Source organism: Ambystoma mexicanum, chromosome 2q (genome assembly GCF_040938575.1).
Source record: "Ambystoma mexicanum isolate Mex_15411 chromosome 2q, UKY_AmexF1_1, whole genome shotgun sequence".
Classification (NCBI taxonomy): Eukaryota; Metazoa; Chordata; class Amphibia; order Caudata; family Ambystomatidae; genus Ambystoma; species Ambystoma mexicanum.
In genome coordinates this window covers 39117296-39189384 of record NC_090924.1, presented here as the reverse complement: position 1 = coordinate 39189384, position 72089 = coordinate 39117296, and positions in this window count along the sequence as shown.

The following is a 72089-nucleotide window of genomic DNA, read 5'->3' as shown; positions in this document are numbered from 1 at the left end:
GTGGTTCACAAAATACGGACATGCAGCTTGTACTGTCGTGGTATGGATGCCTCCATTGTGATTGTGGATAGGCCCGCCAGGTGCAGTGTTTGCAGGACATCTCCCTTTTGCTTAATTGTGTTCCCTCCCACCAGTACTGTGTGCCACTGAGTCATAACGGGATTTTCAAAACAAAGGAAAACCCACATTTTTTTCTCAGGAACAATTTACATATGCACCTTCATTTCCAAACTTTCATAGCTACTATTACGAAAGGGAAGGGGTAGCAGAAATGGATCAATATTGTGTGGGGAATTGGGGATTTGCACAAGTTGCTCGTGAGGGGAGGAAGGGATTGAGGTATCATCGTAATGTCTCTGATCACACAGATTTTAAGAGGATGGCAGACTATGAAATGGGGAAGGGGTACACGTGCAGGTCGGGCAGTGGTATTTTATTGTGTCCATAATATGCCCCTGAACGTAATATTTTAAGGTGGCACAATTGTTCACCAATGCAAGACCTACTCTATTTTCCCTTGCAATTCACATATATTGTGCTGTTTGTATATGTTCCTTGTGTTTTCTGGATGGTACCACTATGTACGAGAACCTGTGTCTTTCTAAGCAGGTTTGATGCTACCAGATGTCCATGACCAGACGCATACTCCACGACTGGTTTGCGCATTAACATAGTGCCAGCAGGTTCAGTGTGTTGTATGGTACATCTTTACAAACTAAGGGTATCCTGGTAAAAACCTATGAAATTCAGTGAAAAAACGTTTCTTCAGGGACGTTATGGTTAAGTAGCGCAACTAAAGACATATCAAACTGAGTGAAAAAACCTTGTTTAAGAGAAGTTATGGTTACGTTGAGCTACTAAAAGCATATCACCTTTACTGGAATAACTATTATAAAGGAAAATTATGATTAAAATGCCCTACTAAAACCTATGAAATTCACTGACAACAAAACATTGTTAAAGGGACGTTATGGTTAAGTTGCACTACTAAAAAACCTATCACCTTTACTGAAAAAAGTATGGTAAAGACAGGTTATGGTTAAAGTGCACTACTAAAAACCAATGAAATTCACTGATAAAAAACGTTGTTAAAGGGACGTTATGGTTAAGTTGCCCTAAGAAAACATATCACATTCAGTGCAACAAGTACTTGAAAGGAACATTACACTTACTTTCCACTAATAACAACCTATCCATATTATGGGTACAGGTAAAACCAAAAAAACACCAGAAATGTGCCCCCTTCCCCCTTCTCCATCCCCTCCCTCCTCTTCTTTCCCCTTGACTATCTCCCTCCCCTCCCATGCCTCCCCACTCTCACCCTTCCCCTTCCCTCCTCCTACTCATCACCACCCCTCCCCCCACTACCCAGTCCTACTCCTCTATTCTCCCTATCCCTTCAGTTAATTGCTCTTCTCACTGTTTTGTTGATTGATTCATATTGTAATTTTGCTTCCACCGTTATATTGTTTATGTTTATATGTATTAAGTTGTTCCACTGTACAGCGCTTTGGTGTAAGGCGCTCTATAAATCAACAAATACAAATACAAATACAAATACAAATACAAATACAGTTATGGTAAGCTAAGCAACCATAACTCGTGCCACCACTGTGCACTGCTAATGCAATTGATGACACCACACCCCAGATTTTCTGTACAAACGTTTCCACTCATTTCTTTTTTAAGGGGTGTATTTTAATAATACTTATTAAAAGATGTGCTACTGTTTGTAGAGGTTAAAAATAAAAAATGCATTTGTAATCTAGAGGCTCTGGAAGTAGACATATGTATTTAATTGTTGGATGCACCACTTGAACCTGACTCTCATACAGATTACCTTGTCTACCAAGCTGTGAGTCTGTTTGCTTCTACAAATGTAAATATGCTATGATATAAAGACTGATGACTCTGCAGTGTCTGTTGGCAGTAGTGTGTACAGATGCTGCTCTTCTGTGATGTGTGTTACTGTGCTTTTACCTGGAGACCCTGGAGACCCTGGATTCTATCTAATTGGAGCTCTGCCTAACTGACCGGCACTGCGAGTCGCTCCTCGACTGTTGCCGCCGTCAGCCGTGCCATACGCTTCCTGGAGGGGGCGGAGCTACGCACTGCACGTGATCCATCACGTGACTTCGGGAGCAGCCAAAAGACTCAGGCTGCCTGCCGCCCTGTGAATTGTGCTTTTACCTGGAGACCCTGGAGACCCTGGATTCTATCTAATTGGAGCTCTGCCTAACTGACCGGCACTGCGAGTCGCTCCTCGACTCTTGCCGCCGTCAGCCGTGCCATACGCTTCCTGGAGGGGGCGGAGCTATGCACGGCACGTGATCCATCACGTGACTTCGGGAGCAGCCAAAAGACTCAGGCTGCCTCCCGCCCTGTGAATTGTGCTTTTACCTGGAGACCCTGGAGACCCTGGATTCTATCTAATTGGAGCTCTGCCTAACTGACCGGCACTGCGAGTCGCTCCTCGACTCTTGCCGCCATCAGCCGTGCCATACGCTTCCTGGAGGGGGCGGAGCTACGCACGGCACGTGATCCATCACGTGACTTCGGGAGCAGCCAAAAGACTCAGGCTGCCTCCCGCCCTGTGAATTGTGCTTTTACCTGGAGACCCTGGAGACCCTGGATTCTATCTAATTGGAGCTCTGCCTAACTGACCGGCACTGCGAGTCGCTCCTCGACTCTTGCCGCCGTCAGCCGTGCCATACGCTTCCTGGAGGGGGCGGAGCTACGCACGGCACGTGATCCATCACGTGACTTCGGGAGCAGCCAAAAGACTCAGGCTGCCTCCCGCCCTGTGAATTGTGCTTTTACCTGGAGACCCTGGAGACCCTGGATTCTATCTAATTGGAGCTCTGCCTAACTGACCGGCACTGCGAGTCGCTCCTCGACTCTTGCCGCCGTCAGCCGTGCCATACGCTTCCTGGAGGGGGCGGAGCTACGCACGGCACGTGATCCATCACGTGACTTCGGGAGCAGCCAAAAGACTCAGGCTACCACCCTTGCGGCGTTAAGCCCGACAGGGGTGAAGGGCGCTGACTGTTTTGCGACTGTTTGGTGCTGTGGCGCCAACTTACAGCTTGGAACTTGCGAAGGTGAGCTATTTATACTATAAATCCATAAAGTAGTGCCTCAGTGTACTCCTGCGCACAGATATGGTGGAATCTGACACAACTGAAGCGTGACAATATTTACACGATTGTACCTATTTACCTACTACCTCTTACTAGGAGAAGGGTGACTAAAACCATCAAAACCTATGGCCAAAACCAGGCAGAACAAAACTAGCTATAACCTGCGTAAGGGCCAAGAAGGACCTAGGTACCTTCCTCTACAGAAAGCTAATAAGAATATCATTACCACAGAGGAGGAGGGCAGATCGATTAAAGGAACTATCCCAGCTATGTTTGGGAAAATCCACACCAAGGCTACCATCACTGGGGATAAATTAGGAACAGAAGCCAGTAATCCTCAACCACCAGTCCCGCATAACAACAGTATCTCTTTGGATAATACTAACTTCAATGACATTGATAACAATTCTCTTTTAGATCTATGCCTATCAATTCAAAAATCAATGGCCCCACTAAACAATCCTCCTACAGTTTTTAATGATTATCCACTTGTGATTGAGGCACAGGTTCTAAATACAGCTCAGGGGGGGCAGCAAAAGCCTGGAGGACCCATTAGCCCTAGACAACCTGGTAATTCAACATCAAATTTATCGGGCTCTCTCCCCATGCGCCCCTCCCCTACCTCCCCAGTAGTTCTGTCAGAGGAACGGCTATCAACTTCCCCAAATCTATATATAAGCTCTGATGACCCGGAACATATGGACAAAAGAGATAATGGAAACTCTGAAGTCTGCAACAATTTAGCCATTATAGATCTGCAAGCCTCAGTAGCTTCCCTCCAATTTGCTATGAAAATTCTGCTAAAACTATGCGGGAGGATCCATGCAAACTCAATAACACAGCTGGGGCTTTCCAATCTCCTCATTCCTATGGGGCAAGAACTACCCAACCAACATCCCCCTAAGGGAGATGAGGGACAGGACTCACAGAAGATACCTGTCAATTTGGAAAAAACTACAGTGAAAGCCTTGGTAATACCTCTGACAAAAAAACAGCGACGTCAACAAAGACGCCTAGCTTCAAAAAATTTGGTGGCGGAAATAGCCTTCCCTTTACCTGCCACTAACGTTCCAACAATACGTACAAAAAAATCTAAACGTAAGAAGCGGAAAACCAAGAATAATGTTAAGAAAGGGATGGGGACCCTAACAAGTTGGATTATCCCGGATATAACACAGGAAATCACCAGCACGATTATAGAAGACTCCAATCCTGACCTTTCAACTAACTCCGCTGAAGTGGACTCTATATACTCACACCAAGACGAACAGCATAAAGTGGACAACAAGGGACCTCCTACACCACTGGAAACAATTGAAATCGATATCCCTAATACAAGTAAAATATGTATCATCAAAAACTTAAATCAAAAGAAGAGGGATAAGTGGCTGACAAGAACGGAGGTTTTAAACAAACTGCATCTGATCCCACAATTGCGGGTAATCCGCTCGGAGGATTTCTCTTTTGTAGAACCGCTCTCTGTTCGCAACCCCAATGTGTCAGCCCTCCATTGTTGTGTCTTGGCATCTGCCCAATTGATTCGATCACATAAACAATGTCTACTACAGGTGGGGGTGGAAGTAGACGCTTGTAAAGAGAAGGAAGATCCTCTACTTCCAAGTGATGAACCAACGGCAGCCACAAATAAGAATGGTATACCCCCACAAAAAACGGAAAAGAACGTGCAGATGGCAGACATCCAAAATACTCTGAAATGGCTGGCAGAGTCGCTGCCCCTAGTCTTACAACAATCATGAGATCAAACCCTCCTAAGCTGGAACACACATGGTCATCAGCATTTTCTTACTAACAAGGGCTCTCTATCAATGATAAGTAAATTCCCCATCTTTCTATTACAAGAAACATGGCTACTACAGCAGACAGCCATGGATGGGTATACTATTTATCATACCCTTGCGAAGAAAGGCATACGTGGACGTCCATATGGAGGTCTAGCGATAGGGATCTCAAATAAGCTGAAAAGTAGAATGATCCCAGTGGATAGTGACTATCTATGTGCAGCTGCTCTGACCCTTAGGATTAAAGCAAGATGGGAAGAAATATTATTAATTAATATATATAATCCCCCGGGTGCAAAACACAGAGAAAGTATACAGGATACCCTGCATAATCTCCTAAGTGATTGGAATGTAACCAACGGTAGAGATTTTATTATTTTGGCTGGGGACTTGAACTGTAGAATCAATAGCGGTGGTGGCACAAGTAATAATCAGCTTCTAACAAGTCACAGTATATGGAATCAGGCTTTTACGGACATAGAAGGGATGTGCTGGAGGGGTTTCTTTGACTGCTGGGACCTTGAAATAATTAATGGTCGCACTAGAAACGATAGCCCGGGTAAATTTACATGGAAGAATGGGAGCAGTATGAGCACTTTAGACTATATCTATACTAGTGTAGAGATCGCATTAATTGTCAAAGATATGAAGGTGAGCAAATACAAATGGAGTGATCACGACCCACTGATATTATCACTGGGACTCAGCCACCCGGATGCCGCATTGGTAAATTTGGGAGATCTTGTAATTAACCATTCCCTAAATCGCATCTCCTGGTCAACGAATAATATTCTAAAGGCCCCAAGGGCGTCTGAAGAGTGGGGTAGTAAACAATTAAATATGTTTATGCAAAAGTCACCGGAACAAATAGAAAGGTGGATAAGTAAGTTCTCTGCGATACACGGTTCTCGTAAAATGGGCCTGATGGTGGACAAGGCCTCTAACGAATTTGACCGTGCGATCAGAGATAGGAAACGTAAGCTCAGAAGAGATAAGAGGTATATAAGAAATGGCCCTGATCCCAAGAAGGTGATTGCTCTTAAAATAAGAAAGCTGAAGGCCACCTACCGAATATGGTTAAAAATACATAAAAACACAAGGAAGTTAGAAAGGTGGCAACATACAGTCAGGACACTATGTAGTAAGAACACTCGCAAAATTTGGTCCATACTGGGGAAGGCGAAGGGGAAAACTTTACCTAGTATGGTTAATCCTATAGGAGAAGATAAATGGATCTCCTTTCTGGAAACGAGAAATACGGGGAGCAGCCATGTGACCTACATCCCCAGGGCTAGCAAACCCCCTATTCCCGCATTCTCTATTTCTGTGGAGGACTTGCAGATAAGAATTAAGGCTTTAAACACCTCACGTGCTCCAGGACCTAACGGCCTCTCTAATATGGTGCTGAGGAGTAACCCCCCCTTTTGGGCAAACCTCTTGAAAATATTGTTTGATAAAATACTACATGAAGGTAATATACCGACATCATGGCAGGCAGCCATCATTATACCTGTCTTTAAGAAAGGTAGCAGGGCCGATCCTACGAACTACCGGCTATTATCTATGCTGGACTGCTCTGGGAAACTGTTTGCAGCACTTATTCTGAAAGAATTACTATTATGGGTAGAGAAAGCTGGGATCTTTGATCAATTCCAAAGTGGCTTTAGAGCAGGCTTTTCCACTTCCAATAACATATTTATTATGGATACTTTGAGAAACAAGGCGCTATCTCGTTCTAATCCCCCTCTATATGCACTATATATAGATTTTAAGGCGGCCTTCGACTCGGTCAATCGCTCCCTTCTATGGAACAAACTGAGGAATCTAGGTTGCCCTGAACCTCTATTGTACTATTTGGAGCTATTACACTCAAATAACACAGTTCAAGTTAGGCTGGATAATCTGGGTACGGTGACCAAATCCATTCCTCAGAGGCGAGGAGTAAGGCAAGGCTGTGTTACCGCTCCAACATTGTATAATTTGTTTATTTCAGATATACCCAAATGCCTCCTAGAGACTAATAATTGTCCCCCTAAGATAGGTTCCTATCACTGTCCACTTCTAGCTTATGCAGACGACTTGGTGATCATGGATCACACTTTTAGTGGTATCCTGAGATCAGCCAAACAGCTATGGCATTATGCAGAAAGCAATGAACTAGTTATTAACAACAGTAAGACCAAGTTGTTGCTATACATGGCTGGTAGAGTGGCTAGACCAAGAATGATGATGGGAGCGAACGAAATTGAATACACGCACATGTATAGATATCTGGGGGTGGAATTCGATAACAAAGGAAACTATTTTACCTGCATCCAGGAGCGCAAAACAAAAGCTGCTCAACTTACAGCCTTAGTTTATAAATTCACACGTGAGCAATGTGGATTCTCAATATGGGCAGCACGTCAGCTATATATTCAATGTCTGGCTCCTATGGTGACGTATGGCTTAGACCCACTGATAAATATGAATTTAGGATGGTTACAACTGATAGAGGGTAAGTTCTGGAGGAAAATCCTCGGCCTTCCGCAATGTATTCCCATGGCTATTATTAGGCTTGAGATGGGAATCTTCTCCCTCAGTGCCATGGTAATAAGAAAGAGGATGGAATTCCATATTAAGCTCAACAACAAACCAACAAACAAACTATTTCAGACGATCAGGGAAGACTGTGCGGCTGGTAGACAGCCTAATTTGAGAATCAGATTCGGTCCCTAACTGAAGAAATCAGTTGGTCACCTGAATGGGGCCGGGAAAACGAAGACCTGATTGCCAGCATGTGCAATCGCCTTAATCTGTGGGACTGGAAGAACAATTTTAAACACCTTAATAGTCTGAAAAGCTATAGCTTTATTTTATTTAGACTTTACACCTATGGAAAAGCGCAACTTTATCTAAATCAGTGCCCATCAGAGCATCTGAGGCGGTTTATCCTATTAATGCGCCTTAATTACTTGCCGATTCTATCTACCCAGGGCCCTGCATGGGGGTTAAACCTAGCAGAAAGATACTGCAGGATCTGTGACCTTCCTACTGAACCTGAGACGGCTCAACACGTGCTGACGAGCTGTGGTAGGATGAGAATAGAATACAATAAGTACCTGGGCGAATTCGTCCACAATACAGACTATATGGGCCAAGCAGACTTTTGGAAGCAATGTGTTAACACAAATAACCCTAAATTGCATTTAGCACTTTATCAGGTCTGGCGAATAGCAGTCGCTCTCATGAAATTAAACCCAAGGGGGTCTTTCCCCGATAAGTAAATGACATTGGCCCTCATTACGACCCTTGCGGAATTCGGAAAACGATGGCGGAAATGCAATACCGCCATCGAATAGCGCTCGGTGCGACTATGACCCGTCACCGCAAAGTACGAAGCCATTAGCGACACCGTAGTGAACGCCAACGCTAACTGCACCAAGCACGCGCGCGCGCGCCATGCCAAACCGCAAACACCACCATGGCGCAAGGGTACGCCAATTCCGACCCTAGCGGACATGTACCTAACGCCATCAAGCATGGCGGAATGTACCATTCCGCCATGGTGAGAAGTACGGCATCGCGAATCAACCGTAAACGGCCCCACTGAGTGCCTGTACACCGCTCCCTGCCCACAAAGTACAACTCCCCGTAGGTGCAATGAAGTCACAATGCAACCATTGAAATGTACAAGTCACCCATGCATGCCAACGAACAAAAGAAACACAACAGGGGCCAATGGGAGCTGCAGGGCACAGATGGCACGAATACAGAAGCCATCCCAATGGACATGACCACAGTCCCCCACCAAGAAACGCACGCAAACACAGGCACCTGTGACCAGCAATATTCCGAGAATCACATCATTCCACCAGTCCACCTGGCTGACCGGCATCTGTTACACAAAACCCAATCCCCCGCCCCTGAGCATGACAACATTCAAACTGTCATATTGGCAGCCCCCATCCCTGACCTCACGGGCTTCGTAGGCAAACGCGCCCAGTACAGTACCACGCAACTAAACTCCGAAGCTGGAACCCAATGCAGATCTCCTCACAATACATCGCCCCCCAAATAGGCATATGCCACATCACTTGCAAAGAAAAACGCTACACGGGCCAAATCAGAATAGAAATTTAATGCACATCAAAATCACCAAGCCCATACAGCCATCAGGCCATGAACTCCAAAACACTTTTCACCATTGTGGGCTGCATCCGCAAGAAATGACCAGCCACTACTTGTGTGACGCCCTGTTCCCTCATGGTACACAGAGCCACATTCACGTACGAAAAGGCAACATGGAAGCGCACAGAACCGCAGGGCCGTCCCAATGGGGAGGCACTAGTCCAGCTGAAAGGCCGAAATGGCGCTCCGAGCCACCAGTACTGCGTAAGGGCATGTGGGCCATTGGCGATCGTCCCATAAGATCGTAATGCTGCTCCACTGATTAACACGAAGCAGCAGGTGTCGGGAGTAAAACCCATCTGCAGGAGTGGCATACAGATGGCAGTGGCAAAAGGGGAGGAGATACCTGTCAACCAAAAGAAAAGAAAAAGAACATAATGGCCATCAGAACTACATTCGAACAACTCACTTCAATGATCACACTAAATCCACAGCCATATGCATGCTAGCCCACTCCAAAGGATCATCACCACCCCAAAACCACTTGCGACTCATAACCATCTATATCGAGGTGCAAACACCATCACAAACGAGTGTACCTGTGCATGCGTCTGTCAAAACAGAATCCATCAGATGGGAATGTTAACGTGCATGGACACAAGTGTCTGAGGGCGCGTCGAGACAGGGAGGGCTCAACAAGGCCAGATAGACGATGGTCCCACTATGGCAGCCCTGCATCACATAGCGTAGGGGAGGCGGATAGATCCCAAGAAGCCCTGTACATGGCAAACTCTGTATCAAATCACCTGCCCATGCATCCATTCATCATTCCCTCATCCCGGGATTAAAACGCCTGAATATTTACTCACATAACATTAGAAATATCCATTGAGTCTGTGCGTTATGCAGCCTGCAAAATCCACAGTGCCCCAGCCCGTAATTCCAGTGTAGTGAAGTAACATGTATTTGGGAACGTCCGGCCTCATCGCCCACGTCGCTATTGCGCATCCCAAACTATTCATATCAATCATTGCATCCTCGCCATGGCCCCTGTCTCAAGGACATTGAACAATAGTACGTTATATTTGCAGTCAGACCTGTGGGCATTTCCTCGCCGCTAGCTGAAAACCGAAAGCGCCGCCCTTCGAATTCCTCATTTGCAACATCACGTCGAAGAGGCATCTGTGGCCGTTTGAAATCACTAATCATTCCATCGAGTGCGGCTGTGTGTGAAAATGGCAACTGCCTTCACCCACAAATGGGACGCCCCGCCCGTCGTTGCAACTCGGTACAGTGATGCATGAGGGCCCACCGTTACTCGAGTACTACGTTCCACTGACCCTTCACAAGTCTGTTCGCGACTGCACAGATAGTATGTGAAACAATGGGACCACAGCAGAATGAACATATCAACCAATCTTACACGGCCATCGGGTACAAATACATGATTGCAATAGCAAGATGCCATTCCCCGAATTGCAGCGTTGTGCGCGGGACGTGCTCGGCCAAAGGGGAGAGCAGTTTGCACAGGTGGAATTAATCACCACAGGTGGAGGCCATACAGCCTGAAAACACATAAATTGCACAGCCAGTCTCCTCCCACAACCACACCGAAATGCTACCGGCAGGACTCGCGATGTTGGCCCTGGGGGACCTGATAGCACTGCAAGTACTCCAACTCCAAGAAGAAGACGAACACCAACTACAACCGGCCGCACGGAGGAGACGCAGGAGGAGGAGGAGGCCAAGGCAGGGCCAGCAAGGGCCGCCAGCACAGCCACTACCACCACGCAGGCAGCCCGCAATCCCACGCCTCCGAGCACATCCGTTCAACCTCACTGATGAGCAGATCCACACCCTCTACCGTCTGGACCGGGACACCATAGCCGCCATTGTGGACATGACACAGGCTGACCTTGTCAGCATGATAGATAGCCCAACCGCCATCCCACCCCTACTGAAGGTGGTGTCTGTACTCCACTTCCTGGCCACAGGCACCTACCAGCACACAGTCGGACAGTTGCATGGCATTTCTCAGCCACTGTTCTCACGGACACTATTTCAAGTGCTCGATGCCCTCCTGCAGCACGCAGACGACTACATCTCTCTACCACGCTCGGAGCAGGAAATTACCAACACAAAAGTGGGATTCCATGCACTTGCCGGCATACCGGGTTGCATTGGTGCCATCGACTGCACCCATGTGGAATTGGTCGTCCCACATGCCATGGAGGCCCAGTACCGCAACCGAAAACAATTTCATTCCCTGAATGTACAAATGGTGTGTGACTCCAACAGGATCATTACACATTGTTGTGCCCGATTCCCTGGATCAACCCATGATTCTATGGTCTTGAGGAACTCTACAATACCACGCTACATGGAGCGACACGCAGGGAACAGATCCTGGCTACTCGGTGAGTCTCATTACATGCATGATTATGTGGGGTATGTGATTTGGCAATGACCTGGCAGGAAGGGGGGGGGTGTGCGTACGTAGCAATGGCATTCCACATCATACGTTTCTCGTCCACATACAGGTGATGCTGGATATCCACTGAAGAGATGGCTCCTCACACCAGTCCGGAACCCACGGGACCAGCATGAGGAGGACTACAACCATGCCCACTCACGTACCCGTGTAGTCATTGAACAGGCATTCGGCCTACTGAAGACTCGTTTCCGCTGCCTCAGCAGGTCTGGCGGGGCACTCCTGTACCGCCATGAGAAGGTTGCAAAGATGGTCATGGCATGTGTCATGCTCCACAACATGTGCGTACGTAGAAATGTGCCCATGCCCCCTGACGCAGAACTGCAAGCACCTGATGATGGTCATGATGAGGGTGGGGATGTGGCAGCACCTCATGGAGTCTGCGAGGCACCGGAGGCCCGTGACATTCGTCAGCATCTCATTGATGCATGCTTCTAGCACTCACGCCTGGTGGCTGATACATGGACACGGGACTCGTGGCACTGTGTGTGTCTGGGACATGCACAATATGGACTGTACGCCTATGATGGCCTAGTACACAAGGATCAATGTCCACACATCTCATTGGTTGATCGTGCACTGTTTATGGCATATGTGATATCATGTTGAACACCCTATCGACCCGCCACCCAAGTGAGCCCAACACACCCCCTCCACCCTCCTACCTCCCCCCCGAACACCAGTGTCCAAAGATGCTCATTGTCAGTGGGCTGTCGCTATTGCAAGCCCCCTCTGCGGGTATCAGGGGCACCCCTGCCTGTGGAGCGCAGGTTCCTCCCAGATCTACGTTGGGGGCTGCCCTGGACGGAACTTGCAACGGATGATGTGTCTGCCTGCTCACGTCCATGCATGTCCCTAAGGGTTTGCGAGAGCTCAGTGAGCACACGGCGCACTGCGGCAAGTTCGGCACATACGTCTTTGGACGTCGCATGCAGTTCCCCCCTCAGGCTCTCGGTGCTTCTCTCCATTTGGACTCTCAGGCTCTCGGTGCTACTCTCCATTTGGACTCTCAGGCTCTCGGTGCTACTCTCCATTTGTGCCCTTAGCGTCTCTGTACCTCTCTCCATTTCTGCCCTAAGTGTCTCAGTTGATGTTTCTATGTCTGCCTTAGTGCCCCCACATTCATCGGCATGGTCCTTGAGGAGCGTGGCCAGTTGCTGCTGTTGCACGATTAACTGGTCGAGGGACTGTTGCCTCTGCTGGGCCATGGCCATTTGCGGGGGTGTCACAGAGGGGCTGTTGTCCTCATGTTGCCTTGCCACAGGGCTTGTGGGGGATGGCCAGTCGTCGTCTTGTGGGTGCCCCTGCGTGGTATCCTCATGTTGTACGGGATGGGACAGACAGGGGGATTGGGACAGGTCATGGATGGATCTGACTTCGACATCCCCGTTTTCTGTGTCCGAGCATGCTGCCATCAATGGGGTGTCACCTATGGTGCTGCTGCCACCAGAGGCAGTGCCTTCTGTGGCATCCATTGGGGGGACCTGTGGTGGTGGTGGTGTGGGCATGCTGGCTGCTGGGGTGCCTGTTGATGTTCCCTCCTCTGTGCTGCCACCTGATTTGTGCTGCTGCCGTGTCTTGATGCGTGCAGCTGAGGTGGAGGGTCTCTGGCCGTTGGTCTTGGCCCTCTTTGCAGGTGTGCTGGTAGGGGTGTCCTGTAGCTCGTCGTTTGGATCGGACCCTGTGGTGGAGTAAAGGAGGGCGAGGGTTATTGATGGGTCTGTGGGAATTGGAATGGCATTGTATCACATGCATTGGGGTGGTACCTGAGGGTGATTTGGGTCGGGGCCTTGGAGGTGCTTTCATTTGTGTGTGGAGTGAGGGTGCAGTTGTTTGGCAGCCTGCAGTTAGGGTGTGCCTGCTGCACGTGTAGTGCGTGTTTTAGGGGTTTTTAATTTTTTATGTATTTATTGTGGGTTTTAACGTGCGCTATCAGGCCGATGTGTGTGGACGTTCTCCTGGACATGTGTTTCTGTTGCACTATGTGGACGCATGGTACTTCACATGGATGGACTGTGTGGATTTGGCATTGTTTTATTTGGCCCACCTACCTGAATCTTCGGATGTCTGCACTCCTTTCTCCATCCCTCCGACTCCCTCTATGCTCTCCATTCCGATGGTGGAGGCACAGATTTCTTCCCAGGGGGTCAACTTGATGGGTGATTCAGGACCTCCCCCGGTGGCTGTGGCAATGTTGCGGTTGGCAGAGAGTATGCTGCGGACGCGTATCCGCAGGTCGTCCCATCGCTTGCGGCATTGCTGTGGGGTGCGGGGTGCGGTCCCCACCGCACTTACCCGCTGTGCCACCAGAGCCCATATGGCCTTCTTGTTTGCAAGTGCCGTTCTGGTCATTTGCGTGGAGAAGACGACGGCAGCATTCTCCTGGAGGGTCTCTGTTAGCACGGTGAGTTCCTCACGGGAGAAGTGGACCTGCCGCTTGCGGTCGCACGCTTTCTTCGCTACTTTTCCCATTTTTCTTGGTTTCGCTAGGGTGGATGACGGGTTGGGGTGTGTTTCAGGGTAGTGATTTTAGTGGTTGTGTGGTTTTAGTGGTTTTATAGGTGTACGGCGGGATGTTTCCCGTTCCGGGCCCATGTTTTTACTTCCGTTTCCGTATATTTCCGGTCACCGTACTTTCCGGTAGGCGCACACTGCGGTGACCGCTAAGAGGGGTGGCGGTATTGCACCTAGGGCGCCGTACGGCGGCGGTGTGGGCCGTTTTGGGGTCATTTCCGCCATCGCGGACTTTGCACTTCCGCCATGGCGTGGTGCTCGTGCCCGATGGGTCGGAATGGGCCGCACTTTGCTCCTTCGTGCAATGGCGGAAACGCTATTTACGCTGTGGCGGTCCGGTCAGTCACTTTCCGCCAGGGTCGTGATGAGGGCCATTATGTTTTGTAGTGCAAATATGAAATATTGTATCTTAAGTATGATTCAGATTAAGATGTTCTCTCATTTCTTTTAGGTCTCGACTCAAATCCTTATAAATTAACTATCCAGAAATTGTACCAAGGATTTTATTAAGATTCGGAATCGTATTGTATTTTACTGTATTGTATTTTGTATTTTAGATATTTCATGTTAATTTATGTGTAAAGTTTTTTACATTTGTTTAAAACTGTATCACATTAATAAATAATAATAATAGTTACTGTGCTTCTACCACCTACTCAACTGTCCCCTTTTTCTTGGAAACCATAAAACAGTTTGTACGGCTGATAACGTTATTATTAGTATTATGAAAAAAGCCATTGAATAGTGGTTCAAACTCAATTTACAGGACGCACCTTTTTCCTAGTTGAGTGTTCAAACATCTATACTAGGAATACTGTGATCCGACGCTTATGCACCACATATAAACTCAAGTACAGTACACATACGCTTACCCAAAGCATTCTATGCCCTCGTACATCACCATGCAATCTGTCATTTTGTGGATGGCATGCAGTGCCAGCTCTGCAGGAGAATATATATGACCTGATTCACAGAAGTGATTTATAATGGTACAATCCGATAGGAAAACGTTCTGTGAATCAGGACCATAGTGTGATAAGCTGGCTGCAGCCAACGCCTTGCAAACGAGGAGGGAGGATTGTGCCTAGCACCACACTAAGGGCCTGATCACGAGTTGGGCGGTAATAGCCCTACCGCCAGCCCCCCCGGCGCTATTAGCGCCGGATCACGGGTTTGGCGGAACGGGTATTGCCCATTCGCCATTGTGCCCATTCGGGAATTCCTCATTCCCCATTGGGCCCAATGGGGAAAATTTGCGCTATTACCGGCGGCGGATTTCCCGCCGGCGGTAAAAGCGCCGAAAATCAGCAAATTTGCTGCGGATTTCCCCCCAGCTTAGAGCTGGGGGGAAATCCGCCAAAGCCATGATCTGGCGGACCCTTAAATGCAGCAGTAATAGCGCTACAGCCGCATTTGAGGGTTACCGCCGAACTCGTAATGAGGCCCTTAAAAAGGATCAGAGAAATGCAGTTAGTTTGTCTTTAGGTGCATCGTCAATGTGTAAAAAAGAAATACATGCCGCCCGATATCATGTCAAAGGGTGCATTGCATGGCAGGCAATACTAACAAGGTTAATGACAAGTACTCAAGGGTCCGTTCAATGTATTCCCAATTTTTGATTTCAAGATATTATATGGAATGCATATGCTTCAATGTTGGTTGTAAGTTTACACGGTCATAACATTTAGGACCTGATTCACAGACGTGTTTTATAATGGGGCAATCCCATGGGAAAACGCTCTTTGGATAGGCCCTTAGTGAGGTTGTGGTAGGCTCCGATGCAAGGAGTCCTGATTACTTTTCCTTTCACCGAGGTCTTTTTTTGACTGGTTAAGGCTGTTATCCGAATTCTGTGACCAAGGCTTAGACTAATCAGTATTTCGACATGCAGAGAGGTAGGAGAAAAAGCTGTCTTCTTTCACCAATCATTTTTACCATAGTATGGGAACTGTTACTGATGCCCCTATCGTGGGCAATCAATAGCACATATACATTGGCCCACTTTATAGGACAAGTGTATCAAATGTGAGCATATGGCATATCACTTTTAGTATTCACTGACCTATCTGACTCTTTGAGGGAGTGGGTGGTTTTGTTGCCTGGCTGTAAAATGGTATCTTGTAATAAACTGGGTGTGTCTAAAGTGCAAGCAATACTGATTTTAATAGAATGCCCTAAGGAAAACAATTATACGTTGATGCTACCTTGTCTCACATGTGTGGTTGCAGAGATCAATCTGGATTTCCATAAATTAGCCTTGCATCCTTTCCAGTGTACCAACAAACACTTGAAAATAAAGAGCACACCAAGGACTGGTAAAAAACAAAAAAAACAACACAACAGCCTTGTATTTCAAATAATGTTCCCATAAAATGCACATTGGCATCCACTCATTTCTGTTAAAACCTTTTTCAACACGGTACTTGTTATCCCCAAATTTCCATCCATCATCACATTTATTTGCACAAGGTACAATGATGCCACTTAAAAAGTTACCTTGTGCAAATGTATTGGGCATAACCCAAAACACTTGAATCTTGTATTTTTTTGTCAAAACAAGTTTTCCCAACATTAGCAGCTGTTCAGAAAAAGAAAACCTCTGTGGCTCCTGGTGATATGAAGTGGAAAGGGCACGCATGGTATGATTTCAGGATCGATCATAGTTGGGTGAGGCAGATGCCAGAGGTTGTTGGAGCAGTGATTGGCATGGTCTTTTCTTGAAGGTGTTTTGAATAAGAATCGCAAAAACATTTTTGGTGATAGTATCAGCCTTACAACTTTATTACAGGAGCATAAAAACACACAACGAACTGGGTAAAAGAGCATTGTTTGCTTATATACAGTTTGTATAATAGAATAGTCAATCTAACAGAACAAGTACACATAGACATAGGGCCTCATTATAAGGCTGGCGCTCCCGTAATGAAGGGGGCCAGTACAGGACCGGCACCCTTCATTCCGGGAGCGCTGATTACGAGCGTCCCGCGAGGGGAAGAGGGAGGCAATAACGGGCCAGATGTAACCTGCCCGTTATTACCTCCCTCCCCATTCCCATTGAGCCCTATGGGGACTCCAATGGGAATGGGGATGGGTTCCTGCAAGGAGGAATTACCGGGTCCTCCCTTGTCGGAGTAACCCGGTAAGTCCCCATTGCAGGAACCCAGTAATGGAGCCCGGAACGGAGACAGCCATGGAGCGAATAGCTCCAGGCCTATCGCCATTCTCGTAATGAGGCCCATAGTTTGCAAAAAAAAGCTTAGGCTGCGATTTCTATTCTTTGCACACAAGGTCTGTGTGCCAATCCACATTCTGCAATGATACTTAGGCTACTATGGGAATACAGAGATGACTTTAATTCCCGTGGTGTAACATTACGTTTGTTCAGGACCATTGAGGAGGCAGAAGAATTTCTAAATGAAGTCCCCAAACCGGAGGAAGAAATGGGAGTCACACAAGCCAACCCATTGGCTGTCCCTGCTCAAACTGTTGAATTAATATCTAAAATCTCAGAATTGGTGGGGGCAAACTCTAATATTACTTGGTTAGCCCCTTTAATGACTTCCATCCTTGAATTCTCAAATAATCAAAACAAATCATAGACAAGAAATATACCAGTCTCTAATACACAGAGTCTTAAAATTCTGTCTTGGAATTGTTGTGGGAAAAGGAACTTAGAGAATTGGCCCTCTAATTATGTTGCAATGGGATCACCCACGATCTTTTTATTACAGGAAACCATGTGTGTCAATGAATTGAATATTGAGGGATTTTCAAATTTTTGTGTATCAGCTGAAAAAGGTCCAATTGGTCGTCCGTATGGGGGGATCGCTATTCTTTAATCACAAATCAAAGGTTGTTTATTCGAAAATTGGCATGTTGGCAATTGAGTTCCTCCCCATTGGTTTAATGACATGTGTATTTTTAATTGTGTGTTTGTATTTCAATCCTGCTAATTCCTCGATTGAGGCTGCATTTGACAATATGGACGAGCTACTTGAGGAGGCTATGGTTAGAAATCTGAACTATATGATTGTTATTGGGGGCGACTTCAATGCCCTATGTTCACCATCAATGTCTAAGCAAATCCCTAAGTGCAATTCTTCTACAGGTTGTTCAGTAACTATGGGGAAGCGCTGTATTTCCTATTTCAAAGAATGGAATATACAATTGTTGGATTATAAAGCTGGTCCTCATAAAGGGACCTGGAAGAGGGGGCTTCAAACCTCTTATATAGACTATTTTTTGTCTCATCTGCCTCAATCTCTATGGTAAATAATGTATCAATCAATAACCATACCCAGAGTGATCATAATCCAATAAGTACTAGTATAAAATGCGATCTAGCATCCTTGAACAAAGATGTTGCATTGGGACTGGTGACCCTACATAGAGCGCAGACTTCGGTTGGATGGCATCCGAAAATGTGTAGAGAATTTTCTTTCTTGGTTCAAAGGGATGTAATTCGGGTGTCTCATATTGTAGATCTGTTTATCAATGCACATAGAAGAGAAGAATGGAATTTGCATATAATCAAAGCACGTATCGAATATCTTGCCCATAAAGTGAAAATGTATAATTTAGCTGCTGATAGGGGATTTAATTCGGAAGTAGCAAATGCTAAGAGGAAAAAAAAATCAACTTCTACGTGCATTGAATCAGAGACACTTGCATTATGACAAATATCAAGAAGCCAAAAGTGTGATAAATAGCAATTATAGGCACTTATTAAAATCTATAAAATTTAACACAAAACTTTTTGCGAATCAACAAATGATGAAGTATCTCATTACACACAATACTAGAAACATCTGGGCAATTTTGAATAACAAAAAAGGGGCCACGGCGCACGATGTAGGATCCCCAATTGCAGCATCTACATGGATAGACTATTTCAAAAGAAAATATAGGGCCTCATTACACGGTAGGCGGTGAGCCATGGCGCTATTAGCGCCATGGCTCATGCCGGTAAAATACCGGCACCGCCTTGGCGGAAAGGGGATTTACCGCCCCATTCCAAGGTTGGAGGGGCGGTAAATCCCCCTTCCTCCATTGCCCTTCCCCATTCCCATTTCTGCCCCATAGGGCTCTATGGGAATGGGGAAGGCGCTAATTACGGCACCGCAATTTTGCGGTGCCGTAATTAGCTCCGAGGTCCCTTAGCGGGTTGGTTTTTAACGCCTGCAAAAAGCAGGCGTTAAAGCACCAACCCGCTAAGGGACCTCGTAGTGAGGCGGTAGGGATTTACCGGTATCGGTATTTTACTGGTACCGGTAAATCCCTACCGCCATCCGTGTAATGAGGCCCATAGTCTTCCTTCGCAATTTCAAAACTACAACTCTGGTATTTTTGAATACAATTGTAAGGAATGTATATTTTTTTCTGTGAATGAAATTGTTGATGCAATCAATTTACTCAAGTATTCAAAGGCGGCTGGGCCCGATGGTCTGCCTGCTTGTATTCTGAAAGATGACCCCTATTTTTGGGGAGCCATTCTTTATACTAAATTTGCTTACATACTAACGACCAACTCAATTCCGAGGTCATGGCTAAATGCCATAATCATTCCATTATATAAGAAAGGAAACCCAAACTTACCATCTAACTTTAGGCCAATTGCTTTGATGGATGCATCAGAAAAAGTATTCTCCATTATTTTATTACAGCGTCTCCAAAATTTTATAGAGACAAAGACCATATATTCCAAATTTCAAACAGGGTTTCGAAAACATATGGGTACATCGCTAAATGCCTTTATTATTTCACATATTTTTGCTCAAACATGAACTCCTGAGACCGGGACTGTCTATATGGCAGCCTTAGATATGAGCAGCGCATTTGACACAGTTATGAGAGAAATATTATGGACAAAACTTTTTAAATTATGTTTCCCAAAAAGGATGGTTCAATTGGTTGCAATGTTACATAATCATACTATGTTTCAAATAAGGACTAACAAGGATGGCGCGCTCACAATTCCTATCGAGACCAATACAGGAGTCAAGCAAGGCTGTAACATGGCTGCCACATTGTTTAATTTATATGTTTGTGACATAGATATGTTATGGAATGCGAGTGGTATGTATCCTGTGAAACTAGGGGATTTAAAAATGTCGTGGTTATGTTTTGCAGAAGACATTTTACTATTTGATCGAACCCATAGTGGGCTACAATTAAAACTGGACCAATTTTCAAAATTTGCAGTATCTCACAATTTAATACCTAATTCTTCCATATCACAAATTGTTGTCTTTCGAAATTATAAACAAATCAAAATTTACAGCTGGCAATTGAATGAAAATGTAATGGAATGTGATAATTCAATTCGCTCTCTTGGGTACACTTTAAATGACCATTATTCTCTTAAATTTTGGCAATCATATCTAAAGATGAAGGTGCGTCTATTAGCATCAATGATGAAGGTTTTGATAAGAACTATTTGTGAGTTTTCCTTGTTACCGTTGATCAACTTTTATTTGATGAAAGTAGAACCAATCCTTTTATATGGTTTGAATATGTGTCTTTTTGATGTGGGTGGAATACTAAATCAAATACAGGGAAATCTATGGAAAAGTATTTTGGGACTAACTGCTTCCATCCCAAATTCAATCATTAGAGATGAACTTGGTCTATCATCTTTAGCAGCCAGATGGTCATGGAGAAAACTATCAAGATATGCAGATATTATGGCTCCTCACAAAATTAGCTTTACCTTGATTTAAATGGGTCATTTGTTTCTCACAAACTAAAATCCACGAATAAATTTGATAGTGAAATGAAGAACATCTTAGATGATTGTGAGTGCACTATTTTAGATCTTGTTATACAGCTTCCAAAAGTCAAAAGGAACCTATATGATCGTGATTGGTCTGCAACTTTGGACTGCAATAATTCCTATAATTCATATTTGGAATATGCAAAAATACCACGATGAAGAGAGATTAGATCACCTTATCTGTCTCAACGCACTTCAAGTAAGATATGTCGAGCATATTTGAGGTTTAAATTGAACCAATATCATACACTTGAAAGAATCCATTATTGGAGAAACATTAAATGTGTACTTACAAACTTGCACTGTCGATTTTGTGGCTGTGGAACTGTTGACATTTTGAAACACCTTGTAGTTGATTGTTCCTTTTTCAAACATGATAGAATTAACCATCTGGGGATTTTTGCTCCAAAAGACACATACATCTCGAAATCTTCTTTTTGGGAAAGATGCATGTATGTTGGGAGCATGGCACTCATCATACCGCTAGTACGTTTTTTAGGTAAAATCGAAACTGTTCTACTAATTGAAAATGACAAACTAACTACTGTTAGTAGAAAGTCTGTATAACATGCAGCCTAAGATTGTAAATACTTACTACTGTTTACCAAATTTCTAGGTATGAATTGGTTAGGTTTAAAAGTAGGATTTTGGCAAAATTAATCCATTATGTAAAACTGATGGTTGATGAATTTACTTTTATGATTGGTTATTTGATGATTGTAATTTTAAATGGTCATGTTCTACAAAAATGTTTGTAAAAGTTTCCTTTTGTAAAACTAAATACAACATTTTTAAATAAAAAAAAAATGCAGCTACCAGAGAAGTGCTTGGCCCTCGGTCTCTGCCAATGAGTACAGAATCTGTGAGCTGCATTAGTATGAGGCCTAAAAGCCTGAGCAAGAGATACCTAAAATAAGGACACCCCAAGGGAAAGGTGTGCCTTAATAGGACTGACTTGACAGAGAGGTAAAAAAATAAAATCCGCGTTAGTTCCGTGAGTGTTGAAAATTAAAATAGGAGGTTAGGTGAGCAAGAGATAGAAATGTTGAAATTGTATAGGCAATCTCGCTGTGATCACTACTAGTGCATCCCAGTGACACTGCACGAGATCAGCAAGCATGAGAATTCTCTGAGTAGGAAACACGTGAGGCTGTTTCAACTGAAGTCATTTGTGTTGGTGTGTGTTCATTTTCTATGGCATTAACTGATTCTGTTAAATATCTCAAAAGTTGCTTCAGGAAACGCGTCAACAGCCAGAGGTAATAAAGGACAGAATGGCAGGTTTGCAGTGCCAGCTAAGAACAATGGTCATAATCTGTTAGTATTATTATCATTATATTATCATTATTACTGTTATTGTTGAGCATTCGTAGCCTTGATCTTTCTGGTGTGGATCCCTGCTTCTATCATTCCTATGCAGGACACCCCTTCCTTTGACTGCCTGGCCTGCAGGCTCTATATCTCTTCTGGCCTTTCTCTCACTATGGCCACTATCTACTGGCCACCCAGCCAGGTAGCCTCCTTCCTCTGTGAGTGGGCAGAGATCTCCTCCTCTCTCCTCGCCACTACTTTTCAACTTCTCCACCTCTGAGACCTTAATAGCCACTTGAATGCTTCATGTCCTTCTTTAGGACTCTTTCACAACCTCTGTGACTCTCGCTCTCTCTCTCTCTCTCTATTCTTCCCACTGGCCCGACTCACTCTGCAGGGTACACCCTGGATGTTTTGATCTCCTCAGACCTCCCCCTCTCCAAGCCTCTTACCACTCCTCTCTCCAAGAGTGATCACTTTCTACTTTCCTACCATCTCTCTCTCTCTACCCCTCAGACAAAGCCGACTACAGCAGTGCCACCTACCTTCTCTGTCATCCGACCCATGAAGCGTATTTCAGTTGAGGCTTTCTCCGCTGCTTCTGCACCTTTGGCTGACTCACATCCTGACACAGCTGTATCTATCCTTCATCTTTCTATCTCTGACACTGTTGATGTACTCACCCCTGTCATGAGGATCTGCTTCAAGCCCAAATCCAAGTGCAACTCTTGGTACGACTCTGCCCAGGGTGGCTGAGAGGAAGTGGAGGGTAACAGGTGCACCCTCTGAAAAATTGGCCTGCTGCCTACTCCAACGGCATTACAGACTCTCTGTCCTCAACAAGAAGAGAACAAACATCCAAGCCTGTGTCTTTGCAGCATCTAACAACTTAGTCAAACTCTTCAAAATCTGCAAGGAGCTGGCCATCCTGCTGCAGTCTCTAGCTCTCCTGTTAGCTCCCACGCCCTCTTTACGCCTTGGCTTCCCATTTCATCACTAAAACCCAAGACACCCACTCTTCCTCTTCCTCCTCCTCCTCCTCCACTCCTGGCCTGCCTGTGGTCTATCTCCTCCTCCCTTTTCATCCTTTCCTTTGTTCACCCCCAACAATGTTTCTAGACAAGTTTGATCTATGAAAGTCTTGTCAAACCCGGTTCTTCCCTGTTCATCCAATACCATCAAGATCCATAATGACTCCCTTGATCCAGCCTTGGCTGATTTCTGCAATCACTCTTTTGCCACTGGAACCTTCCCCTCCCCCTTAAGCACTATATTATGCGCCCCCCCTAAAGAAGCCCTCTGCCGATCCTTCCTCTCCAGCTAACTAGCGGCCGATCTTCATCACTCCCTTTCTGGGAAAACTCTTGGAAGAGCTGGCCACCTCCCAGCTTAATCTTCACACTGAATCTGTTGGTTACCTCCATGACCAGCAGTCTGGCTTCAGAGCGGCCAAAAGCATGGAAACTGCTCTCCTGAACATTAGAAAAAATGAATGCAAAGATGTCAAAATTCCAAACTCTAATGTTGGATAAAAAAATCTGGAAACTAAGGAAAGATATTGCAAATTATAAAGAGGAAACAACATACCCCTATCTGGTTCCCGGCTTTTTCCAACAATATAATACTAACCAGACAAATTGGAATAGGCAGTCCCAACTAAAACCACAAAGGAATAGGAAGTTTGTGAGCTTTTCCAAGTTCTCCAATAGCAGTGACTCAGACAGTTCCTCAACTGTTCCAAATACAAGCGGAAGTCTACCACCGCAAAGAGGTCAACAACAGTTTTTTTCATCGATGGGGCAATCGGGGAAAAACAGACAATGGGGCAACCATGCGATGCGTACCCGACAATGGACCCCCCACAAACTTGGTAACCCTGATCTTTAATTTGAGCCCTCATACACTTTTGCCAGACGAGATATCAGTTCTTTCTAAGGGCTTATCTTTTGTCCCTGTATCTAGAGCAGATGTTTTCCAAACAGAAGTTGAAATGCGTAATTTCTTTCGTACTATCAGGCTAAAATACTTCTTCCATGACAAGAATGATCCAATACTTAATAATGACAATAGATCCGGAGAAAAAAAAACCCTCCAATTTTACACCATTGCAATCAATGGTATCACCGGAAATACTAGCTTTTGAAAACAAAATTTTAAGGGAAATGAGATTTCTATGTACCAATAAGAACAGGTGCCACGATAACCTCTCAAAATCAGAACACTTGGCTCTAAAAAACCTAGAAACCAACCCTCTTTTTACAATTAAGCCGGCTGATAAAGGAGGAGGTATTGTCCTTTGGGGGTCCGACCTCTATAAAACTGAGGTGGATAAACAACTATCCGACCCTTTAGTATATAAATCTATTCCATCAGACCCCACTTCAAAAATCATGGAAGAAATAGTTAGCCTGGTGAACCATGCAGAAGAACAAGGGTGGATCAATGACGAAGAGAAACTTTTCTTGATCAATAGAAATCCAGTCACCCCGGCTTTCTACCGTCTGCCCAAAATACATAAACATCAAACTATCCCTCCAGGACGCCCGATAGTGTCTGCCATTGGATCATTATTGGAGCCTCTGTCAGTTAATGCGGATGTTTTCTTTAGACCTTTTGTGCGACAAATGAAATCCTTTGTGCAAGATTCCACTGCAATGATAAAAATCTTAGATTCTCTAACTATTCAAACGGAAGACTTTTTTGTCACACTTGATGTGACATCACTCTATACCAACATACCACAGATGAAATGTATCAATGTCATGTTGCAATTACTTGAAACACGGGATGACAAATGCCCGCCCTCGGCTTTCATTGCCGAATGTAGACATATAGCACTGACAAAAAATCTCTTCATCCATGATAGCGCTTTTTACCAACAACTTAATGGCACCAGTATGGGGGCCACATTTGCCCCAGATCTGGCCAACCTAAACATGGATAACTTTGAGAAAAACTACATTTACATTGACACCAATCCCTTTGCCAAATATATTCAAGCCTGGTATCGATACATTGATGATATCTTTATGATCTGGTGGGGCACCATGGATGAATTTAAGATCTTTAACACTTGGCTTAACCAATGCGAGTTGTCCCTTAATTTCACCTGGGAGGCCAACTAGACAAAAATAGCTTTCTTAGATCTACTCATCTATCGAGCACCAAATAAGCTTATTGGGACAAGCCTGTACAAAAAACCTACTCAGAAAAACAGCCTACTCCATTTTGAGAGTTTCCATCCGCAATCGCTAAAGGAAAACCTACCTTTTGGTCAATTTTTACGCATTAGACGCAATTGCTCGGACAAACAAGACTTTGTAACCCATAGTGAAGCATTAAAGACCCCCTCATACCATCAGAAGGTCATATAAAAGGGCGGCGACCATCCAAAGGATTGATTGTCTTTCTAAACAAGAAAAAAACAAATTGGACAAAATGACGTGTGTTACATCTTCCACCCCTGTAAGTAACGATCCGAGAAAGACCATTCTCATACACTGGAAGATGATTATTACAGAATCTTTTTCTATTCTTCCACCCCGTTTTGCCTTCAAACAGCTACAAAATCTAGGAGATAAATTGGTACATACATATCCACGACAGGCTGACAATTTGTCCACACAACCGACACTTTGGAATCTGCCTCCAGTCACAGGCCATTATAAATGTGGAAAATGCTTAATGTGCAACTTCACCAAAAATCAGAAAACTATTGACCTAAAAAAGATGGTCTGGAAATTCAGATCTTTTACAACCTCTGCAACAAAATGGGCCATTTATTGAATAACCTGCCCATGCGGGCTTGTTTATATAGGTAAAACTAAAAGAACAGTCTGCACCAGAATAGGGGAACATCGGTCCTGTATAAAAAATGGGACAAAGGATACATTTGGTTGAACATTACCAAAAAATGAAACATTCACGCAAATGATATTTGCTGGTGTGTTTTGCAAACTGTAGACCACACCTCCACGGGGGAGACAGGGATCTCAAATTGCACAGACTTGAACAAAAATGGATATACAAACTAGACTCTGTAAAGAGCGGTTTAAATCTATTCATTGAGTGGAAACTATTTGTACATAAATGAGCGCCATAAACCCTTGTATATGAGCACGTACAGTCACAGCATGTCTGTATATCCATATGTATAAATATAGATATATTGCACATATGGTCACATACCAGGCGTTATTTGTAGGTGTCGCCCTGGGGGTCGCCCTAATCATGAATGTTCACACTTGCATAACAGGGTCACTCTCAATTACATGATATGGACTTATTATCCGCTCGCCCCTGAAATAAAGACAACTTCTTTACCCTAAATTGGCTGTTAGACATCTCATCAGGGCCATTTGATTAATAATATGGGGCCGCTTATAATTCCATCAGCAGCTGCCCAGCTATGTAATGACGTCATTTACATCACATACGTGTCTAAATAGCCGCATTATGTAATTCAACATCACCATGTTTGCTTTCATACACAAAACGCCCCGTTAATATGCCTATTTCAGCTCATTAATTGAGGTGCTCGAGATATACAGATATTTAGATCTATATATCTAAAGAAGCTTCTTGATATTTCAAAATGGCTATCATGTAAACAGGATGAGTCCTTTTGGACACTAATTACACGATGATGCCATTACGTCATACTTTGACCATATTAGCCACATTATGTGACCTAACACGAACAGCTCGCATCTGTACACAGACGCCGATACGCCGGAGCATTTTGCCCACACAAGTAAGTTCCTTACTTATTTAGAACATCGATTCTACCCGTCTCGTAGGCACTTTGTAACACACAAGAGTTGATCTTAAACATAATGGCAGTTTTTGTAATTATTTTTGACAGAGCGCGTGTAAACGATCATCGTTTAGGAAAAGTTTCCTTTCCATTCTGATGCTCGACATAATCAAGTCTCCTCTTACTGATACGAAACTGCACGCAGCGACGCCAGAGTTGGGCAGAGTTCCCCGAACTCTGAAGGTATTATTATACTACCCCTGTACTTCTTTTGACCACCAAGTGCCAAATAGATAATGAATGGTGACTAGCCTTTTTGGTTTTTCCCCATGTAGAGTGACTTGTGCATAAATGAAAACGCAATGCCACGCTGCCCAGACTCACGGAGAGTGAGTTACATGTATTGATGACACATACGGCTTGAATTCGTTTTGGGCTCTCCCTAAACTGACAAGGTATTTATACACACGGAAAATTTTGCTGGCACATTTAGAATGTACCAGTATGGGGCATATGTGTACGTGTACTATCCATTTTCACTAACGATAATGAAGCATGCATGGGTATGTATGCTATATCAGCACTAATAGATTAATAATTGAGTCCAAAAAAGAATGATATAAGCGTAAATATCAGAAAAATAAAAACAAAAAATATTTGAATATAAAAAAACTGTATATATACTATGAATGAATATTATACCTGGTTGCACATCAAAAGTTATCTAAAAGGTTGGAAATATCATGATTAATGAGGTTATATAACAATGGCAAGTAACTATATCGCCGGTGGATAATAGTTTTTATTCTCTTGTTTTGTTTAGATACACTGTCAAATATAAAGCTTCCTCTCTGCAAACATGACATCCAACAACAGGTGTCCTCTGTGTGTCCTGATGAAAGCCTTAGTCGGACCATCATTGTCCGGGTACAACAGTTGACACTTATTATCTCGAGTGTTCATACACCTAAGGCTGGAAACAGAGTCACCTCTGTTGACACATGAAATATGGGGTCTTCCGTGGTAAATCAACTATACGGTGTATGATTGGAAAGCCACCGTCATACATATCGGAAAATTAACTACATGGTTTATGATTGGAAGTCACCCCTATTTACTAACATCACTTTATGTTGGCAATGGGCTTAATTGAATTTTGATATATGCCATCAGACATTTTCATGTTTTAAAATACAGTACCTTATTTATTTGTGTTACATGTTGTAATCTGTTGTCTTTTCTTTTAAAATAATGGACCTAGTTGTCCTGGCTTTTCTATTTTGTATCTGAATAATAAATTGAATATATTTTTGTAATACCGGCTTCTTGCTCATATCTTGTGATATATGCTTACACTCAAGATTCTAATTTATAGTTGCCTCATGCTAGTCTGAATCTCCAACCTACAACAAAGGGAGAACCCTTGACTGGGTCGCAGACTTCAACTGCGTGGCCGCCATCACTGACAACTCCCCCCAACCTTGGTCCGACCACCACCTACTCTCCTTCACCCTCGAAGCCTCGAGCCCCATCATTAACAACGAGATAGCCTCTGCCATTCCCACGAGAAGCAAGAAAAAGATCACAGTGGAAAATCTGATCCCTCTGATTCTCCCTACACTTAACCAACTCCCTGCCACCCCCAACCCACGTGACCTCGTCGAAGGCTATAACAAAATCATGCGCACAGCCTTAGATTCCATTGCACCTTCAAAACTTAGAAAATGCAAACCCAAAAAGCACCTCAACCACTGGTTCTCTAATCACCTTAAAACTCTCACAACAGAAAAACGCAAAAAGGAACAGGCCTGGAGACAATCTCCCACAGACCTCAATAAATCAATACTCAATAAAATAAGATCCAACTACAAAAAAGAAATTATAGCTGCCAAGCAAGAATCCTACAACATGAGAATCGCGCGATCTAACTCCAGTACCAAAGAGCTATTCACAATAATTAAAGAACTGGAAACACCAGTGCTAATTCCTGACACCTGTGTGAAGGACAAACAATGGTGCACTAGTGTCCAAAATGCCCTAAACAATAAAATCACAAACCTCCAAACTAAAATTAAAAACAAGAAAGAATCCTTAACTAAAGAGACCAACCCTACCAACACGACCCCGCGCCCCACGCCCCAACTCCCGTTGCCTACCCCCTCCCGCTTTAGCTTCTCCAAGGTCTCCACTCTAGAAGTGGAAAAAATCATCCTTAGTCTAAAGCCATCCAATTGTCAGGGCGACCTCTGCCCCCCTCAAATCATTGAAGATGCAGCAAGAGACCTCTCGCCATTCATCACAAGACTTATCAACGCTTCCTTCTCCTCAAGCACCGTCCCCAGCCACCTCAAAGAGTCCTGGGTCCTCCCCCTTCTCAAAAAACCTTCCCTCGACCCGTCCATTCCCATCAACTACAGACTCATTACCACCGTTCCCTTCCTGCTCAAGATTCTAGACAAGACAGCATACCAACAAATACAAAAATTCCTCGAATCAAACCATCTACTCGGTATTCGGCAATCAGGTTTCAGACCCCAACACGGGACAGAAACAGCCCTTATCGACCTGAAGACTCAAATCGACACTCTGAGAGACAATGGGAAAACTGCCCTACTGCTCCTCCTAGACCTATCCGCAGCATTTGACCTGGTCGACCACAAAATCCTATGCAATCACCTCGACTCTGCGGCCCACTTCTCCCAAGAAGCCATCGGCTGGATCGAGTCCTTCCTCAGCAATAGATCCATGCGTGTCTTCTCTACCACAGCGGCCGCAGACCCGGTGCCCATTACATGCGGAGTACCCCAGGGTTCCTGCATCTCACCTACACTGTACAACGTGTTCACGAAGCCCTTGTTTGATGATCTAGATGGTCTGGGTATCACCTACACTAACTATGCCGATGATACCCAGATCCTCATCACGTTGACGGGAGATTACAACCATGATTTGGCCTTGATCAACAGGGTGTACCTCATCATCCAGGCATGGATGGCATCACACAGTCTATGCCTGAATGATGACAAGACTGAACTCATCATACTTGGAACCACTGCAAACCTAGCCAAACTAGACCACAATTACACCAGCTTCAGAATAGACGGAAACCTAATTAAACTAGCCAAGGAAGTAAAAACCCTGGGAATATACATTGACTCCTCCCTCTCTTTCCATAAACAGATCAGCTCCTTGGCCTCCTCCACGGCTTACACATGTAAGCTCATAAGAGCAGCCAAACCTTTCCTATCCACCCAGAGCTGCATTACATTGGCCAGAGCCCTCATACTATCAAAACTGGACTACTGTAATGCCCTCTATGTAGGAGCTAGCAAACAGATCATCAACAAAATACAGACGCTGCAAAATAACGCTCTCAGAGCAGCGCTCAGCATTCCCAAGAAAGAACACATCTCCAACACTAGGAGAGCCCATAACTGGCTCAAAACTACAGACAAAATCATGCTCAAAGTAGCCTCACTTACACACAAGTGCCTTAACAACGCCTTCCCCAGCTACTTAGTCGACAGAATAAGCAAACACTCGTCCAACAGACCTACCAGAACCTCCAACGCCAATCTACTCACTGTCCCCAGATTCAAACGCACCAAAATGGGGGGAAACAGCTTCCAAGTGAAAGCAGCCCAGCACTGGAACTCCCTACCACCCCCACTAAGGACACCCCACACCTACTCACACTTTAGGCGCAACTACATACACTGGATAAAGAACAATGACGGCTAATCCCATCCTACCCAGACCCGGTACACACCTTGTAAATAAGTTTACTCGTAAACCTGCATACCCACCTTGTAAATATATATACTCTTGTAACCTGCATACTTCCTTGTCTTTATCATGATTGCTGTAACTGTTTTCTACCCGATGGTAATTTACTGTAAATACTGCAATGCAATGCTATGTGAAGTGTAACTAAGCTTCGAATAACCTTGCTGCTCCCGCGCCCTCCTACCCTCGGGTTTGGTGCGCATTACAAATAAATAAATTACAAATTACAAATTATATGTTGACAACAATAGGTAGCTTGCTCTGGGACCCCCCTTTTGTCTATGTATTCTGGGCCACATCCCACAAGCCCCTAACAAATACAGTGGTCCAATTTTGCTCTTACAGTATAACCTGGGACTGAACAACCTCCAACTCTCTTCCTAAACATGTTCCTTCTCGAGCTCGCCGCTATCCACTGCCAACTCTCGGAGGGTCAGTTGCATTTCCAAGCAGAGATATGCATGCGGATCTCTTTCTTTGGTTGGGGCCTCCCTCTGGAACAGCCTCCCTGCTTCTCTCAAACTTGAGCAAAACCACCTGCAGAAGCAGCTCAAGACTTTCCTCTTTGCTTCTGCTTTCCCTCTTCCTCTCCCATGCTGATGACCATCTGCTCCATGCACTGGCCTCCTGGCCACCATCTGCACTTGGTTGCCCGTCCCTGCCTGTCCAGTTGTACCTTGCACTTCCTCTTGACTCCCCCAGCACTTGTGGTCTGTATCTGTAACCCTGTAGTCCCTTCTCTATGCACTTATGAGCCACCCGTTCGCTGCACTTTCTGATTACCCGCATTGAGCCACCCACTGGCTGCACTTTTTGTTTACCTGCACTTTTCCGCCCCCCCTTCGCACTTCTCCCCTTCCACGTCCCTGAACTTGCACAATCTGAATGACACAAGGCCTAGTAAGATCGTTGTTTTGTCCTCCCTCTGTTTCCATCTCCTTGTCTTGTCACGCGTAGAAACACTTGTGTACAGGCATGTTATATATGCCATATCAGATCATATCATATCATACTGTGCCAAGTCACAGCAGTAGTGATTTCAAAGCACCTGTCCTTGTCTGAGCTTTAGGGCGTATTGTGTTCCTGCTGCATGATCATCAGATCTTATCTTGTTGAGTAAGACACAGTTTTCAGCCGGGAATTCCATTCTCTTTCCTTACCAAGCTTTGTAATGGAAAGCTCAGAATATTTCGATTTAATATTCTGCACACTAGGGATTATGCAGGCAGATGGTTAAAAACTGACACAGAAGAGGGAAGCTGCAGACTTTCCAACTTCGCTGAGAAAACCACTTGCCACATTTTAACAGCGTGCCCTGTATTACAACCCATCTAAGCGAGAGGATATCGAACATTTCTAAGCAATATTGACGTGTCACTTCTGATCAATTTTGGAGCTCTATCTACTCGGCCTCATCTCTGGTCATCACAGCTTGCTGCTTTTTATATGTGGCGCAAATTCTTAGTTTTACCCGCAGTGTATCAATGGTGCACTTATGAAATCTGTAAAATATGTTTTTTTGTATATCTGGCTTTTATGACTATTTCTATTGCAGGGCGTAATTTATTTTCTTTGACTTTACTAAGTAATTATGATGAAAGTATTGTATGAATTGTTTTGTTTGTTGTCGTGCCTAAGGTTAAGATTACTGAGCACTGAAATAAAGAAATTAAAAAATAGGAGAAGCAGAATGTGATTGAAATAATGAGGAGAACAAGGGGATGGGAGGAAAGTAGGGGGAGCTTGGGATGTGCAATGCATTACTGGAAAGATGTGGATAAGCACTTGTAGATGTAATTGTCTGCATGCATGAGGGTCTTGGGATGTGCTACGGCTATCCTAGGTATAGTGAGAGGAATCATTGACCAGGTCACCATTTGGATAAATCCTGTGTTTTAAAGTTCTAGAGAAATAGGCTGCGAAGACCATGAAAAGGATAGCCCAAAATACATGCATTAGGTCTAAGAGCTTTTGAGAAAGTGTAAAAAGAATGTAGAGGGGAAGGGGATTCCGAAAAAGAAATTCCTGCTAAGAGGGTCAAGTGAAAGGAACAAGAATGGAATCCTTATCATAGCATGTTGGCATTACTATAGTTAATTTTATAGTTTAACTTCAAGCTATTGCGCTCGGGGGGGTAAAACAGTAGGCCTTAGTGCAATATAAGCACAGTTACCTCATCACCAAGGATCTAAAAGCATTTAAAGTGGATGGTCAGATTTAGCGTTAAAATCAAACATAGAATTTCTTGCATAGTTTGGCAAGCATCCACCCATTGTAAAAGAGTGCAAGATTACTTTGCAGCAATAAGAAATTGTGTGATGGGAAAGGTAAATGAAAGCAAATCAACCCTTGCATGTTCTATTGCATTATGGTCAGCAATGTCCTGTGTGCCTTGGAAAGCAGAGCTGTACAGTGAAATGTCCTTAATCAGTTATGGCTGTGCATGTATACTGGTTATGGGTCCAAGCTTTGGTAGAGACTTCTTCAACTTTAAATTTTAACATAGATAAAAACAAGTATATTGTTTATTTCCCATAGATTAAACTGGGCCAGATCAGTGTATTACATATATCAAATATAACATCAATGACTGTAAAAAGAAGGTCATGAGTAAAATAAGTGTTTTTTTTATAAGTATGCTTGCATTCTGCCGGGACAATGCCATTGGTGCATATTGTGTCTGTTTCACTGTAAATTACACGGCCCTAAGTGAATCTTGGCCCAAACTCTAGGTCTTCCTGAAGAAACAGAGCCTGGATCAGTTACATAGAAGTGTCTGATTAAGAAGATTTTCAATAAATCCCATGTGCCCATATCCTCAAATAGAAATGGTACTAAATAGTTGCAGTGCAAGAGGGGGATGGGTATTATAAATAGTCTATAAACCTATAGAGCAACTATCTAAAGTTGATCTTGCTATACTTTTGTTAGGGAGAATTCTCTGTTTAGGCTGAATTTCCTAACCTAGTGAGTCACCCAGCAGCTTTGCTGGATTTCTGGAGTTTGTTTTTTTCCATCCTGCCAAGAGTGAGACTCTTTGTCTCCCAATCTTGGACATGAATGTGTGTAATTCCTTTGAATGTCAATGTGTTCTATGGGCTATGGGGTCTTTTACTCCATAGGGTCTCATATGTTTTGCTATGTGTGTTACACCACACCCTCCGTGCCATAGCACTGGGGCGTCCTAGCGGACCTCCATCATAGACTCCATACCCGGGGACTGACTACTGTCTCCCCGGGCATGTAAAGTCACCATTGGCTTTACTAGACCTAAATTTACTAACAGAACTAGTACAAACCATCCTATTGTGGACGTACTAGTTGGGGTAATTCGATTACTCCTAGGTCTATTATTCGAGGGGGCACTGTCCCGTCGCCCCTCATCGAGTTTTGGCTGGTGGCAGTGGAAACTACTTGTTATATTCGACCCCGAATATAACCCTATGGGATCCTTTCCATTGTTGGAGATTGATACTTTTTTTCTCGTTACTCTCTAACATACCACCGGTTTACTTATCTTAAATAAGTCTATCGGATGGTATTTTCTGCCAGAACTCGGCTTTTTAAAATGGCGTCTGTGTTCGTCTCTGTGACTCCTAAACCAAAGGTTGAGCCCTTCGTTCCACTTTTGGCGGGCTTCTGTACAGAGACCCTCCAAAGTGGTGCCATTCTGTCTGCGTTACCAGAGGGGTGTGGGAGGAGGTTAGGCACCCTGGACCGAGTTGCCTTGCCAACTCCAGTCGCACTCTGGTGTGATTGGCCCAAGTGGTTAGCCTCCCCGCTCACCACTTAGCGTGTTTGAGTGACAGCTAGGCTGAATGAATGGGGGTTTTCTGCATAAAAGCAGGGCTTTTGGGACTGGATCTTCAGAAGTCGCCACAGGACCTAAAGAATCCAACAAGGGTAAAGCTGAGCCGACCTGCAACGACGACACCTCCGGTGGAGCCCTGCTGAACCGACTCACCACTTCCCGACGACAGAGGAGATCTCCCTGCCGGAGAATCTCTTCCCCTGACTGGTGGGAACAACCAGTCCCCTTTGCTTTTTCTTCGCCTCAGGACGCAGTGGTCGAATTGCCCGTGCAGAGCACCTCGGCAACCGGATAGCCACTACCCCTGTACCGCGACCAAAAGGTGGTGCCTTGTGACGGAGCACTCCGCGGCTGGTCTCTTCCCTGGTGGTGCAACGATCTTCAACTTTCCTTCGATGACAAGATCAGCTCTTCTCTTAGCAAAGACCGGACGTGCATCCACCACCAGGAACAACTGCCCCTGTCGGAGCTGTCTCTCCACAATCAAGGTACTGTGTCCGCCTGGCTTCCCTTGTTGCCGGATAGAGTGAGGTGTCTTAATCCTCGCCTCTCCATAGGGTCGCCTCCAAGCTTTCTCTAGCGTGTTGTTCTGAACTGGTCCAATCTGCCGATAACAATTTGCTACAAAGACTCGAACGCATTTCCACTAAGATACTTTTTGGGACATATCGCCTTGCCTCTCTCCGAGTGGGCCTGGCCTCTGAACTTTGAAATCTACAGTGGTTCTTGTCTTCTTGCCTTGCATCTTTGTTCTTACACGTATTGGTATTGAGTTGATTTCTTAACCCGCCTTTTTTCTCTCCCAACCTAACGAATACTAGAGTGCCATCTAAGTTAAAGCATACACCTCTGTCTGCAAATAAGTGATGCCGTTGAACCTAGATTTGTCGAACTATTGTTAGAGGGATTGATCTGTTTCTTCTAGTAATTGCAATTGAAGTTGTTTGCTGTAATAGTGCCAGAGTGTTTTTATATAGATGTGTCGTTAGAAATAAATACCTTTATATCTTTACACGGAAGCCTTGTTGCGTGTTTGCTTGTCTTACTGTGTGGAATTGCCCTAGTTTGTATACTCCACATACTGCCTAACTCTTCTTGAGGGAAGTCTGACTGCTCAGCCACAGCTACCAAGTGAATCTGTGTGGTACAGACTGCTACCAAGTGGGTTTACTGCCAAACACCTGTAGTCCTAAATCTTTTGCAGTGGTCCCAGAGGGAACTGCACAGGTTTCCGCCTAACAACTTTGCATGCAGACGATGTGCACACTGAATAACATAGACTCATAGCAAAACAACCTGCAACCCTGAACTCCCACCATTGGCCCAATACATACAGGTCCCATTTCACTTGCTCGCCCTGAACCTGCCAACACCTCCCTCTCTCTTACACACAGCGATACATTGAATCTCATATGCTGCAAAACAAGCATCTATGAGTTGGCAGATGAGGGAGAAGGGTTAAGCGGTCTGCACACTCCAGTCAATTCGCATAATGAACAGCTAAGGGTTATGGTAGGCAAGACTTTTGGTTCAGAGAAAGGCCTACTTGAAATCTGGGACCACAGTCAACCATTTTGACTTGCTTAGCACATTAGCACAGTCTGTGAGATGCCTCAAACTCACTCTACCATGCTCAGATGTTGTGCTGAGTGGCTTGCTGGGTGTGCTGCCTGTCAGGGCAGGGCCCATCTTGGGCAGGGCAAGAATGCTTTTGTCAGGCATTTGTTGGGCATTGGTCTGTGCAGAAGGTAGAATCCCTGCTCACTTGGCCCAGTGTTGAACCTTGCTTGGTTCCTCATGCCACAAGCTCGTCTCACACAGTCCACCGTGAAAATCCTCTCTCCACCACCACCAACAGACACAAACTCACCAGGTTTCTATTGGCATCAGGCCTTTCATATCAGTAATGCTACAACCCAATAGGGGATGCTGCTTGATGAAAAATGGAGCAGAAAAGATCAAGGGTGGGGTGTGGATTCCTCAAAAAAGTGCTGCACCCTGACCTAAAAAAGGGGATGGAGAGGTGCGGCAGCCACAGAACTGTGAAGAGCAGTGTGCTGGCATGGACAGATACGGGATATGGGGCTGGGGTATAAGATGGAGTTTCCAATAAGTCTGCAATCTTGAATTTGCAGTCTCTCTGGCCACTTTCTAGCTAAGGGTCTCCTTACTTGTGCCACAGGTAAAATGATGGGGATTGAGCAAAGACTGCCATGTTTAATTCATCCAGATTCTAAGGGCTGTCCTTCCAAGTCTGTCAGGGATTAGCACATGAACAAGGTGTGTGCTGTTCCCCACAGGGAGTCTCCTCGAGCCAGGGAAGGTCGCACAGATTAAGAGCTATTTAGAGGACAGAAGAGAGGAAAGTAGAAGAGGGGCTGCTGGTCTGTTTCTATTAATTACTTAGGGTATTGACTGAATTGTCCTCTTACATTTACAACCTTTTCACAAGTTGGTAAGATGTATTGGGGAAATGTCAGCGAGAGCAGCAGAAGTACCCCACACTCCTCCTAAACTGGGCTGCTGCTCTGTGACCACACAAGTAATGGTATATTGCCCTCTGTCTGTCTCATGCTAATACAGCTAAGCTATTTTAAACATGCGGCCTATAACACAGAGAAGAAGCCTCCAGCTCCATCAAAGGTGAGCAACACAGAATGTGTGCAGATAGGAACAGGCAATTTTTAAGTGCCTAGACTACTGTGTAAGCTGGGTCTAAGGTTGTAGTTTGCTGCTGTAGGAGCACCTTTAGTCTACCCTGAGCTCTGTATAGGCATGCACTGGGCACGTACACACACACAAAGGGATTTGTGAAGGACTGACATATGATTGTGTTCTTGCACCCTTTCCCGCCTGTTTGCCATGTTATGGCTAGGTCCAAATGGTGGTGCTTCTGGAATTGTCTATTTCTTCATTTCTAGCTGCTTCTCTCATGTTGTAGCATCAGAGTGTGTGTTCTCTACGTCCTGCTAGTGTTATTTTTAAACAGTCTTCTGTGAATAAATGCCTCAACTGTGCATGTAACAGAGTTCCTGTTTCAATAAAAATACGACAGATGCCTGTGTTCCATGCACTAAAGTGCTGTTAAAAACTAACAAAGGCAAATACTTTGGCTTTTTATATAGGTAATATGTGATGTAAATGGTCTTGTATGGTACACGTTTGCCACTATTGGTGGCTTTCCTGCACTTGGCTCATCAAGAAAAAATGGGAGTTGGCTGCATTAGTGGGACAGTGGGAAAGGCACATGTGAAACTTGTGGTGTTGATGGATGCCGGTCAGAAGGAACCCGTGCCTCAGTGCCAATCTGCTTTCTATGAATTTGTCGGAGAAACTTGGGAGTATGTTGTGCATAGAGAAAAGCCCATGATCTGACAGAGTACAGCACTTTGGGCCTGGTTTGATGCTGATATGAGAGAGTGTGACAGGACTAATGCAGGGATTAGTCATGGCTCGGTTATTGTTGATATGCGCAAGGCTAGGCCTGTGATGGTCGTCTGATGGAGTTTGTCTGTGCTGTTATGTATTGTTAATTGATATTTAAATAGCACCTACTGCCATTGTTAAGGCTTGGAAGTGCTGTGGGGTTGAATAACCCTTCAAAAGCCTGCAGTCTGCACAAGCATGGAAATAAAAAGCACATTACCTTGCATGCAAATAAGTAAATAGAATTCAGTGACTATTCAACTACTAGCATACATAACTTGTTTAAAATATGATAAAAAGCATGAAGAGCATGGACTTCAGGTGGAGAAATGGATGCTTTGTAAGTGACTATTCTATTGTTGTGCCGGTTTCGAGGCAGTTGCCTCATTTCCAGCAATGACGAGTTCCTATCATTGAGCAGGTGAGCACTGGGTGAGCATGGGGCCCTATTTCCACTATTTCGACATTGGGCCCGATCCCATCAATGATGACTGCCACCATGCTAAGGCACTGGAGTGCCTCCCTTGTTCTCCCGAAGCCTGCCCCACTTCATGGGGATTGGCTGTGTTGATCCTTCTCGTGGCCATCTGGGAGCCGGTCCCCGAGCGAAGGCCCATCGCTAGGCCCTTTATGTCCAGGCCTACATCTATTCACCTGTTGTGCCTGCATCGAGGCAGTCGCCTCATTTTCACCGACGGTGAGCTCAGAGTTTGTGTTCTCTATGGCTTGCAAGTGCTATTTTTAAGCATTATTTTGAGAATAAATGCCTCTACTGTGCATGTAACTGAGTTCCTGTTTCAATTATAATAAGACAGATGTATGTGTTCCTTGGACTAAAGTCTTGTTAAATACTAACAAAGGCAAGCATTTTGGCTTTATATATAGGTAATATGTGATGTAAATGGTCTTGTATGGTGCACATATTCCACTATTGGTGGATTTGCTGCACTTGGCTCTGTGAGAAAAAATGGGGGTTGGGTACCTTAGTGGGACAGAGAGAAAGGCAGATATGAAACCTGTGGTGTTGATGGATGCAGGTCAGAAGGACCCAGTTCCTGAGTGCCAATCTTCTTTCTATGAGTTTGGCAGAGAAACTTGGGAGGATATTGTGCACAGGGAAAATCACACAATCTGATAGAGTACAGCACTTTGGGTCTAGTTTGATGCTGATATGGAAGAGTGGGGCAGGACTAAAGCAGAGAGATTAGTCATGGCTCGGTTATTGTTGATGTGCGCAAGGCTAGGACTATGAAGGTCACCTGTGGGGAGTTTGTATGTGCAGTTATGTATTGTTATTTGATATTTGTATAGCGCTTACTGCCATTGTTATGGCTTGGAAGTGCTGTGGGGTCGAAGGCCCTTCAGACGCCCACAGACTGCGCAAGCATGGAAATAAAAACAGCATTGCCTTGCATGCAAAAAGTTATTAGAATTAGGTGACTATTTACTACTAGTAGAGATAACTAATTTAAAATATTATAAAAAGCATGCAGAACATGGAGTTCAGGCGTGGGGTACTATTTCCGCTATTTTTACATTGGCCCGATCTCCTCAATGATTGCTGCCACAAAGCTAAGGTACTGAGTGCCCCGCTCATTCTCCCAAAGCCCACCCCCCTTCATGGGATTGGCTGTGTTGATCCTTCTTGTGGCCATCTGGAAGCAGGCAGGCTGAGCAAGCTCCCAAACGAAAGCCCACAGTTAGGCCCTTTGTGTCCAGGCCTTCTTCCATTCTCCTGTTCGGCCTGTGTCAAGGTGGTCACCTCATTTCCACTGATGACAATCTCCTATCATTGAGCAGGTGAGCGTATTGTGAGCACGAGGCAATATTTACACTATTTATACATTGGGCATGATCTCCTCAACAATGGCCGCCACCATGCTAAGGCACTGGAGTGCCTCACTCATTCTCTCGAAAACCGCCCCGCTTCATGAGGATTGGCTGTGTTGATCCTTGTTGTGGACATCTGGGAGCCGGCAAACTGAGCCGGCCCCCAAAGGAAGGCCCACAGTTAGGCCCCTTGTCTCCAGGCCTTCATCCATTCTCCTCTTGTGCCGGCGTCGAGGCAGTTGCCTCATTTCCACCAACGACGAGCTCATATCATTGAACAGGTGAGTGCTGGGTGAGCGTGTAGCACTATTTCCACTACTTCTAAATTGGCCGGATCCCCTCAATGGCAGCCGCTGCCATGCTGAGGCACTGGAGTGCCTTGTTAGTTCTCCTGAAGACTGCCCCGCTTCATGGGGATTGGCTGTGTTGATCCTTCTTGTGGCCATCTGGGAGCCGGCCCCCCTGTACCAATGTCGACAGCTAAGGCCCCTGTCCATCCCTGTTCAGGCCTGTGAAGGCTGTGTGAGCCGCCTGCCATGTTCCATGGATTTCGCACACACCTGCCTTTGCGACTAACATCCTGCACCAAGGTTTGGCCTTATCATCCTCGCCACTTGTGCATTTCATGGTTTGCCATAACCTTCCCTTTCTCACTTGCTCACTCCGGCCCAACGTCACTGGCATTAAATTATTGCCAGAGCACTTTTGCCACGCTGTGCCCTCTATATTGGGCTTGTGACTCTCCCATGATGCGCTATGTTGACTTTGGTCTGTAGATCCCTACCTGAACTCTCACACAAAAGCCTTTACTCCTCCTCACAGTGTTGCTGAACTGTGTGCCTCGTTCTGTTTGACCACTGTTTTCACACTGTTCCTCCCCCATGTTAAGACGGATTTCTGAACTCTGTCCTGGTGGCGCAGAAGTTCAGAAGGCCAACCTAATTACTTGGAACAGGGTAACCTCTGGACAAGCCAGACCAATCAAGGTAGCGATCGCGGCGGTCAAGACTAGGTCTCAAGAGGGGTGAGGGTGACTGAAAGCCCGCAATGAGCACACAAAGCAAGAGCGCTTACAAACTACTCCAAACAGTTGTTATATCAAAAATAGATACACATTTATTTTAAGGCCTTTAAAATAATGACCGTAGCGAGAAAATCACAATATCACAATATTAAACCAACACATACCATATCAACACAATATATATATACAAATACACAGTCGCAAGCGTTTAAAGCACGAAATATGTAGTCCACCTGAAAGGAAAGGAAAACAGGCAGTGCGATAACGCTTTAGACTTAGTTCGCCTTCAGAGGCACCTAACTAGATGGAAGTCCGAGCCCTGCGAAGAGTGGAGCCTTGTGCTCAAAGTACCTGCCACGCCGGTGCCAACGGGCAAAAGGGGAAGCTCTTCGGAGGAAGTCAGGCAGTTCGGGTTAGTGCACAGCAGAAGGAGAACAGGTTCCGTAACTCAAGCGCAGCCTCCACAGCGAGCAGAAGCAGAGCGCGAGTACGGCCAAAAGGGTGCTGTTTTTACACAGCAGGGAAAAGCAATGGGATACTGCAGGAGGGCGACCAGATCCTAGCTAAACTACTCACCGGTCCCCGAAGCAAGCAGACCCAGGCTTCTCCACGTTAGTTTCAGCAGCTGGCAGGTTCAGAAGAGCAGGGAACGCCTCGTAGTCGTGTAGAGCAAAAAGACGTCCCAATCGACGAAACCAGCCCAGTTTGTTGCCGCAGCAGGACAACGGAGCGGCCGTGTGTATTCGAGCCAAATGTACACTCCTCCCTTCAGACTTGGGAACGCCAAGTGTACGAAGCGTGGGAGAGTGACAAGGACTCGAAATACAACACAACCTGGCGGCGGTTACAGAGCAGGACTCCCTTGTAAGCTGGTCAGTCAACTGGATGGCCCAGAGACACTTCCGAAGGCTTACTTGGCAGGAGTTGATGAAGTCGCCGGGAATAGCTGTTCCTGCTATTCCAAAGGTCGAAGCACCAGTACAGGCCTTCTGGTTCGATCAAAGGAGGAAAGGGTTTCACAGGACGACAGCAGTGCAAAGGAGGATTCCTTCAGCGGGTCACCAGCGATTCCTCGGTCCAGCCTCTTGGTTGCAGGATACTTGGCTCCTGTATTCCTTCGTTCGTGAGAACTCAGGAGATCGACATGGTAGTGGTGTTTCCAGCCCCCTCTTATCCACGGTTCCCTTCGCGCCAAAACGGAGGGGAGCCAATGGGAGATCCGCTCATCAACACACATACCATACGTGGACCAATCACGGACCACGGTGGTCCCAGGCATTCACACTACCCTAGACTCTCTGGCACCCAGGATGTGTATTGGGACCAGACATCCCAGCCCACACCCTGGAGGCACACAAACGACATGTAGAAGCCCGCGAAAGCAACCACGTTTCGCGGGAAAGTACATGCCCAAATAAGGAAGGCCCCGGGTCGCCTGACCTGGGGAAGGTGAAGGGAGCAAGACGGTCAGTGGACAAGACAAAGGAGCCTCGTGGTCTGGCCATTTTGGGAGCCAGGCCACCATTTTGGGTTCAGTGCGAAAAACGTGCTCAGAACGCCAAAAGGAGCTCAAAATAAACAAAACGATCGCTGCCACCATTCGAGTCCCTGAATGACTTGCACCGATCAAATACCATCCTAAAAGAGTATCTAGGGCCTGTAGAAGGCTAGAGACCCAAGAGAGCTGTAACTTAGCTTACAGTGCCCTCTTGTGTCATGTTGCACTAAAGCCGCAACACGATAAAAGAAACTACGGGAAACAGCGTTCCCCGGTACTGACTGTCTTAAGGGCATGTCAGTTTCCCCGTAAGAAAGGAGCGAAAGCCCAGAGAAGTGCGGCAGAAGGCTGTACTTCTCTGGCAAAGTCAAGAACAAGGTTAAAAACAATAGCAAAAAGTTTAGGGGTTGCCACATGGAAGGAAAATTCCCTACAATTATGAAATCTTTCCTAACACTCGCCCCTCCCAGACTATGGACAGGGGGAACTAATCCACCCCTGGATGAGTCTCTTGTTCAGGTCGGTTAAACATTCTGGACAACCCATCAGCATTGCTATGTTGGACACCTGGCCTATGCTCAATAGTGAAGTCGAAGCCTTGTAGACTTATGGACCACCTAAGCAACTTTGGATTCTCCCCCTTCATGTTCATTAGCCACTTTAACGGCTTATGGTCAGTCTGCACAGTGAAGTGGGTCCCATAGAGGTAGGGCCTCAGCTTCCTTAGGGCCCACACAACAGAGAAACATTCTTTCTCTACCGTGGACCATCTGAGCTCTCTGTCCTTAAGCTGGCGACTAATAAAACCGATAGGGTGTTCCTTACCCTTCTCATCTACTTGTGATAGTACAGCTCCTATCCCAGTGTCAGAGGCATCCGTCTGCACGATAAAAGGTCTTTGATAATCAGGGGCCCTGAGCACAGGGGCCTGGCACAAGGAGTCTTTCAAGCCATTGAAGGCCTTCTCACACTCGTCGGTCCAAGTTACCTTCTTGGGTTTCTTCGGAGTTGTGAGGGCAGTCAGAGGAGCAGCTATGGTGCCATAGTCTGCCACAAAATTGTGGTAATACCCCGTGAGTCCTAAAAAGGCTCTCACTTGGGTTTGCGTAGTGGGGGTAGGCCAGTCTTGTACTGCTTGTACCTGACTGAGTAGAGGCTGTCTCCTCCCTCCACCTACTTCATGTCCAAGGTAAACCACTGAGCCTTGTCCATTTTGGTGAGGGGCCACTCGGACACCCTCAAAAGAGCTATCTGAAGGACTGCTTGGGAACAGGTCGGGGAGAGGTTCAGACTCCTCTTCCTCAACGTCTGAAGCCAATAGCAGTGCTGCGATTTCGCCGCTTGGGACGAAAGCCTTCAGCCTATTCACGTGAAACACTTTTGGAGCCTGTCCAGGCCTTCCAAGGTCCACTGAATAGTTAACCTCACCCAGGGGCTCCACCACTGGGCAAGGGCCTGACCATTTGTCCTGTAAAGCTCGAGGCCTTATGAGATTCATGATCAGGACTTGCTGACCAAGTGTAAAGTTGATGAGGGAAGCTTTCTGGTCGTACCAATGTTTCACCAGCGCTTGCCCTGCCTTCAATTTATCACTAGCCAAGCCCATCAGAAGTACCATCCGTTTTCTGAGCCCTAGCACATAATCAACTACGGTGGTAGTAACAGGGGGAGTGGGCATCTCCCATCCCTCTTTGACGATGGCTAAGGGTCCCCGTACGGGATGACCGAACAGAAGTTCAAAGGGGCTGAAGCCAACACCCTCCTGTGGTACCTCTCGGTAGGCAAACAGTAAGCATGAAACAAGAAGATCCCATTTTCTTCTCTGAGGCTCCTCCAGAGCCCCAATCACGCTCTTTAACGTCCTGTTGAAACGCCCCCCCAGACCATTGGTCTGGGGGTGGTATGCAGAAGAGAACCCGTAGGTGACCCCACATTCTTTCCACATAGCCTGCCTATACTTCGACATAAAGTTGCTGCCATGATCCGACACAACTTCTTTAGGGAAGCCAACCCTAGTAAATATGCCGAGTAAAGCTTCTGCAACTGACTTGGCAGTTACAGTTTTCCATGGGATGGCCTCAGGATACCTGGTTGCATGGTCGACCAGCACCAGGATAAACCTATTGCCCGAGGATGTTTGCGGGTCAAGGGGACCAACCATGTCGATCCCTACCCTTTCAAATGGTACCCCCACAACTGGGAGCGGTACCAACGGAGCTTGGATTGTCGCGCCAACCTTACCAGACAACTGGCAGGCGGCACAACTCCTGCAGTGACTTTCTACTTGCTCCCCCATCTTGGGCCAGTAGAAGTGCATGGATAACCTTTGCTTGGTCCTCCTCATACCAAGGTGACCAGCAAGGGGAACGACATGCGCCAACTGCAGGAGGAAGGGCCTAACAGCAAGGGGAACCACCAACCTCCTATGGTCTCCTCCTGTAGACTCTGTGGGCTCACTATACAGGAGTCCACCTTCCTGGTAAATCCTATGCATCCCAGGAGGTTCACCCTCAAGCTGGGAGCAGGCCTGTCTCCTTAGGCCTTCCAGAGATGGGCACTCACGTTGGCCTTTACTGAATTCGTCCCTATCAGGACCTCCTTCAACTAACAAGTCTTTTAGTTCAGGATGATCGTTGGGGTCGAATACTTCAGGCATCGCCACCTCCTCGTCAGGCCCGGGCGATTGACCAACTTCCTCCACCGCAGTGGTAGGCGAGCTCGGGGGAATATTCTCTTTCCCTCGTTTTGACTTGTAGACTCCTTTCGCCTTGGGTTTCCCCTTTGGCTGGGGCGGCGTATTGGACTTGGCCAATGCTGCCCGTGCTTGAGACCGTGTGTAGGGTCTTTCGGCAGTGTCTCCTACGAGCCCTAAAGCTCTGAGATCATTACCCAACAAGACCTTTCCCGGGACGTTTCTCTGAATGCTCACTGGAATCCTGACTGCTGTACCATTTAAAGTAAGATTTACAGGTATTACGGGAAACATACGGAGGGGGCCGTCAGCCAACTTAGTGGGCATCAGAGTAGCTCTGGCAACTTCCTCTGAGTCTACCAAGGTAGAATCCACTACAGTGCGACTGCACCCACTATCCCTAAGAGCTGGAGTATCCACTCCATTGATCAGCACACTGTCTTTAAAGTAGTGCTTGGTATTATCCGGAATCCTAGCATAAGCCTCTGCGACTTTAGGCTCCCAGGAACCCAGGGACACTAAAACTACCTCAGCCTCTATTCCGCTGGGAAATGAGTCTGAGGAGAAGGATGCTCCTGTAATCTCTTCTTCCTCGTAGGAGGAGAAGGCCAGATTAGCGGAGTGGACCCCCAAAGGTCTAACCTTACACCGGGGATCCCCCTTCACATGGTCAGTTGCTCCACAAGAAAAACAAGCCCCAGTGGGTCTGTTTACGTAGGGAGGCTTATTGTAACCAGAGTTCTGTTTCGGAGGCGAACCTCCACTACCCTGTGAGTTCTCTTGTGTCGTACCCTTGTTTTTCTTTTTGTGGCCCTTATGGGAAGAAGATTTAGCAGATTCCCCACCCTCCATATCTTTGGACTTTTTCCCTTCCTCCTGCTTACCAGGATGAGTTTTGTCCTTATGGGACACTCGATGTGACACCCATAAGTCTGCTGCAATGGCCAGCTTCTTAGGATCTATCTCCTTCGAATCGGCCAAATGCTGCTTAAGCTCCGGGGAAGAAGAAGCAAAAATATGTTCCAGCATGACAAGATTTATCATGCCTTCGAAGGTAGAAACCTTATAACCTTCGACCCAGCCAGTTAAGTTTTTCAAGGATTCAGCGACATAAGATACCCAAGTACCACCTTCCTTTTTCTTATACTCTCGAAAACGCTTTAAATATTGGGCCGGAGTCTTCCCAAACTTTAAAATGAGAGTTTGCTTTAACATTGCGAAATCAGCCCGCTCAGCCTTCGACATTTCCATAATGGCACTGCAGCCAGAATGGGGCAGTCTACTGAGCAACCACGCAATCTTATCAGCACTGTCAACTTTTTGAACCTCGCATGCATACTCAAACGCATTCAGCCAGTCCATAATGTCATTCCTTTCTTCATACACACTGAGCAGATCTTTCGGAAACCGTGGATGAGAGGAAGCCCCAGACCCATGTCCAGGACCCTTGGATCCATTTGCAACCTGAAGCTTGGCCAGTTCCAACTGGTGATCCCTGTCTTTCTGTTTTTCGGCCTGTTCGATTTTTAGTTTGGCTATGCTGAATTCAAGCTCCTGCTGCCTAAACCGCAGCTCTTGCTTCTTGAATTCAAGCATAGCCTCCCCATCAACACTGGCAGAGGAAACATTAGACATCACATCCTCCCTGTCCTCGTGGTCGCGATGGATCAGTGCAGCGGCAGAACCGTCGGTTCTACCAGTGAGAGCAGCCCCACCACCATCTGCACTGTCCTCGGAAGTTATAGCGTCAAGCTGCGCTTCCTGCCACGCCACGATTCTCTGGATCATTTCCAATTTAGTGCCTTGAGAGGAAACACCTCTCTCCGCACACATCTTCTTCAATGTTTCTGATTTGGAAGCATTTAAAGTTAACAAGGTATTTGCTTCCATACTGTTTGATAGGACTATGGCCTTTTTAAAGTTATATTACAACAATTCACTACGTGCACTGTTTGGAATAACCTGAAATGCCTTAGTTCAAGCGCAACACTGGATACCTTCAGTCGTATCCCACCGCTGTACACCAATTTGTTAAGACGGATTTCTGAACTCTGTCCTGGTGGCGCAGAAGTTCAGAAGGCCAACCTAATTACTTGGAACAGGGTAACCTCTGGACAAGCCAGACCAATCAAGGTAGCGATCGCGGCGGTCAAGACTAGGTCTCAAGAGGGGTGAGGGTGACTGAAAGCCCGCAATGAGCACACAAAGCAAGAGCGCTTACAAACTACTCCAAACAGTTGTTATATCAAAAATAGATACACATTTATTTTAAGGCCTTTAAAATAATGACCGTAGCGAGAAAATCACAATATCACAATATTAAACCAACACATACCATATCAACACAATATATATACAAATACACAGTCGCAAGCGTTTAAAGCACGAAATATGTAGTCCACCTGAAAGGAAAGGAAAACAGGCAGTGCGATAACGCTTTAGACTTAGTTCGCCTTCAGAGGCACCTAACTAGATGGAAGTCCGAGCCCTGCGAAGAGTGGAGCCTTGTGCTCAAAGTACCTGCCACGCCGGTGCCAACGGGCAAAAGGGGAAGCTCTTCGGAGGAAGTCAGGCAGTTCGGGTTAGTGCACAGCAGAAGGAGAACAGGTTCCGTAACTCAAGCGCAGCCTCCACAGCGAGCAGAAGCAGAGCGCGAGTACGGCCAAAAGGGTGCTGTTTTTACACAGCAGGGAAAAGCAATGGGATACTGCAGGAGGGCGACCAGATCCTAGCTAAACTACTCACCGGTCCCCGAAGCAAGCAGACCCAGGCTTCTCCACGTTAGTTTCAGCAGCTGGCAGGTTCAGAAGAGCAGGGAACGCCTCGTAGTCGTGTAGAGCAAAAAGACGTCCCAATCGACGAAACCAGCCCAGTTTGTTGCCGCAGCAGGACAACGGAGCGGCCGTGTGTATTCGAGCCAAATGTACACTCCTCCCTTCAGACTTGGGAACGCCAAGTGTACGAAGCGTGGGAGAGTGACAAGGACTCGAAATACAACACAACCTGGCGGCGGTTACAGAGCAGGACTCCCTTGTAAGCTGGTCAGTCAACTGGATGGCCCAGAGACACTTCCGAAGGCTTACTTGGCAGGAGTTGATGAAGTCGCCGGGAATAGCTGTTCCTGCTATTCCAAAGGTCGAAGCACCAGTACAGGCCTTCTGGTTCGATCAAAGGAGGAAAGGGTTTCACAGGACGACAGCAGTGCAAAGGAGGATTCCTTCAGCGGGTCACCAGCGATTCCTCGGTCCAGCCTCTTGGTTGCAGGATACTTGGCTCCTGTATTCCTTCGTTCGTGAGAACTCAGGAGATCGACATGGTAGTGGTGTTTCCAGCCCCCTCTTATCCACGGTTCCCTTCGCGCCAAAACGGAGGGGAGCCAATGGGAGATCCGCTCATCAACACACATACCATACGTGGACCAATCACGGACCACGGTGGTCCCAGGCATTCACACTACCCTAGACTCTCTGGCACCCAGGATGTGTATTGGGACCAGACATCCCAGCCCACACCCTGGAGGCACACAAACGACATGTAGAAGCCCGCGAAAGCAACCACGTTTCGCGGGAAAGTACATGCCCAAATAAGGAAGGCCCCGGGTCGCCTGACCTGGGGAAGGTGAAGGGAGCAAGACGGTCAGTGGACAAGACAAAGGAGCCTCGTGGTCTGGCCATTTTGGGAGCCAGGCCACCATTTTGGGTTCAGTGCGAAAAACGTGCTCAGAACGCCAAAAGGAGCTCAAAATAAACAAAACGATCGCTGCCACCATTCGAGTCCCTGAATGACTTGCACCGATCAAATACCATCCTAAAAGAGTATCTAGGGCCTGTAGAAGGCTAGAGACCCAAGAGAGCTGTAACTTAGCTTACAGTGCCCTCTTGTGTCATGTTGCACTAAAGCCGCAACACGATAAAAGAAACTACGGGAAACAGCGTTCCCCGGTACTGACTGTCTTAAGGGCATGTCAGTTTCCCCGTAAGAAAGGAGCGAAAGCCCAGAGAAGTGCGGCAGAAGGCTGTACTTCTCTGGCAAAGTCAAGAACAAGGTTAAAAACAATAGCAAAAAGTTTAGGGGTTGCCACATGGAAGGAAAATTCCCTACAATTATGAAATCTTTCCTAACACCCCACTACTCTCTTATATACCCCTTGCCTCTCCTCTCTCCTATCTTATTGCCAAAATGTGTTGCGTTATGCCCTGACTGTCTGCTCTGATTCATTAAGCCTCTCCACCTCTATCGTTTCAGCAACCTGAAATTTGCTCTGCCATTTACCATGCAAATTATTTGTTTTTCTAATGCATTTTAGTTTTTTTTATTAGAAATTCAAATCTAGCTGTGCCATTTAACCCTGCACATGATCTGTTTTTATGTTGCATTAAAGTGATTTACTAGAAAGTACACCTGGCTTTTTCTTTGCTAAATGATTTTTTAATTGTGTTCCTTTTCTGTACGAAATGTCTGTGCTCTGCCAGTACTCATGTATGTCTGAACCTTTCATTCCTTGTACCTCTTGCTCTGCTTCCCTCACTGGACCCTGTTTATTAATGCTGTTCTTCTGCTTTGTTTGACTACTAGGCCACCTGGTGGGTTCTGTCATGCACTGTGCAGCTCTGTCCCTCTCCCTCCTCTATGCACCCTCTGCCCCACCCCATCATTATGGTGCTCTCCATCTCTCCTATCTATTCCAACTGTTTCTCCATCACCTATCCCTCAGCTCTCACAAAGTTTGGAAGGAAGACATTTAAGAAAGGCTCTTCTGGTCTCCAACCAAGGAATGCCCACTGCAGACACCTACATCACTGCTACCTCCAGACAGTCACTGATATTCTCTTTGTCGTTCCTTCTCCTCACCTATAGTCTCCCCATATGTTCTCTGTCTGCTCCCCTTTCTCTTCCTCTTCCATTAATGGTGGTACCAGATGGGAAGTGCTCTTGGCTCGCTTCTCATCATCTAGGTGCATCATCAATGTCTATCGTAATGGCACTATCATATTTTATTTCACAATCAACTTCTAGCTTGGGTTAGCTTTGCATATAAAAATATAACATATAATACCCAGTAAAACTTCTCATAGATAAAATATACAACTGGACAGTGGCCATGGACGTTGGAATCTGCTAAGGAGTGTGTAACAACTCACCTGCTGAATGAACTAGCCCTGAAAATGGATGGCGCTGGAGTGTCAAGCCCATACCCGGCCGACGAAGCTGCTGAGAGCCGTGGGAGCTAAGCCACAATGAGTTGGAGGACCGCTGTGGTTCACACGGATGCCAGGGGCGAGGGCTCAGGTGGAGCTGCCGCAGGTGCAGATCTTAGTGGTAGTAGCACATTTTCAAATGAGAACTTGAAGGCCGAAGTGGAGAAGGGTTCCATGTGAACAGCAGTTGAACATGGGTCAGTCAGTCCCAAGCGATGGGCGAGCGCGATTCTAAAGGATATCCCTCCGTAAATACCTCCCCTCTCAAGATTTTCGCTCCTCTGCCTCTAACTCTCTTAGGATCAGTCGTTTTTTCAAAGACACAAACTGGGAGTATATCTCTCTCTTCAGCTGGGGCCTCCCTTTGGAACAGCCTCCCTGCCACCCTGACACTTGAACAGAACCATCTCTGGTTCCATAAGCACCTCAAGACCTTTCTCTTTGCTTCTGCCTTTGCCCCCCTTCACCATGCTGATCTGTTTCTCTCTTGGCACTGTGCACCTGGCCACCCTCTTTCCTCCAGACCCAGATACCTGCTTAACCTGGCACCCTCCTGCACTGATTCAAGCACAGCCTCACCACATAATCTGCATAAGTGGTCCATGCAGGGAAAGGCAAGTCTCACGCCCATAATTACTAACACACCTGAGGCATTAAACTTAAACAGTAGATATGCTCTAACAGTAACACTATTACGGAAGGCACTAAAATATCTCAGCGCTTCATACCGTGACCACCAGAATTGAAAAAAGCTTCACTATTGCTATTAGTGGACAGCCGTACTACATCACATTCTGGACTATGGGAGCAGATCGCCATTTTAAGCTTCGTTTTCTAAGTTACAATGGATAGACCATGGCTCTGAAGCTCATATCCTTGCCCCCACCTGCAGTGTTTAGACCACAAGTGACCTAGTCGACCAAATGTTTTGCATAAACTAATAGTTTTATAGGCCTGCATTAGCTCTACCATGATAGTATCATTAGCTAGATGTATTATCAGGGTCTCATAACTGGAAGATAGCTTATATTGCACTTAGGCAGATATGCTCATAAGATTGAATTCCAAAGATGCATTCTAAACAATATGCGCATAATTTTAGAGTCCAGTTTTACTAGTTCTATACTAAGTTTTGCCCCCATATATCATGCATAGTACAACCTTAGCCGTGTATAACAATAAGATTCTCTTAATTGAGCACCCTCTCTGATTACCAATGAAATGACTCATTGAATGACATACCTTCACGTATTTTGTTTTAGTTTCATCCCATTGTGTCGTCCACTTGAGTTTGCTATCAAGGTACACCCCAAGGTATGTATAGCAATTCACTACTTCAACAGTTTCCTGGTCAAGTCTCCAAAACATCCTATTGGATTTTTGGGTCTTAGTTTGGCACTATCATGGCCCAGGGGTCTCAGCCTAACCTCCTCCTTCTTGACAGGTGTCTACCATCTCTTTTCAACATCCCCCTTCCTTCTGCAGCCCACCGGCTCTCTTTCCCCTCTTCTTCCCGCCACCCAGTGGTGGTACCCCACCCCTGTGCCCCCCACTCAGAAAATGTTTAAATGGGCAACCAGGTAAACTTAGCTACCCTCAACTTTTGCCCTGCTGTCAAACACTCCCCTGACATCTGTTTCCTACTTAAAGACCTTGACCTTGACATCCTTGATCTTACTGAGCTCTGTCACTGCTTTTGTCACTCTTCACCCTTAAGGCTACAAGATCCTATTTAATCCCAGGACCACTCATTCTGGGGGTGCAGTGGCCCTGAATGTTCCTGAGTGTGCTCTGCCAGCCATCCTTCACACTGTAGGGTATTGTGTATAAACCTGGGGGCTTGGCGGTATTTTCTTACCACCAAAATCAATGGTAATTTGACAGTGACTATTCCTTGCATTCAGATTGGGTTTGGCTTTATAGTGGAATACATTTTGTTGGTGGTATTTTGGTGAGCATAATTTCTTTGTTTTGTTTGTGGCCCCAACATACAAAACTCCTTTCTTTTGTGTAGACTGTTTTTGTGATGTCTAGAGGCCTCAGACTTCTACATTATTCAGAAACACCACATTTTCATATGGGGTGCCACCTATAGCTGTTATCACTGATGTATCTACATTAGTGAGACTATGTTTCCATAGAGTGTTACCTCCCTTAAGTCTACATAGATTATTGCCTCCTCCTTCCTCAACAATAGCTCACTTTTACAGAAAGCAACTGTACCTAACTGATTTCCTGGCATTCAAATTTTGCTTCCTGCAAAGACAGTGAACAGGGCAAAGAAAAATTGCCCGTTCAAAAATGAATCTCAGCCTGCCTCATTTTTACATGGAGAACGCATTATAATGTTAAGTAGTTAGAATCGTGTTAGTATGTGTTAGTTAAGTTAATTAATCAAGTATCTAATGTGCCTCCTGTAAGTGAGGCATTTCAAGTAAAAAAGAAATGGTGTGCTTTTAAATAGATATTGAGAAAAAAAATGAGAAAAAAATGGTGTGCTTTTAAAAATAGATAGCCTGCCTTCATGTAGTGCTTTTAAAATAGATAGCCGGTCTTCATATACATGTCCATATGTTACCCTGGCAACTCATGGCTTGCTGTACCACAGCACAGTAATAATGTGATCTCATGCAGTGGCGCTGCACTCCAAAACACGCTAAATTATACTACAACACTCAATTCTACTCCTCCTTTGAATACCTCATCTGCAGGCTGTCTGTTTCTCCAACCCTCTCCCTCATTCTTGCTATGATCTACAGGCCCCTTGGACCTACCCCCTTTTCCTCTCTGAATGGGCAGACCTCTCCTACTCTCTCTTGACCTCCTCCGCCAAACTTATCTTCCTTGGGAACTTTAATATCCATCTTGCCTCTCAGGACCTGAGCTCTGTACTCTTTCATGGCCTCTGTGACTCCCTATCTATCACAATTCTTCCCTCTGGTCCAACCCACTCTGCCAGACACACCCTGAATGCTCACATCTCAATGGACATCCCTCTCTCAAACCCTCTAACTATTCCTCTCTACTGGTCTGACCACTCTCTCGTCTCCTCCCATCTGCAGCTCCCTAGATCCCGACGATGCTGCTGCCTGCACTGGCAGTCTACATCTCCGTCATTCGACCAATGAAGCTTGTGTCAGTCGTTGCACTAGATACCTCCTCCTTCCCCTACTTCTTACTCTTCTACTGATTCGGTACTGTCTAACCTCGATCTCTCCATCTACAACAATCTTGACATCCTTGCCCGTGTCATAAAGATCCGCATGAAGTCTGCATACAAATGGAACTTTTAGTATGACTCAGACTTGGCAGCTTTGAAACACATGTGCAAAGCTGCTGAGCGGAATTGGCAGGCCTCAGGTTCATCCTCTGACAAACTGGCTTGTTGCCTGCTCCAAAGGCAATACTGTTTCACCATCCTCTCCAAGAAGAGGGCTCATGTCCAAGCTAAATCACTGGTGCCACCAATAACACAGCTGAACTTTTCCAAATCCGCAAGAAACTTGTCACTCCTACTGCAGTCTCTGGCTCTCCTCTTCCCATTCAGGCCTTCTGCACTGCAATGGCCTCCCACTTCTCTCCCAAAACCCAGGACATCCTGTCTGCAATGTCCTTGACTCCCCTACCCACCCTCTCTCTTCTCTTGCCTACCTTGGCCCTCCTGTACCACCCAAACCCATTCTGTCCTACTTTGCTCCCTTTGCTCCGGATGAGGACTCTAAAGTAGTCTGCTCTATGAAAGTCTCCTCCAAACAAGTGCCCCCCTGCTCTTCCAGAACTATCAGGGACAACATCTCCTCCGTCGCCCCTTCTTTGGCCAACCTCTGTGACCACTCCTTTTCCACTGGCTCCTTTCCACAATCCCCAAGCACTCCCTTGTGCACCCTCTCATAGAAAAGCCATCTGCAGACCCTTCATGCCCGGCTAAACATCGCCCTATCTCTATCACCCTTTTCTTGAGCAAACCCATGGAGAAGTTGGTCATCTCCCAACTAACCCACAACACACCAAATTGGCTGGCCGCAGAGCATCTAGAGGCACGTAAACTGCTCTCCTAAACACCCATAAACATAAAGACCTGCTCTCAAACCTGGACTCAACCTCTCCCTCTGTTCTGATCCTTCTCGATCTTTCTTCTTCCTTTGACATGGTCAATCATGCCATCCTCATAAATTGTCACTGTGATACCCTTGGCATCACAGACAGGGCACTGGCATGGCTGACCTTCCTTTCAAACTGACCCTCCCAGGTACAATTGGGCCCTTTCCTATCCTCCACTTCACTCTATACCTGTTGTGTCCCTAAGGGCTCTATCCTATTGCCATGGCTCTTCAATATATACCTTGCCCCTCTGGCCCACTTGATCAACACCTTTACTCCTCACTTCCGGGGCTATGCTGAAGACACTCAGTTCTCCTTTAAGCTCCCGTCTACCTCCTCGCCTTCCTCTCTCATACCTGATTGCCAGACTGCTATTTAGGCATGGTGCTCTGCTAATGATCTCTGCTGTACTACCAGTAAGACAGAGTTCCTTCTCATTGGGTCACCTGCTCCCTATTTCCATCCCTCTCTCTGGCGACCCTCATTGGGTCCCATCCCCTCACCTTCTTGTGAGGCTAAAACCTCAGGGTCATCTTTAACTTTTCTCTCTCCTTCTCCCTGCACATCATAGACCTTGCCAAGAAGTGCAACTTTCACCTTCACCTTCACAGAGCATTCTCCCGTTCCTCACCTTCCCCCAGAAGCACAATGTTTCCAGAGCTCTGGTTCTCTCAAGGTTGGACTACTACAAAAATGTCTTCCTCAATCTGCCTCTTTCTTCCCTTGGCTCTCTTCAACTATTCCAGAATAGGGATGAAGACATATCCGTGGCCTCAAGCCCAGTGGCTGCATCTCTCCAGCCCTAAAATCTATCCACTGGTTCCTGGTGACCACAAGGATCAAATTCAAGATCCCTTGCACATCCACAAGTCTGTCTGCGGTCTGGGACCTACCTACATCCAGCTTTATATCCCCAAATACCTCCCTGCTAGAGTTCTTCTGTCCTCTAGCGCCAGCGCTCTGCAGGTCAGATACTTCTTCAAGCAGATAGTGGGTGGGAAATCCCTTTCCTCTGCAGGAGCCTCCCTCTGGAGTGGCATCCCTGCCACCTCAGACTTACCTTTTCTCCTCCTCCTTCCCTCTCCCCTACCTGTGCTATTCCCCCTCTGCCACTGGGACTAGTGTCTGGTCCCTATGGGTCTTACGGGGACCCGGCCCTCCTTGACCAGTCTCCTCCAGCATCCCTACTAGCATGTGCCTTCAGGCACCCTTCTCGGACTAGCCTGTGTCTGCTGTATCCTATCCACTGCACTTGTCCTCCCTCTGCCACGCTCCCCTGGCACTTGCCCTTTTGGCTCCACTTCACTTGCTCATCCTCGGGCTCCCACTTCTGTACATTCCTTCTCCTATCCTCCCCCATCCAAGCATTTTTCCCCTACTTCCACCCTCCCCTGCACTTCTTTGTCTTTACACTTGCATTGTAAGAATGTCACAAGGCCTAGTACGACCATTAATACTGTTTTTTGCCTATGTCCTCCCTCCCTATTTTGCCTTGAGTCGCCTGGAAACACTTGTGTATAGGCCCCATACATTTGTCCAATAATTAAATTTAAAAAAGTAAGTAAATAAAATAAATATGTGACAACTGGAAAGAAAATAGTGGGACTCTATTCTATGGGTTGCAGTGCAAGAGGGGGAATGTGTATTAAAAATAGTAAATCAACCTCTAGCTCAACTGTCTACGGGTGAGGGATGTGCTATACTTTACATGCAGAAGAGATGCACACTGAATAACATGCAGTCAAGGCAAAACAAACTTTAACCCTGCACTCCCACCACTAGCCCATTGCTAACTTGTGCCATTTCACTAGCTCACACTGCACCTGCCAGTACCCAGGTGCTCTCTCTCTCACATTGATAGATTGAATATCATATGCAGCATAGCAAGTATCTTTGAGTTAGCGAATGAGGGGAAGGGTTATGCAGTCTGCACACTCCAGTCAGTCAGTATAAGCAACAGCTATGTGTTATGGGAGGCCCACACCTTTTTCAGAGAAAGGGCTACTTGAAATGTGGGGGTGCATTCATCCATTTTGACTTGTTTAGGATGTTAGTCAGCAGGCTGAGAGATGCCTCAAGCTCACTCTATCATGCTCAGGCGCTGTCGTCAGTGGTCTACTGGGAATTCTGCCCGTAAGGTCAGGGCCCATCTTCGGCAGGCAAGAACCCGTTTGTCAGGCGTTTGTCAGGCATTGGTCTTGGCAGGGGCTACAATCCCTGACATTTTGCACGGGGGTTAACCTTGCTGTCTCTCACAAGGTCCAAACTTTTCTCATACTATCCACAGTGAAAATGACACCTCCACCACCATCAACAGACACAAACTCACCAGGTTTTCATGTGGCACTAGACCTTCTTTATCAATGATGCTGCAACGCTGAAAGGGATCTTCATGATGAAATACAGAGTAGAAAAAATGGTGGGTGGGGTGTGTATTCCTCAAAAATATTCTGTGGCCTTGTGTAAAAAAAAGGTGATTGAGGGGTGTGGCAGCCACAGGATGGTGAAGAGCAGTATGTTGGCAGTGACAGACAGGCATTATGGGGCCTGGGGCTATGATGGGTTTTCCAATAGCTCTTAAACGATCACAGAACGCACCCCTCCAATTCTCCCCCTTTTATACTACACCAAAACACGCACCATATACATTCTCACCATCAAATATAGGTGCAGTTTCATTGAACTTGTGGCCTTTTTCCTCACCCAGGAAGGCAATGAGATAACACGCTGACTTTTTCCTGAACGTCATGGAGGGCCACCCTGAAAGGATTCCACCATTGGTGCTTCAGAGGCAAAATGAGCCAGTAAATAGAGAACACTTGTCCAAAAATGGATAGGAGACTGATTCACCCTCACCAGAATTCCAAACATCAACGGGAAAGCATGTGACCTGGCTGTGGCAGCTTCATTTGATGCACAATAATGGGCATTGGATCAGCCTATTTTCTTTGCCATGCCAGAATGATATTTTGGACATTTTGTATGGCTGTTAGATGGTTGGAGGTGTGCTCCTGGAAGGCCCCATGTATGGACTTAAAACCAAGTCCCTGACGTGCCCTGCTAGCCAATGGGCATTGCAGAGGAGTAGTAGCCCATCTCATTGTTTGCATGGGGATGGGGTCAATGACAATTCCCATATCCATGTCATGTGAATTGGTATCCTCCATGAGGTTCTTGCCATCATCAGCTTAGGTGTCATTTGTGGCAGACCCATTGCGGGTGTTGGTGTGGTCTGTTGTTTTCTTGGTCATGAGGATACAAACACCAGTTTCTCTGGGGGCTGCATTGAAGGATTTCCTCAGACACCTCAACTCATGCTGCGCAGGTGGCCTTGGTGACCCTGACACTCTGCAGAGGGGTTGTGTCCTTCTCCTTCCTTTGCCTAATGTGTTAACTGACTGTCCTTTACAAAGCTGTACTTGCCTGGAATGGCAGGCACCGTGGTGGCGGATGTAGAGATGTTGTAGAGGGCACTGGTGCCATTAGATATCCATTTTGCGGCAGGTGGTTGGCAGGAGGATTTCCCCTACTGGTTACTGTAGACGTCCTCTGTTGTGAAATTACAGATGCAAGGGATCAGTGATTGTTCAGCACATTAGTGAGATGATGCATGCATACATTTTATTGATGTCAGACAGTGGTGTTATAAGCATATTCATTTCCATTGCTTCGCAGTCAGGTTGCCATTGAAAATTCTTATACATTTTTCCTGTATGCTTGTCTAGAGTCTCTTGAGTGTACACGTATGTTCTGTTTTATACAATAGATGCTTGGGTGACACTGATAACTGGCACTTCCAGTGAATTGTCCACCTCAAGAGCTTCCTCTTTGATTCTCTCTTCTCCCCTCCTCTCCCCTGCTGATCTGTTCTGCTTTGGCATAGAGCACTTGGTTACCCTCTGACTTCGGGCCCAGGTACTTGCCCACCCTGCCACGCACCTGCACTGCCTCGTGGCAATCATTGCACTTTGGGTCTGTATCTGTAACCCTACCGCCTCCCCCCTTTTCCTGCACTTATGAATATCCGGCTGGAGTGGATGCACTGGCCGAAACGGATGGAATGGATGGAACCGACGGAGCGAATGGAGCAGACGAAACAGATGGAATGGATGCAACCGACAGAGCGAATGGAGCAGATGAAACATATGCAATGGAGTGGACGTACTGGTTGGAATGAATGGAACGGATGGAATAGATGGAACAGATGGAATAGATGGAATGTCTGGAAGTTGGAACAGATGGAGCAGATGGGAACGGAAGAAATGGATGAAGTGGATGGAACGGATGAAGTGGATGGAACAGAAGAAGTGGATGGAATGGATGGAGCGGATGGAGCGGATGGAGCGGATGGAGTGGATGGAGTGGATAGAGCGGACGGAACGGATGAAGTGGACTGAACAGATGGGAAGGATGAAATGGGTGTATGGAATGGATGGAGACAATCATGTGGATGAAGGGTTGAGTTGATGGAATGGATGGAAGGGACTAGTAGATTAAAGGGATGTAACAGACGAAATGAATGAACAGACAAAGTGGAATGAACGGACAGTGTAAATAAAATTGATAGAATAGATCATACAGATGGAATGCTCGGTCTCAAGTGCTTTACTGATAACCACCATATCACACTACCACGCTTGCTCTCTCCTATACACCACCACTCAATTAGAACACAGCGATACGATGACACATTCGGTATAGCTGTTCTCATACTAACACCCATCACAGACTCCTCATCATCCTAATTAAACACAGCTAGATGAGCACTCACCACTAGCTTAAGCGTCTCCCCAGGCCTAACATGGCCAGAAATCAGTCTGGGTATCCACCCTCCAGAATGAACACATCCAACTGACCTCCCCTACGGCTAAGAAGCAGCTATCATGCAACTGCCACACCCACTGCACACATATCCAGTGCACCCACGCACCTTGTGACACTTTCTCTCTACTGACTTGAACTACGGTTCCCAAGGGTGTTCAACCTACCAGCGCTTTGAGATCATACCAATGATACATAAGGCGCTATATAAATGCCAAGTAACATAACATAACATACCATAACACTTATCAGACACCCCCTGTCTGTGCCTTAAACATAGCACTTGGCACTTGCTGGCTGCACAGCCAGTTGTTTACCATTCCTATACTCAGCACTTTCCACTACCCCCCTCTCCCCTGCACTTCCCCCTTCCCTCTCCCCTGCAATTACGTGTTCTCAATGTCACTAGCCCTAGTAAGATTGTTGTTTTTGTTCTCCCCTGTTCCCCTCCCTTGCCTTGTCATGCTGTGAAACACATGTGTATGAGCGTGATACAAATGAAATGTCCGGCAGAGTCCAGTTTGTCCAGCAGAGGAGCTGCAGCTACTGGAGTGCCTGGAGTCCTGTTTCTATTTTCACTGCTGTGTTTAAAAACACTTTTGCTGCGCGGAGCGCGGCGCGGAGTCCGGCAGAGTCCAGTTTGTCCAGCAGAGGAGCTGCAGCTATTGGAGTGCCTGGAGTCCTGTTTCTATTTTCACCGCTGTGTTTAAAAACACTTTTGCCGCGCGGAGCGTGGCGCGGAGTCCGGCAGAGTCCAGTTTGTCCAGCAGAGGAGCTGCAGCTACTGGAGTGCCTGGAGTCCTGTTTCTATTTTCACCGCTGTGTTTAAAAACACTTTTGACACGCGGAGCGTGGCGCAGAGTCCGGCAGAGTCCAGTTTGTCCAGCAGAGGAGCTGCAGCTACTGGAGTGCCTGGAGTCCTGTTTCTATTTTCACCGCTGTGTTTAAAAACACTTTTGCCACGCTGAGCGCGGCGCGGAGTCCGGCAGAGTCCAGTTTGTCCAGTTCGTCCGGGGCGCTCATTAAGCCCAGGCAACAACCTCCAACATGGTTGTGCCGCCAAAAATTGTCTCCTCAAGTGGTCCACAGACACGCCGCAAGACTCTGCAGCAGCGCCGTATGCTAAATCCCTGGACCGCGCTGCCTGAGAAAGCCGCTGCCGGCGTAAAGGTAAGCAAAACGGCCTTACATGACAACTCAGCCCTTTTACAAACACCGAGCCTAAATCTGACTCTGCCTAAGTCCACCAATGCTCAAGTGCATCAAAACCCTGTCAATGAAGCTCCAATTGTGCATATTGATCTCTCAAGTCCGAATTTAAGTCCCAATACACATGATGTGACTTACTCTCCGAACAGGGAACAAGGCTCTCCCTTACATGTAATTCCAACAAGACCGCTGGTACTCCTTTCTTTGGCAGACTTGGAGCCGATCCCGTTTCCACTAATTCTACACGATGAAGCAGCTGATGTGATATTAAGGCAACCTGACCCAAAGGAGAAGTATTTCTCTTCATTCGACCTAACTGATGCAGAAATTATTGATGCAACATTCAACGCACATGAACGACCGGCTGAAGGTGTAGTTTTGCCATCGACTAAATCTGACAACCTGGCATATGCCCCCTCTGACGAGCAACAAGTCTCACACAGCGCAGATGAAAACAATGTGAGATCCTTGGAAATACCTGATGTGGGTCCCAGTGATAATCCACCCGCTGGAGACTCGATACTTCCACCGGCGTTCTCGAGAAATTTGGCAGCCAAAGCCACTGCCCAGTTTGAGGCGTTCGACATGACGACGAAAGTTCCAATTCCGTTGGATGCTTGTTTACACCCAATTGAAACAACTGAGGCAACGGCGGACGGCCTCCTACGGAAAACAACCCAATGTAACAACCATTGTGAAGACGCCGCAGTCCAAGGGATAAGAAGCTCCAATCTCGCATCAAAACCCGTAAACGGGTGCATTAATACTTCCTGTGAAGCACCGTTCCACTCCTACCAACAGAATGATGCTCATAAACGTGTGCCAAATTCACAGTCTCGCAATATTGACAAACCGCAAGTAACAACGACCTCCTCTACCTTGTTTCATAAAAACATGATGTCACCACAGAGATCACATACAATCTCTGCAGCCACAAAGGCTCTGTTAATGTCAAAAAACACCACCCAAGAAAATGATAATGTTATCAATCTGCTGTCCCTTGCGAAACAACCTGAAGGACCTCCAAGAATAAAAAAATCTAACGTTGCCTCTCTTCCTGCAACGCCAGCTAAGCGCCTTTCCACATTGACGGATTCACCGGTTGCCCCAAATCCTGGAAAACTTGGACAAAACACGCCCCAATCCAAAATCAATCTTTCGATGGGTGCTGCTATTCAGCTGCACAACAACGTTTTGGCGGCCTCATCCCAAGCTATGATTCCGTTTGTAAAACTTTACGAATCATTGAATGAAACGATCCGCGACCAAGCTGCTGTTTTATTAAACCTTTCAACAAAACTTGATAACTTGGATCATTTCACCAAGGCAGTTCAAACACAGATGCATGAAGAAAAAGACAACAGTATGCAGTGGCAATCACGTCTTGGCGACTTAGTCGCCACGCAACAGGAGCGTCATGAGCTCCAGATAAATTCTCTCTTGGAAGTGCTTAGAGAACTAGCCCCCTTGCTATGTTCAGATCGCTGTGTAAATAATTCTGGAGGCACTACTCGAACTTCTGTTCCTTCTTGCAAAACTCTTGGTGAATCTCAAGCCTTCGAAGATGAACCAGACATTTGTCTAATAAAAGCGACTCAAACTAAACAGACCTCAACTGGCGACATTGGAATTGAAAACACTCAAAGCATGGTGGCAGGAATTGATCAACTCGGGTCTAATCCTGCTTCACTCCAAGTTCAACCAACTAAAGCTCAGCCCACTTCAATTGTTTATATGCCTCAGGCTGAAGCGAAATCGCCTCCACAGGGTCCATCTGGTGTGGTAAAGCAAGGATCGGTGTTTTCTTCATTTGGCATCTTTACTGGGCCAGCAAAAACAGGCGTGGTGGGTCAAGTTGTCAACACATCTGTTATTCCAACAGCGGTCAAGAAACAGCCACAAGCGAACAACAAAAATAAAGCTACCACAACAACAAAGAAAACAACGAAAGAAACTCATTCTTCCACAAAAAGTTTTATACGAAACATTACCACACCTCCGAGAATGGGGCTCTTTAAGCGCAAATGTGTCAGCACCAAGGTCGTAATACCATCTCAAAAGAATAGTGACCCAACGTCTCCCAAACCTGGCGCGAAAAGGCGGCGCATAAATTCGGATGATTGCCAATCTGTGACATCAAAAAACTCAGCATCAATTGCATTATGCGACCTTTCTACGTATTCAAACTCAGATGACGACGTGAAGTCACAGTCCTCCAACGCTGTAAACTCGTCCAGTTTACATCCATCAGCTGGAGCCACAAATGCTGAGATGTCAGCCATCTCACCGCAATTGCATGCCGGTTGAGCAACGAATTCAGCACAATGTAACTTGAAAGTGAAGAAATCATATGCGGCCACTTTGACCCTGAACCCAAAATTGACAACGAACCAATGTAAACAGCAAGTTTGTTTCACTTCTAGGGTTCATAAACCGCAGGATCAGCGAGTAGCTGACCGCATGTGGAAACTCAGGTTGGAAAACATCTATAAGGACGACAATGAGTTAAATTTAAACCATGCAAACGTGCTGAGATTTTCAAGCATATTCCTCCATTGCGTCTGATCAATTCCGACGACATCCAAATCGTGGAATATATTAATGAGCATTCTTCCGATGCAGTTTTGCTACACATAGACTCGGCAGGTGTACGCAACACACTGCTTAAAGCAGTGGACGATCTTTTGATGTTCGGTTTCGACATTTCAGTCGAACCAGAGCAACACTATCGGAATAACTGCTCAAAATCTTCGGAATGCAATCCAGTCGAAACTAAAACTGTGAATGTGGATCAGCTACGTAATAGCCTAGCGTTGGAAGCGAGGAAGTGTCAAGCGAGCTATCAATATGAAAACCAAGGTGCTCGCCCGAGAAGGCAAGTGGTTAATTAGCAATGATTGACTCCCGTGGATGGCCCTTTCTCAATCCTCTTGTGGAATACCAGAGGACATTGTCATCTTTTTTCAGAGCTTTGAAATCCCCCTGCTTACAAGAAACATGGTTGTCCGAAGTGCCGATGAGAGACGGTTTCTCAATATTTGTGAACCCAGCCATCAGAAACATTCAAGGACGTCCAAGTGCTGGCCTTTTGACAATGGTACGAATATCTACCAATTGGACCACACCTACATGCCTAAATCCAAATCCAGTTATACAAGGGATAATTCTGCACTCACCAATTAACGAGGCGAGGGCAAACTCATCATTGTTGATCATCAACTGTTATTGGAACCCCGCCAAAATCAATGATAAGGCCTTCATTAATGCGATCTGCCAGCTAATGGATGAGACAATCCTGAAATTTAACAACCTAACGATCATTTGTTGTGGTGATCTAAACTGCACATGGTTTCATCACGACCCGAAAAGCCAAAGCTATAAACAACTTGCTTATGGAGACCTGGGTGTGAAAGAACAACTCTGGGCAGATGTTATGAAGATGAGGGATTGTGTTTGCTAAACGGTGCCACTGCAGGCGATATTCCGGCCCAACCAACATGGCACCGACAGTCATCTCACAGCATCATTGATTATTTTTGCGTCTTTAAGAACTTTGTGCATAAAATAACTAATTTTCTTACTTTGAATATGCCTAATAGCGATCATAGGCTATTGAAACTTGGATGCCTATTAGCAGTTCCGGAAGACGCCCCGAAATATTCCTCTTCAGTAGAAGCAAATTCCAGTGGTAATCGTCTTCGGCTGAGTGCTAACATAATTGACAACCTAACCAAAAGACTACTGAATCTTCATAACGGCGTGAACTATACTCCGCTTCTGTCAATTTACATTGTTGATAAAAAACATCTACATCAAAAAGTCAAAAATCACATTCATCCATTCTGTAAAGTGATGGCTGACAAAAAGAAAGAGTTGAGAAGAGACGTGCGTCTATTAAAAAGGAAAAAAAACCTTAATACTTCTCAACTGACGGAAGCAATAAAATCACGAAGAGCGAGCTATAGAAAGTGGATAAGATCCAACAAACTCATTGTGGAGCAGGATCGTGCAGAATTCATGTTGAAGGTTCTCATCACTAAGAACACCCGTGATATTTGGCAAATTCTAAACATGGGCCACCTAAACACTCTAAACTCAACCCAGAATACAATCGCGGGCGATAGGTGGTGTAAACACTTCTCAGTAGTGTTTAACTCAAACGGCAATGGGCCCACAATAGATCTGGCCGATGATCCAGTGCTCTAGGATGTGAAAATGTCACAAATGGACATTGTCAGAGCTATCGAGAAGCTAAAAAACTCCCGTGCAGCCGGTCCAGACATGGTGAGCAATGTAATGTTAAAAAAAAATACAAGTCAATGGGCACCCTTTATTGAGTGTCTATTCGAGAAAATCGCTTCCACCCAGATATTACCCACTTCCTGGCTAAAGGCTATTGTGGTGCCTATCCACAAGAAGGGCAGCTCGGAGGCTCCAGAAAATTACCACCCTATTGCATTATTAGTCTCAATTGGTAAACTCTTCGGCTCGAACCTTAGGTTGAAATTGGTGAACTGTGCGAAAAATGCAGGAATATGTGACATTCGTCAAACAGGATTTTTGAAAGGAACTGGTGTGGATGTGAATTTGGCAATACTAACAACTTTGAAACTAGAGGCACTCAAAACAGGTGGCAAGCTTCATCTTGCCTTCATAGACATGAAGCAAGCATTTGACTGTGTTAATCGTAGCTTGCTCTGGTCTAAATTGCGCAAGTTGTGCTGCCCGGCAGAGATTCTAAATCCAATTATTGCGCTTCATTCAAAGACGTTGTTCCAAGTTCGTCTGAAAAAAGCTGGTATGCTGTCTGACAATATATTAACGACAAGAGGTGTCAAACAAGGTTGCCCACTTGCAGCAGACCAATTCAAACTTTTCTTGGCTGACCTTCCGTTTCATCTAGAGAAAAGGTCCACAGCTTTCCTCCAAAAATAATCAGAATCCCGGTGAGATATATAGCATATGCCGATGACTTGGTCTTATTAGATAAAACACAGATCGGACTCCAACGATTATTAAGCAATCTTCATGAGTATTTGTCTAACAATGAGCTTACCATCAATACAGACAAAACGAAAATACTCTCGATTGGCCCTGGATTTTCTAAGAAAGACCGAGTTTTCAAATGGAAAGTTGATGGTCAGTTCCTGTCTTCAGTCAACTCAATCCGCTATTTAGGAGTACAGATTAATACATCAATCTGTGAAGATCAGTGGGTACAAGACCTAAAACTAAAAACCTCAAGACTAGCCTTGCAAGCATTAAAGATAAACAAAGACTATGGCAAATTCTCTCTCACACCAGTATTAATGTTTTATCAGCAAAAGGTGGTTCCCATCCTCATATTTGGCGCCGAAGCGGGCTGGAACATCAGCGAGCTAATATGGAACCAACTCGAGGGCCAATTCTGGCGGCGTGTCCTCAACCTCCCATCCTGCATTTCCATAATATTGATACGACATGAGTTATCTTTGAACTCGCTATTTATCCAGGTGATATGGAAATCCATCTCATTAATACGGAAGATGAGAGAGATCGATGGCGCTCCAGCATATAAGATTTTTGCGAGCATTGAACAGCCGAAAACTAGTTCTTTGTTGAACCAATGGCTTTCAAGAGTGCAAGACTGGATTAATGCGGCTGAAATTAGCAATTTTGACCTCTTTCGCCGCCCTCAACATGCCAAGAGAAAGTTTGAAACATGGTCATGGATCATCAATTTAGAGAAACGAGAAAAATTGGTATCAGCCGCCTGGTTAGAAACTGATCAGAAAAAACTAAATATACAGTCTAATTATCTGCTACGATGCTACTCTCGCTATTATCGCGAGCAATTTCTACGCTTTCGTTTAAACATGCTGCAGTCAAAAGAGATTCTATGGCAAAGGAAAAATCCTGCAACGAATGATAACTATTGTCGCTTCTGTTTGGATGCAGTTGAATCTACAAAAGATCTGATTCTAAATTGCCAAACAATCTGTGTGATCCGTTCGAAACACTTGGGTCAATATGCACCTGCAGATGATGATATGACAGCATGGTGGCACATGATTTCATCTGGCAATAATCCGAAACATGTGTGCGCAATAGTTAATTATCTGAATGAACTTCTGAAATCCCCAATTCAGCCCAATACTGTCCTAAAATGCTCCAAAGGAAATAGGAATTTGCCCGCCACCTGAATCTTGTCAATGATGATTCCTGCTGTGAAGGACTGCAGTTTATGATTTTGGTCTGGACCTTGTAATTGTAATTGTAATTTTCTTCTTGTAATTTTTCTCTTCGCTGTCTGTCCGTTTACTTGTTTTGAAACAAAAGTCTTTTCTTAAATGTCAAGACTGTAGTTTTTCAATTAAAAAAAAAATAATTAAAAAAAAATGTCAATATCAATATCAAAATATCTGCCCCAGTCATACTGCCTGTTTCTGTTGTCTCTGTGGAGACATGTCAGCCATCATTTTTCAAGGTACTCTACAGGCATGATCCAATATGGAGGAACCATTGGCAGGTTATAGGTCACATTATTACACAGAGACATGGTGCATGTGCGTATTTCCCGACTATGTTAATGATGAACTACAGTGGGATTCTATTAGTGGATGTATATGTGATAGGGTGATACTCTTCAGCCACCATGTTCACAGCCAGAACTATATTCAGCTCCAACGGTGACATGAAGGGGGTCAGGTACAAACCATCACCTTCTGACATGCATTTCTTGCGATTGTTGGACAGCTCTGACAAGATACCGCACACAGGCCCTGAGGTCTGCACGCCTGCTGGTAGCAGTTATGGACATTAGATGGCTAACAAGCCTAGGTCACCCCTTGGCCACCTCTTCTGTCAGGACTGGCATAGCCTGTGGGCTGAATTATGGTTTCCCTTCATGCCCCTCTGCCTGCCCCCTGCACAATTCTCTAAGACCCATGTGTAGCTTATATTGCAAATATGTTGTACAGAAGGTGAAGATTAAATCGTCATTGTGTTTCTGATAATGTCTGCCATATGCAGTGTTTTTCTATGCTCTGGTTCTGTTCTAACTTTATTGTTGCATGCATTATCACATTCCTAGAAATGATTGCATGTGGAGTCACGTTTTCAGTATGTATTGCATGTTGTGTCACCAGACAACTCCTTTTCTCAGTGTCTTTGTTTTTCACATGCAAAATTATCAACCACCACGGGCATGGCGATGAGGTCTAAATTGTGCATTTTTACACATTCTGCTGCATGTTAAAGTTCCCATTCATTTTTACTGGAGGACTTACTGCACACTCTAAATGGGGCCCTTAATGCTCTTCGCAGCACTGTGATGCTGTGAAGATCCCAAAATCCGTGGGGTAGTACATGGGAGTACAAGGGCATTAGAGACAAAGATTTCCATTTAAAATGGATATGTTAAATAATTCACATCCTCAATTCTGCCATATTGGATATGCCTTGGAGACAACCTTTGCTCATGACAGCTTTAGCCTACCAAGGCTCCCCATCAATGACTGAAGCCTATACTATTGTGTGGAAATGTGAGTTATTTGTTCTGCAATGTGTACATAGGAATGGAAATCCCCCACACATATGTATTTTTATTGTTTTGTTCTGTGGTTTAATAAACCCTTCACAAAAAGTACAAATATTAAAAGGAAAATGTTCAGACGAGGTTGACTGACTACTAGGTCCTACCCTTAGTCCTTGTGGATCGACTCCCACAGACGATAGGGCAGTCCCTCTTCTAACTGAACATGGCACCACCTTGAATATTGTGGCAGTGTCATCATTGATGCCTAATTCTAGGTTTGCTTCCCTCAGAATTGTACCATGCATCACGCCTCGCCTGACTGCTCAGACAGGAGGTGTGGGGACAGCTAAAAATGTTACATTAGAGGGAGGCAAGAGGCAGGTGGCCAGTGCACTTAAATTTAAGGTCTGGAACATTACCGGCCTTAAGGGCCCATGATCCAGATTGGTAGAATGGTATGATCCAACACAAGATTCTTATGTTCCAAGAAACCCTGGCCATTACCCCGTTCCATAGTTAAGGATTTATGCTCCACTTAGTCCCTTAGAGTACTAAAGGCCATATACCTCTCAACCAGGTTAGCAATTTCTGGCATACTTCCCGGGAGGTTGTATCCACATCTTCTTTTGATCCGCATTAAGCTGAAAGGTGGACAAGAGCTCAGCTTGGTGAATTTCTACAACAACTGAGTGGGTAAGGCGTTGCTCGTACTAATCAATCTATTAGGAGAGACTATGGATCCCTACCCAGATGTAAAATACATTTTCCCTATGATTGTGGGTGGAGATTTTAATATGAGCCTTGGCACGGGGGAGGATTTAATGCAAGATCGTGAAGAGGGAGTGGCTTTGTGCTTGCCAAAAGCCACCTTGGTGGACACGGCCACCTCAGACAGCACCCTCATTTTGTGAGAGATACTTCTTGAGTCAGGGTTTAAAGCAATACATGGGAGGACTGCCTCTCCCTCGTAGGGTAATTACACCTTTGCAAATGGCTGATTTCGGAGCAAAATTAATTACATATTGATACCTATCCATGGTGAGCTAATATTTTGGTTTTGAGATAATAGAGAGGGGTGAAAGTGATTGTAACCCTCTTATACTCACTTGGGAATGTTGGGTTCTTTCCCCGGCAAACCCTTCAATTCTTGCTAGTAATGTAACCAAAAAAAGTATTTATGTGACTATTTATTCCTGCAGGGAGGAGCTATTTACTTGTCTGCAACCCAACAGTAATCCAGAGGGTATTACAGATGCTTTCTCTCATAGAATGACAAATTGTGGCATGATATTGAGGGTACCAAGTCGCACCATAGAGAGTGTTTACAGAGCAAGGATATCCTGTATCTCCCAACGCTTTAAGGACACGAGGAAAGCGCTAATGCATGCCCTCAAACATCATCCTCCTGACATCAATCTTATCAGAGAACTATCAAAGAGACCGACGGAAATTGTAAATTAAAGTTGCAATAGACTCTCCATCGAGGCAGGCCAAAAAAATAATAATGACTTTGTGTCCATGGTGTCAGAAAATAGTAAGGAGTTAGATTTGAGAAAGGGAGCTTCCAGAGATTCATATTATAGAAAAAGTCTGGAGAGACCATTTTCAAACTTTGTATTCCTGTGGAAATGACACGCCTGATACATAAGAGAAGGGATATTTGGGGAGCATGAATTTGTTGGGCACTTTTACTCTTGCTGAGACGCACAAAGTGCTATCCAGTGAAATGCTCTACAAATCACTCGGGTTGGATGGCGTCTCTAATGAGATTTCTTTTAAGCCAGCCTGAAATATGGACACCAGTCCTGGTACAATTTTTCAACACTTGCATTGCTCTAAATACGTTGCCACCAAGTTGGCGTACTGGAATTATAGTACCTATATTTAAAAAAAGGAAATCTGGCAGACCCATGTGCTAAAAGTCTGGTCACCTTACTAGATAGCTCATCAAAGTTATTTGCAGGAATTCTCCTAAAAAGTCTCGAGGAATGAGTCTAGGACCATTACCTGCTGTTGGACACCTAACTTGCCTTTAGGTCATTTTTCAGGGTCTGAATATTTATCTGACCCTGGTCAAGTACGTTAAGATTTGGATGATTCTTGTCTATATAGCCTTCATGTATTTGCGCTCTGCCTTTGACCATGTGGACAAGAATTGCCTGTGGAGAATGTTGAGCAAAATGGGTGACCAGGACCGCTCTTGTGAGCAATTGTTGCTTTTCACAAAAATTCTAGGGTGTGGTTACGTTACGGCATGGTATGCAATCTTAGTGAAGAAATAAAGGTGGAAAAAAGGGTCCAGCAAGGGTGTGTTTTGGCCCCCCTCCTATTTAATTTATACACTAATTCACTCGAAAAGCAATTGCTCGCCTTTAAGGTGGACATCCCAAGGTGTGACGGTAGGAGACTACCCATCCTTAGTTATGTAAATGGTGTTGTTTTAATGGCAATCACACCTAATCCCAACAATTGGTGGTTGGTGGGTATACAGCATATATGACTGAAAGGGAGTTCAGAGATACTTCGATAAAGTACCGACTAACGTGTGTTTCAGGGAGAGCGAAGCCTGTCCCAAGGATTTGTTTGAATGGCCACCACTTTCAGTCTGTACAAGATTTGACTACTTTGGCCTAAAATTTAACAACAAACTGACTTGGGAGGACTACCTACTGAAATTAGGGACCAAAATCTGACAGATCACAAGGGAGATTTTCAGATTTTCCAAGAAAATCAGGCATTATTCAACTGAACACATGTGGCTATCTACAGAGGTAAAACAGTATTGCCGGGACATGTGCCTGTGAAATATGGGGTTATACTAATCGAACCTCGCTTCAGATAGCAGAAAATGTTTTCTTAAGAAAGTTACTTTCTGTCCCTCATTCTACCACTGTTTATACCTCCCATCTGGAATCTGGACATGGGTCAGGACATACCTTCAACTTAGACCCATCAGGGGATTGCCATAGTATTTTTCTTTTGAGATAACCATCATCACAAGATTTTGCTTACTAGAGTGAGGTTGTATGTCTTTCCACTGCCACTGCGCACTTGTAGAGGGAAAGGTGGTGCCACCCAATGCTGTGCATGTCGTGCTATAGAGCATCCGGCACACTTTATTCTGTTCTGTCCCATCTATGCCGATATAAGAAAGAATTCTCTGACAAGAATTCTCAGGGAAAAAGGTCTAAGACATTATAGACCTGCTCTCATCTTTCTACTATTGTGTTCAGAGGTGACATTTGCCTTGCCCGGGCTCATATCTTAGTAGACCGGGGAATGAAGAATTAAGACAACTAGTGCCATTGCAGAGTGAAAGCACCAAGCCCAATATAGGTGAGGTGGACCTGGGTGGGATGTCTGGCTGTGCTTCCAATGCTGCAGGATGTAATAGTAACAGGCAGTTAACTTTTTGGACTACAACCCTGCAGTCATTTTTGTTCAAATAATTTATCCCTTTTGCTATGTCCAGTGTAATGAGATGAATTTCGTCCTTACTGCCAGAATGTAGAATTCTCCCACAGTTAATTTGGTCAAAAGACCTATAGAAACTGTAAAGCACATTTTCAAACCACTAATTGTACCCCACTATCATCAGGTCCAACTTGGGTCCTTTCTCTCAACCACCACTCTCTCCACTTGTGGTGTCCCCCAGGGCTCTATGCTCTCACCCTTGCTCTTCAGTGTCTACTTGGACCCTTTGGCCCACCTGATTTCCGTCTTCTCTTCCAACTTCCTGCGTTGTGCGGATGACACACAGCTCTCTTTCAGGCTTCCCTTAGCCTCCTATGCTTCCTCGTTTTTTTCTGATTGTCTATCCACGATTCATACATGGTGCGCCTTCAATGATCTATGCCTCAATACCAGTAAGACTGAGATTCTGCTAATTGGGACCTCTCCTCCCACTTTTCCTCTCACACTCCTCTCAGACTATGGCCACCCTACTTGGGCCCTCTACCTTCACCCTCCTCAGAGGCAAAAAAAATCTTGGGGTCATCATCAACTCCACTCTCTCTTTCTCTCCTCACATCACAGACCATGCCAAGAAGGCCCACTTTCAGCTGCAACTCCTCACAGGTATTCTCCTTTTTCTCACCTTCCCCCAGAAGCTCAATGTCTCCAGAGCTCTGGTTATCTCCAGGATGGTCTACTGCAACAGTTTCTTTCTCAATCTGCCTAACTCTATTCTTCACCCCGTTCAACTAATACAAAACAGGACTGCAAGACATAGCCTTTTTTTATGTATTTTAATTGTTTTTCATCCCCTTTCCCCCACCCTGTTGC